The sequence below is a fragment of the Callionymus lyra genome, chromosome 12 (genome assembly GCF_982586985.1).
Source record: "Callionymus lyra chromosome 12, fCalLyr1.hap1.1, whole genome shotgun sequence".
In the NCBI taxonomy this organism is placed as follows: Eukaryota; Metazoa; Chordata; class Actinopteri; order Syngnathiformes; family Callionymidae; genus Callionymus; species Callionymus lyra.
In genome coordinates this window covers 5,861,826-5,933,914 of record NC_141829.1, presented here as the reverse complement: position 1 = coordinate 5,933,914, position 72,089 = coordinate 5,861,826, and the positions used below count along the sequence as shown (strand labels likewise).

Below are 72,089 nucleotides of genomic sequence, written 5' to 3'. Positions count from 1 at the left end.
ACCATTCTCATCTTTAACTTAATAACTGCCACCATAATTTGAAGGGCTCATACTTTTACCTGTGCATTAATTATTTTCTTATTAGAAGAAAATGTGTATAAGAAAAACAATAGGGTCATTACTGTGAAACTGATATGATTTATTTTTTTAAACGTCATATGAAAATGTAGTTGTACCGCCCGAGGTTAGGTAAACATACTGTACATTTTTTTCAGCCACATCCAACTGCAAATACGATTCTCTCCTCTTGCGTGAAGTCATATCAACGTGTAAATATATGCCCGGCCAGGAATCTTCAGGAATGATCACTTCAGGGCAAAACTGATCTCATCGTGTTTCCAAGAATCTCAACAAGACTGAAAAAAAACCTGAATCAAAGTATTATCGTTTATTCTTTCTCATTCATTATTTACGAATCCAAACCAGTAGAAATGATCCAGTAACGCGTCATGTCTCGTGCTGTGTGCTAAACTGGCCCCGACGTGCATGAAAAGGGGAAATTCGGCAAATAAAAGGATCACAGTGTTGCTTGAATTACACAAATATAAAGTGTAATTTGAAGTTAAACTCGCCACACCTTGTGTACTTTTGTCTCTTGTCTAGACTCACTACTTAAATGAATAATAACTCTTTTCGGTGTTTTGTCGACTGAATGACGCAAGTTTTAACGAATAAAGGAATGCTTCAAAATGACGATAAATACTCTTTTGAATCTTGAATTTGACGACTTACTTAAACACGTGAAGATTTGGTTGCAGGTATTAAAGAATTTCATGATCTTTGTGTTCACTTGTGATTCATGAAGTCACATGATTGAATGATCAAATAAAAAAATACTAAATTGTTGTCCTTGCTAAATCCTATTTCTGGTCTTTTGGTGTTTCGACAGCAACTGATGACAGGAAACATACGTTCTTAAAGTACTACTCTGCAGGTCCAAATAACAAGGTTGCACAGTGGAGTCGTGAAACCACAGGGTTCTGTTCACCACGACCGTAAATTGGTTTCATTAGTTGCTTCAAATGTCCAAACAATTACAAAGACGCTAGCTCAGCAGACGAGCGGATTCTTTTTGTCGTGCACCTCCTGGACCTTCAGATAGACTTAAATATCCCCAGAGTTACGGTCTTAAAAAACTTCTCAATGGATGGCACGGTGCCACGCGGCTTGTTACATGAATCGAGTGAATAGAGGGCAGCCTTTGTTGTCTGCTGCCTCATGATTCACGCCACAATTAGCAGCTTTCAACCGACGAGCCGCCGAGGCCGAGTCTTAGCGGAGAAATCCTGCATCCAGCGCGAGCTCACCTGAGATCCATCGACCCAGAGACGTATTCAAAACCCCAGGTACAGGGTCAACGAGGTCACTTCACAGATTCTTCCTCCATTATCTCGTGTATCGATTATTACTGTCTGGAATGTGTCGGAGTTTAAACAAAGACCTGTGGTGTGTCCCAAATCGTGCACGTACACTTAGCATTTTGAGTGCGTTCACACTGAGCAGTGTGCGAAAATGTAGTGCACTACACACACTCAAACGGCCAGAAAATTCAGTGTATATATCGATGGATACTTTCCACCCTCAACGTCCGCCATCTTAGTGACGTAGATGAAGCTAAACTGAAGCTACGTCACTGACGATGCGTCTTCGGAGCAGATACTGACGTAAATATCTTGAGAAAATGCTAATTTTACCACAAAACAACACAACAACAATAATAACACAATGAAACACAACTTAATAACGTGTTTCGATTGGCGAAAATCGCAGTCAAGTGTCGATGATAGTGTTTCAACGACCAGTTGAAATCAACGTTAAAAAGTAGTAGAAGAAAAAGCTGTCGAAGTCCGGTAAGTGTGCAGTGAGTTCACTGTCTTGTAATGTACTTTAAAGCAGTGCACTTAGAGAGAGACTTTGTTAACTTGTGAAACTGAAGTTGCTTGGTTCCGTCAAGTTCAGTACTGGCTGTTAAACTTGGTTTCTTTCGTGGCACCGACCAAAATGCTTCGGTGGTACCAAGTATCGAACCATGCTTCGTCTTTCGGTGCCAAGTTTCTCTACGTGTGACCAAATTTAATAAATGAAAAATGAAGGTAGTGAACAGAAGTATGTTGAAAAAAAATGTACTTGTTGCCTTCTAGCACTTTTTCACTGAAAATGATATGTTGTAGTAGTAGTATTGGTATTTGTTTATTCGGGCATGTCTCATGTCCGAAGGGTAAGCAGGAGAAGCAAGAAGCTTATCTAGTCCCTCCCCCATTACCCTTAGAATAAGATCTTCATTATATTCTTTTCTTTTTGCAGTTTTATTTAACAATTTATTTTACACATAATAAACAGCTTAGAGTGAAAATCTACCCCAAGAGTTAAAATTGATATTATGAAACTGTTCATCCTCCAGGAACCGGTTTCGAATTGAAAGTGTTGGTATCAGTACCGTTATTGAAAATCTTGGATCGTTAACAAGCTCTGGTCAAGTTTCCAAAAAGAAAAAAAGGTTGTAAACTAGTGAAAATAAGTAAAACAAAAACTTCAGGGCCATGTCAAGTGAAACAAGTCCTGCTGAGTCAGCGTTATAGAGAGAAGCATTTTTTCTACATTTAACATTTATTTTTTGCCAATTTATTTTCAGTGTATTTGCTCCCATACCTTAAAGGGCAGTTCTTGTCTCCCTTCAACCAGTCTGTGGTGAAAACAATATTTGGGGCCCATTATCTAGACTCTAGATAATGGGCCCCAAATATTGTTTTAAAAAGGTGTGGGGGGTCCTTGGGCTGGATTCTTGACCAAGGACCCCCCACACTTTTTGGTACTGCAGACCAGTTTAACGTCAGCATTACCTTCACGGACCAACATTCAGATAAAAACGGTAAAAATAAAGCATTTAATATTTCCTGTTTTACTCATTTGAACTCTATTATAGGTTATTTTTTTGAGTAACGACATGTCAAGAGTCCCTTACTTCAGAGAACATACCTTATTTTAAAGAAAAAACTAAGCACATTTAAGAAATATTATTTAATAGTAATGAAATCCTATAAATGATTTATTTCTCTCTGTGGGTCCAGGCAACAGATGACCAGTCGGGTCCTTGGACCAAGGGTCTAGGTCTCCAGAACAAACTGTCTGATTCTGAATGTGTCAGTCTTTGAAAGTTCCAATTAAACCTAAATTGGTAACAGTTTCTGGAATCTTTATTTAGAACTTGATATGTAACTTTTTTTGCACATTTTTAGTAAGTAAGTTCATAGACAAGAACTTTAACTTTGTTTTAAAGTAATAGTTTTTAACATTTCAATTCATTGTCTGTTGTGTAATGTATTTTAAAACTGCAAAAATAAAAACCTGACTAATAAACCCTTTGTAAAAAACATCTTAAATATTGTTCTAAAAAGGTGTGGGGGGTCCTTGGGCTGGATTCTTGACCAAGGACCCCCCACACTTTTTGGAACTGCAGACCAGTTTAACGTCAGCATTACCTTCACGGACCAACATTCAGATAAAAACAGTAAAAATAAAGCATTTAATATTTCCTGTTTTACTCATTTGAACTCTATTATAGGTTATTTTTTTGAGTAACTTGACATGTCAAGAGTCTCTTACTTCAGAGAACATACCTTATTTTAAAGAAAAAACTAAGCACATTTAAGAAATATTATTTAATAGTAATGAAATCCTATAAATGATTTATTTCTCTCTGTGGGTCCAGGCAACAGTCGGGTCCTTGGACCAAGGGTCTAGGTCTCCAGAACAAACTTTCTGATTCTGAATGTGTCAGTCTTTGAAAGTTCCAATTAAACCTAAATTGGTAACAGTTTATGGAATCTTTATTTAGAACTTGATATGTAACTATTTTTGCACATTTTTAGTAAGTAAGTTCAAGTAAGTTCATAGACAAGAACTTTAACTTTGTTTTAAAGTAATAGTTTTTAACATTTCAATTCATTTTGTCTGTTGTGTACTGTATGTATTTTAAAACTGCAAAAAAGAAAACCTGACTAATAAACCCTTTGTAAAAAACATCTTAAATATTGTTCTTCCAAGTCTATGGACAGGTACAGTAAGGGGGGGGAAAAGGCATGTCATGGAATGCTCAACTTCAACCAGGTCCTTCTTCCGGTGCATAAAAAGTGTAGGACTCAGCAAATCCCTCTTTTGTCAGAGAAGCTCTCGGCTTGATGGTAATCTCCCCGTCCCACGGGATTCTCCTCAATTCCTCAATTCACAGCCCCATGGTGTGAGATTTGTGAGGGGTTAACAAGAGAAGGGCCCGCGGACACGGCGGCTCTTGAGCGATGGGTGAATGAGTGGAATTCAAGGATGCTCTGAAAAGCGGGACGTCACCAGAGTCAATCGGAAGATAAGAAGACGGGGCGAGAGAAAGCGAGAAGGGATAAAAACGCTAAAGTGAAGTTTGGAAACAAAACACAATGCCCCTGAAGGGGCCTCATGAAGTTCCGCGAGGTCTTTTCATTCAATTAAAAAAAAAAACAGCGACGGGTCGAGCCGGTACATGAAGGTGAACATGTTGGGTCTGAATAAGTGTTTTTAAAAATAGATTAACAATCATCTCTTTATATGGTCATCAACACTCCCTTCTTGAGTGGGGGGGGGGGCGGGTGGTGGGAGGGGGGGTCATGGTGTGGATTTCTTTGTGCATGAAAATGTAAACGGCGAGAGATTCTATTTCATGGCGATCCCTGTGTTCAGGACAAGAGAACACTCCCTTGTGGACGGAGACAGCAGCGGAGTGCCAGTGAGAAAGATCAAATTTCCTTTTTGCTAAAACTCAAACTCTGTGGTGGAAAAAAAAAATCTGCACCTGGTGGCCATGGAGACCAGAGTTTTCAGCCAAGCTTTTGCCAGCAATTGCAGTGACCACATGGAAGATGTGGGCGTCACCGGGAAAGGCTTTTGTCTGAAACGTTTCTTTAAGCCTTTTTTTTTTTTTTGCGACGCTTCTCTGGGTGGTCGACGTGTCTGAAACCACATTAGCTCTATTAGGATACAGTGCATCACTGGCCCCTGACCCGTGTCCACCTCTTAGCAAGCTAGCTCCAACATGCTGTTCTTTACACACCAGAATGGCTAACGTTGTTACCCTAATCGCACACTTCTCCAAGTGCACTGCTTTACAGTATATTGTAAGAAAGTGCACTTACTTGTGCAGTGCTCAAATTTCAACAGATAGTATGTCTCAAATCAAACTTTGCTGCTACACACTAACAGGAAATGACTCGACAGCTTCTTCTTCTATTACTTTTTAACACTGATTGAAACCAGTCGTTGAAACACTATTACTGACACTTGACACTTTTCACCAATTGAAACAAGTTATTAAGTTGTGTTTCTTTTTTTTATTACTGTTGTTGTGTTGTTTTGTGGTAAAATTGGTGTTTTCTCGAGACATTTACGTCAGTATCTGCTCCGAAGACGTGTTGTCAGCTTCAGTTTAGCTTCATCTACGTCACTAAGATGGAGCCATTAAGGGTGGAAAGTGTCCATCGATCGACACGCAATTTCTGGCTCATTGCACACTACATTTTAACACATTACTTATCGGGAACTAGTTTTCCTTGGTTAAATCATTTTTAAAATAAAACACAATACAACCTTCCTACAATATCGCAATACATAATATTGTTTCCCCTGTATTAGAGGGGTTAAGAAAATATATATGGCAATGAATCTCCATGTTTTTATAATTATTTTAGGTTAATATACATTTATTTGATTATTTGGTTTTCAAATCACATTTTACTTTTTACCATATATACTTTTATGGTTTACAGTTAAAGAAGTGTGATTAAAATAAAACAACATCCTTACTTTATTCACAATTAAAAAATACTGCTAGATGGCAGCAGCCAGTACATTTTCTGCAGCTATAGGAACAATGAAATCCAGAGAGATTCCGGCCCTGACTGAGGATGAGAGGATACAGAGGACTCAAGAATCGTTTACAGCTGCTGTTTGTTTTCAAAACAAATGAAAGCAGTTACGACCTCATCAAGACTCATGTGGTCTGTAAATTCTACAACACCAGAGTCAAGTACTGGACAATACTACACATATATACTTGTTACTACACTATCACAACACCAGAGTCAAGTACTGGACAATACTACACATATATACTTGTTACTACACTATCACAACACCAGAGTCAAGTACTGGACAATACTACACATATATACTTGTTACTACACTATCACAACACCAGAGTCAAGTACTGGACAATACTACACATATATACTTGTTACTACACTATCACAACACCAGAGTCAAGTACTGGACAATACTACACATATATACTTGTTACTACACTATCACAACACCAGAGTCAAGTACTGGACAAAACTACACATACAGTATATACATGTTACTACACTATCACGATATATAGCAATATGTAGTATTGTTTTCTCTGTATAGTGATGCGTTATATCACCAGATTCTTGATAATACACACCTCTTATCAAGATAAAGTTCCAACATTGCCCACGAAGGCGTCCATCTTTACTTTCAGTTACAAATCCCAAAATATGTTTTTTTCAGGTCTATAATTTCCCAAATTACTCTTTGCAGTACACAACCCAACACCTTCACAAATTGTAATCGTAAATTGTAAAGTATTACGACTGGGAAAGACAAGCGAATAAGTGAGGGTTTGGCGGCAAACAGGAAAGAGTCGCTGAAAGCAAAGAGGGTTCTCAGTGTACCATTAGCCAGCGAGACGCTCGGGCGTAGAGCGCCGGAGACCCTTCAGATGCTCTTCCCTTTGGAACACAGGCAGTAATTACGGCACCTCTCTGTATTTTGACACTGTCAACCTGGCATTTTGACATCAGGGACAACATGAGAGGACGCCCGAGCGCACCTGAAACACTTTGGTGGGAGCACATAAAAATACAAATAACAGCTGTCAACAGAAATTTTAAAGAAGCCTGCAAGTATGTTCTTAAAAAAACATCAACCATCAGCAGATTCTGATCCACAGACCTCAGAGCCCGAACTGGGGTGTAAGTCTGGATCAGATCAGTGATGGAAGGTCTGACCATGAATAGATCTGAAAGTAAGAACCAGAATTTTTAAAATGATCCTGAAAGAAACTGGCAGCCAGTGAAGAGTTTGAAGGATCGGAGAAATGTGAGTTCTTCTACTAGAGCAGCTCAGAATTCTGGCTGCAGAGTTTTGTATCAACTGCAGACGAGACGATCCTTCTTTTTTAGACACCAAAATGAACTGTTACAATAGTATAAACGAGAAGAACGCATGGATTATAAGCTCCAGATCCAGAAGTTTAGAGATTTTTTCACAGTTGAAGGTCAAAATATCAACACGAACTTTAACCTACTTTGATTTTGATCAAACCATCCGGCAGGTCACAAAAATTTACTCGGTGTACCGAGTTTTACTCATGCTCTAAATGGCAAGACATGAAAGGAAACTAAAGAGAGAGAAAACCGAAGTCCAGATTCGGTAGCGAACAATTGGTCGAGTCAAAGGCCAATAGTTCAAAGGCACGGCGTGTAACGTTCATGTTATTATTGCTCAGTTCGTATCCCAACAAAAGTGAGGTAACAGTAAAAGCAGAAACATATCTTATGTCGTTTTTTTGTGGTGAAAACGTTCACATCTGGGACTCATTTTGGGTGTGTAACGATAGGAAATGGTGTAATTGGAGATGAGAGGCATTACGTTACACACACAAAAAAAGACAGAAAAACGTAATAAATCGTCAAACTCCAGGAACAAAAGAACAGAGAGAGAGAGTTGAGACAGTGAAGAGGTACTGTAGATGTACCGCACAGATACACAACCTTCCGGTGTCACCGCAAGGATCCACATGGACCACGTTAGGAAACCAAAGCAGGATTTATTCACTGCGGTTTTTCCAAAAGAAACAGATACTCATTAACATAAACAACACAAATTTGATTTCCTCTTCAGACCACACAACTACGACTGTTACGACTACATATGTATAAACAGAACCGGCTCGTGTTTCCGTGTGGTCCTGGTACGCAACTTTGTGTGTTTTATACGACAGGTATACCCTGAGCAAGAAACAGTGTCGTAAACATTAAACAAGGAAAGAAGTCCATTAGTGAAGAATGTGTCATTCAAGAGGTAAACCTATCTGACTGAAGACCACAAAATATACATTTGGATGTGTTTCTAAGGCAGAAAAAACAGTGGTTAAAGGGGTAGTTGAGTACTATGACATCTTTGACACACACACACACACACACACAAGAGACCCGAGTCAGAAGTCAAAGGAACCACACAATACATACGACCTCCTCCTCGTAGGGATTTAAGGTGAAATGAAACGGTTGAGATGAAGCTCCACGACCTTGATATGAGGCACCTCCTGAGATGCCGATCTAGAATAAGTGGGTTTACTGACTAGAAAATCCAGGGATTAGACATCACAAGGTTCACTGAGTGAACAGAATCTGTGCACAGTCGCTCCATTTATTCCATTTAGTAGCAGCAAGGATCCGAACGGTGACACCGAAAATGGACTTTAACGGTGTGTGTGGGGGTGGGGGGGGGGGGGGGGGGGTCAGGAAATAAAAAACCAACAATCAAAATTCCAAAAGGTTTGATTTGGAAATAGTTTTTTTAGCCAAAAATACCAGGCGTCTGTAATGGGATACTTAAGACAACTAAACAAGTGACAAATGAGATATAATTAGATGAAAGTATTTTCCCAGCGAGACCCGAGAGTCTGACTCACGTTCCCTTCGACACAAACATCAGAGGTTTGTGAAGGAAGCAGATGTTTCTCCTCCCAGTGCTGGAAGTATCCGTGATGAGTCAACAGATGTTTGCCAGAGGATGCACCTCTCGTTGTATATTATTGTTATTATGACACGACGATGAGACGGTTGACTTGCAGATCCGTCGAAAGTTGCTGACATGATTCATGTTTTCTCTGAGGCTACATTTCATGATGATCCTCCCAACTTGTAGAAGACATAAACTGTGTCTCAAATTGAATACTTGTGTACTTAAACGTGCATCTAAATTCTGAGTATGTGCTCCATACACACTAAATGGTCACTAAAACGCCCACAAAGCTGAGTATAGATCGATGGACACTTTCTACCATAAACGACTCCATCTTAGTTGACGTTGTAAACCAAAAGTTACGTCACTACAACTCAAATGTAGTGCATTTTTAGGTGTATTTTCAGAAGCAGTAGAAGGACGACACGTCTTCGCTGCTGATACCGGCGTAAATATCTCGCCAATATTTCTCATATTTCTTGATCCAAACCAAACATGCTGCCAGCAGGTGGCGGTAGTGTTCCTACAGCTGGTTGAAATCATCATTAAATAGTAGTAGAAGAAGAAGCTGTCGTGTCATTTCCTGTTAGTACGTAGCAGCAGAGTTTGATTTGAGACATACTATCTGTGGAGAATTAGTTACTAGTTAGTACGTACACTATCCTGATGCATACTAACCAGTGCACTAAGAGTAAGTATGTGATTTGAGACACAGCATATGTCTCTATGCTTTACAGTACACTGTAAGACAGTGCACTTACTTGTGCAGTGCTAAAATTTTGACGGTGTGGTACTGTCTCAAATCAAACACTGCCGCTACACACTTACCGGCAATGACTCGACAGCTTCTTATTAAGTTGTGTTTCATTGTGTCATTATTGTTGTTGTGTTGTTTTGTGGAAAATGAGACAATAACGTATCTGCTCAGAAGACGTAGCTTTCGTTTAGCGTCATCTACGTCACTAAGATGGCGGCTGTTGAGGGTGGAAAGTGTTAATTGATCCACACTGAATTTTCTGGCCATTTGAGTGTGCATAGCATACTACATTTTCACACACTTCTGTGTCCTCAAAATATTTGGTGTTAGTGCGCATCAGTAAGTAATTAAAATGTATTAAAAAAACAAGAAGCTTAAAAAGAATCGATCCACTGATAATTTCAATTAAATTATGTGTCGAATCATGAAGTTTTCTCAAGACAATTTACAGTTTAAATAAAAATGTAAAAGAAAACAATATTTCCATTACGTTATTATCTCATTAATTTATCTGGTTTATATTTCAATGTAGTGTTTATAAAATGTTTTTTTTTTTTTTACAATTTAAAAGCAAATATTAACAGTGTTTTTTTCATTTTTGTGTTGTTAGTAAACGTGTGGCCTATGAAAAGAAGGCATTACGTCCTCCACAGCTAGAGGAACAATAAAATCCAGAGAGATCCTAGCGATGACTGAGAACGAGAGGATACAGTGGACTCCAGCAGCTTTTAAAGCTGATGTTTGGACATATTTTGGTTTGAAAACAAATGAAAGCAGTTACGACTTCATCAAGAGTCATGTGGTCTGTAAATACTACAACACCAGAGTCGAGTACTGGACAATACTACACATATATACTTGTTACTACACTATCACAACACCAGAGTCAAGTACTGGACAATACTACACATAAATACTTGTTACTACACTATCACAACACCAGAGTCAAGTACTGGACAATACTACACATATATCCTTGTTACTACACTATCACTATATATCGTATTGTCGGCCCTGTATCGTGATATGTATCGTAGCCACTAAAGCTTTACACAAATGTACTTTAAAAACAACAGAAAGAGGTGAATTATGTTATATTTTAAATCTTTAATTACACTAATTTGTTGGCGGTTCAGGTAAAAATTGCCACAACAATACAGGTTTTAAAAATAACTACTGATTCTAAAGGATTTTTCAAGTCAACCGCGAGACTTTTCCGTCGCTCTGTCGTCCCCCTGCTGTTACAAGAAGGAAAAGCAAACCCAGCTGTGATTTTTAATGTGGCATCTAATTCAGCCATTAAATGAAGCCGCGGGGTGTCCCCTTACAGCCGCTCCCCCTCCCCCCTCCGTCCCCGTCCCGCTTCCTTCGGGCAAAACCACACCGGGTGCATGTCAAAGATCACATGACAATAGGGATTCCTGACCCCTGCTGAGGCACCGCGAATGAATCAGACCTAATTCAAGCATGTCGCATGCAGCCAAAGGCATCGGGCTCAGAACCAAGTGGCCCTTTCAACGCGGACACACACAGACTAGACCACGTTTGTGGGAATGCGTCTGGGATGTGGGTTTATTGAGGGTCTCCCCCGAAACCATGTTCGTCCGCCAGCCAATAGGAATTTAGATGCTACGTTAAAATCAGAATTTTAGATCAGAAATCTGTTGCTTTTATGTTCAAAACTGTGGTTTAACTAGGACCCGGCGTTACTTGGGGATTTTTATACTATATTTTTTATTATAAATGCAAAGGCCACTTAATTTAATTTTAAATATTTTATTGCCCCTTAAACATGCTATCATAGATGATAACGTCATTTTTAAGCCAACAAACATCGCGACAAAAACATTAGAGGAATTTCGAGACTTTAACTTGCTTTATATTTAAGCTCTAATAAAGTTTACGAAGAAGTAAATTAGCCTCTAATAATAAGGGAGTAGTTAGCACAATTGGGCTTTTGTGGACTGAGGTTTATATTAACTACAAACTTTTTTAAGTTTGAAAAACTTAACATTAAGATATCATCTCAAAGCATAATCCAGAAATTCAAATTCCAACATTTTTAATATACTTATTTGAACGCATTTGTAGCTATTGTATTGCGACCAAAACGTTTTAAACTAGGTAGCATAATGTCTAGCAAGTTGCTAAACTCTATTTGACGCGATATTAAAAAAACAACAACCTTGTGGCTCCAACACAACAATAGATGACCTCAATAGTTTATCTAAAAAAAGGCTTATTTTTAGTTTAATTCAAGATTTTTAGTAGCATCCAAAAGCACCATTTGTGTTACCTACACCAAACAATGTCAGTAAAGCTCACCAGGACTTTAACCTACAACAAAAGAGACAAAAAAATCTCTTATCTTAGCATTTGCCTTCGTCAGCTGTAAAAGGAAGTGACATCGCAGCACAGGAAGCAACTTCATACACAAACGATGGCAAGAGTCAACAGTGCGTGAGTGGATCGACCCCCATCACACTCGTGGTCATTTTTAATTTTTTTTTAATGTTTATATATAACCTGCATTATTATCATTATTAATATTATTATTATCATTTCGATTTCCAGTTCACAGCAGACGATAGTTTCATATAAACTAGAACAAAGGGCAAATTTTAAAAAAAGAACAACGTGCAAAGAGATGTCAAAGAAACTATGTTTTCTGGTGGTTAGCAAAATATCTCAAATAAAGTTTTTTTTAAACCACAAAAACCTTATTTAGGCTTTGACATCTTTATCTTTGTGCTTTGTTCTTTTTGTTTGAACTTTGTTGCTGTGAACTGGAAACCCAATTTCCCGATTGAGATCTCCAGAGGATTAATAAAGTCTAATCTTAAGACGTTTCTATTTGTTCAGGCTTTTCCTTGATTTTCTGGAACTCCTGTGTTGTTCTCAGTATTATCTTGATCTTTAGAGTATGTACTTTTTTGAGTATTGTTTTGATTGTTTAAGCGCCTTGTGACCCTGGTCTGGAAAAGCGCTATATAAATAAATATTACTTACTTACTTACTTACTTAATCTAATCTTTTTTTTTGAGGTAAAAGATAGAGATCAACCATTGTTTAAGTAGTTATAACAGTTCTATCAGGAATTATTTTTGAAGGTTTTAATGGAACTATCATTCACTGCAATGGCTTATAGCAACTGCTCAAATGCAGCAAACTTGAAACTTTGAATCTAAAGTTAAAAATCACATGAGACGAAATCTGTTATTATTGTTTATTCATACGTTTTTAGGATTTGCGTGATGACAATCGCTAGATTTTTACCAACTGAGATGGAAAAAGCTAACATCGCCTCTACTGGTAGAGGCTAAATCTGCGCGACGCTGTTTCAAATCCTGACAAAAATTGATTTATTTAGACGCTTGTGATTTTATAAATGAAATTAGCCCCTTGGCAGATGTATGCTTCCTATATAGAATAAGATAGCAGGTTAGCTATTAAAGGGTTAAGATAGCAGGTTAAGCTATTAAACCAGACCAGACTAAAACAACTATTATCCAACCAGGGGTAAAACAGCTGGAAGAATCCGACGCGACTGTCCTAGCTTGTCATGCCTGTAGGGTGTTCCACAGAAGGGGGTCTGGGGGGGGGGGGTAACAAAAGCTATAGTATCAAACTGTGGTCAGCTCAAACTACAGGCCTCCAGACACAGAAAAAGTCCTCAAAGAAACAGTAAAAACTAAAGCATCGATCTGTTCGCAGTACCAAGATGTTAATGGATCACAGACCTCGTCTCTGGTGGCAGCAGAAGAAAAAAAAAAAGGGGGATTTCAATGGTTTTTAAAGGAGAGAATAGAACAAGAGAATGAGCTGTTCTTGTTAGTCACTGTAAGTTTGGGTTTAAAATTGATAAAAGATGTTGTCGGTGCAATTCTCGCACGTCCAACCGTGCAAAATCACCGAAGCATGACTTGACAATGAAGATGTTTTTCAAAGAGTTGTCGTGACACGAATAAAACATTTGTAAAGTTCTTGGATGTTAACGTGATGAGGTCAGTCAGGTGAGTCTGGGAGTGTGTGGGTTAAACAAATCTCTAATCTCTGGCACTTCCTGAAGAAAAAGAGCTTTTTTTTTCCACACAGGGGTGAACAAGTGCATGTTAACCTGGTGAAATGTAACTTTAACAACTCACACTGAAGAAAGAAGACACTACATCACTCCTTAATACGTACATTGTGTTTGTTTTTATGATTTAAGTATCATTATGTTTGACATTAAATCAAATTAGACAACATGTTAGTGTTGATATGAAACTTTTTTCTTTTTCTTACCTTTCCATTGTGATGCAGCCGGAGTCACGAAAACAAGGAGACAACACATGAAGCGCTCCGCTCGCGAGGAACACCTGCACAGGTAAACATTTTCAATCGTCTTCACCTGTTGCCTCGTAGAAGAAGAAGAAGACTTAAAAAAGAAAAAAGTACCTCATCTTCTCGTCTTCTCTGGGAGCTTTTTGTTCCGAGGTGGAATGTCTACATGGACCGGCAGAGGAAAGAGTCCAGTGAGCAGCTCCACAGCTGATGGAGGGAAGAAGACAAGAAGGACAGAAGAGAACCTGCAGGAGCGGCGGCGGCCCAGGCGAGGGGACTCCCCCGGGTCCTAGAGGGAGTCGCGTGTTTTAGTGCGTGAAGGTGTGCGTAAGTAAGAAATATTGGCGTTTTTTTATGTTTTATTTTATATATTAACTAGATTTTTTTGCAGCAGTAGCATAAGATTTGAAACCAGTTTTAGTATAATTTTCATTTGATTCATATTAGAAAGTTATGGATAAAATAAGTTAAAAAAATGTATGGCGTTTTATTTGTGCCTATTTGTTGAGTGTGCAGTTTGACTTTTGTATTTTGTATTTTTACTTGTATATATTAACGAGATTTTTTTAGCAACAAAAGCATTAGATTTGAAACCAGTTTTATCAGACGAGTCAACACAATTCCAGTGATACAAATATACTTTTCATTTGATACATGTTAGAAGGTTATGGATAAAATAAGAAAATGTATGGCGTTTTATTTGTGCCTATTTGTTGAGTGTGCAGTTAGACATGTTGAGCACCTGAGAATATGTTTTGAACGCTCTTAAGTGACAGTTTGCATGTCATTTTTACTTTTTTATGTTTTCTTTTATATATTAACTCGATTTTTTTTGCAGCAGTAGCATTAGATTTTAAACAAGTTTTATCAGAACACGATTCCAGTGATACAAGTATACTTTTCATTTGATACACATTAGAAAGTTATGGATAAAATAAGTAAAAATGTATGGCTTTTTATTTGTGCCTATTTGTTTAGCACGCAGTTGGAAATTTTGAGCACCTGAGAAAATGTTTTGCACGCATGTAAGTGACAGTTTGAATGTCATTTTTACTTTTTTATGTTTTCTTTTATATATTTAACTAGATTTTTTTGCAGCAGCAGCAGTAGCATTAAATTTAAAACCAGTTTTATCAGACGAGTCAACACGATTCCAGTGATACAAATATACTTTTCATTTGATACATGTTAGAAGGTTATGGATAAAATAAGAAATTGTATGGCGTTTTATTTGTGCCTATTTGTTTAGCACGCAGTTGGAAATTTTGAGCACCTGAGAATATGTTTTGAACGCTCTTAAGTGACAGTTTGCATGTCATTTTTACTTTTTTATGTTTTCTTTTATATATTAACTCGATTTTTTTTTTGCAGCAGTAGCATTAGATTTTAAACAAGTTTTATCAGAACACGATCCAGTGATACAAGTATACTTTACATTTGATACACATTAGAAAGTTATGGATAAAATAAGTAAAAATGTATGGCTTTTTATTTGTGTCTATTTGTTTAGCACGCAGTTGGAAATTTTGAGGACCTGAGAAAATGTTTTGCACGCATGTAAGTGACAGTTTGAATATCATTTTTACTTTTTATTATGTTTTCTTTTATATATTTAACTCGATTTTTTTTTGCAGCAGCAGTAGCATTACATTTAAAACCAGTTTTATCAAATGAGTCTATTCCAGTGATACAAGTATACTCTTCATTTGATACATATTAGAAAGTTATGGATAAAATAAGTTAAAAATGTGTGGCGTTTTTGTGCCTATTTGTTGAGTATGCAGTTGTAAACATTTACAACGAACTGTATGTAGAAAACTGTGGAAAAAGTATCTGCAGTTTCTTAATTTGTTTCAAGATTTGATTTTAATTTTTTTTTACTGGGTCTTGAAAACAACATTTTTTCAAAACTAATTGATGAATTCTAAAAAAAAACTTTATAAACTCTAATACGAACTTGCAGAATATTTAACATATATTTATCAAATGAACAAACTCTGAAAAACATCACAAACTATAAAAGTATTTTACAAAGTCTTAGGAAACTTTACAAACTTTGAATCAAATTTTCTGGAACAAATGTAAGAAATGGTTCATATCTTGAAACAAATTGTCAAATTATTAAACTATTTTACAAAATTGTGAAGAAAAAAAAAAGTACTTTTTCTTTTTTCTAATCAATATTGTAACAAATCAACAAAATATTTGAAAACAATTTGACCAAATATTGATTTTCTGAATCTTTTACAAACTTCAAAAACAAAATTTAAGTAAGTATAAAACAATAGTCTTAGGAAAGATTACTTACTCTGAAAAAACTTTACAAAGTTTGAATCAAATTTCCTAGAAAATACATTTACATTTACAAGTGTCTGCAGTTCATTTTCTGTCAATTTGTTTCAGACTTTGTTCATTTGTTTTAGAGTCTGTTCAATTGAAAACTTTGTTCCCTCGGTGAACCCTCGGCCTCTCAAACGTCGTCGATCCACCGGCTTTGTTTGCGTTTTCTGAAGTGGCCGTGAATGGGTGAAAAAGTACAACCTAAGCTGTGTAAACTTCACTTTTCCAGAGGAAAACCTTCTGTCACTCAGTTCACACCTTGTCCTCCAGGTGTGGAGCCGCACAAGAGAGGACTTGACAAGGTAATGACGGCGTGTGTTGCTTATTTTCCTTCGTGTCTCTGGAAGACGAGGCTGAGCCACGGAAAAAAAGTGAAAAAAAAACTTGTTTCAAATCTGTTTGAATGTGTTAGTTTTGATCTGTACACAGTTGTATTGACGCAGAGTCGCCACTAGAGGATGGAGTCGCTGCTCTGACGAACAAGTGTCGGAGCTTCATTCGAGAAGTTCTGCAGGAATGTGGTAGATTTTTCCAACATCAGATGAAAAGCAGCGACAGAGGCTTTTGTCGTACGAGATGCTAAACCTTCGAGCGTCGACATGTGTGTCTGGACACGTCCGCGGACGTCTGCTTTAACACACATTCCAATGTCAAGGAAAAGAAAAGACAGAACTGTCAGTTAAATGCTACGTTGGGCTGCGACAGAGCAGGCGGGGCTCTGAACATACATGTAAATCCTATTATCTCTGTAATGACGGTTAATGTCAGTCTTTATTCTTCATCAGACGTGTCTCACCATCATCTGACACTAATTGTTTTTATCCCACTTTGACGTTCAGAGGATGAAAGAATGATGTTGCGGTGAAAACACTGAATTCTTTTGGATTTAATGGAAGTTAAAAACAAGAATTCTGCTCAATATAAGGTGTAGATTTTAGGATTGTGTGAGTCAAGGATCCGGATGTGTAGTTGTGTAACTAAATGACTAAATTAATGGAATACAATATATAGTTACACTTGAATAATGAGGTATTACTCGTACAATTGTTCTCTGCTAAACTATCTTAGATATGTGGTCTGATATATGTCCGAAATTTTTTTTTAAACAAAATAAGAAATCCTGAATCAAATTTCCCAACTCTGTTTCAGATTTTTGGAAAAGCGTTCTATGTTATACAAAATTGATTGCATTTTTTCTTATAGTTTGATCTTTGTCTTTGTCTGTAAATGTACTTAATCTAAACATTTTGAATATAATAATATTTCTTCAGTTTGTTTTATTGGGTTTTTTTTTTCAAGATTTGTTGTCTGATCCCTTTCTTTGTTTACAACAGACATAAACACACTTTGAAACAAACTTTAAAACTCTGAAAGATATTGACAAACTCAGAATTTTCCAACTTTGGGACAAATTTACACATTGTTTGATTGTTTTTAATTTATTTTATTTTTGTTTGTAAATTTGTTTAACAGACAAACTAAAATATCAGCCCAAAAATCGTACTAGAATTGATTTTAATTAATTCAATAAAATAAATTAAAAAATGCAGAAACTTTGTAAATTGTTTTCACAATTTGTAAATGTTTTTCGAAGATCCTTTTTTAAAAAAATATTTTCTCTTTTTTTTAAAACTGTGGGCTGATCTTTGTCTTTGTTTGTTAAACAATTGTACAAAGTATTTGAAAAATTAACAAAATATTGGAACAGGATTAAGAACTGACCTCTTCTAAATCTTTACCAAACCTACAAAATCTTGTATAGAATAAATAAATAAAAAAACACAAATGATCCAACTTTGGAAAAAAAAATACAAAATTATGAAAAGATTAACAAAGTTTCTGCAGTTATTTATTTGATATCCGTGGTCTGACTGTTATTTTCCTTTGTGTGCAAAACAAATGTACAAAATATTTAAACAAACTTAAAAACACATTGACAAACTCAGAAATTTCAATCTCTTGCACAAATTTACAAACTTGTGAAACAAATTTAGAAAGTTTCCGGTTTGTATTTTTTCAGATTAGTGGTTTGTAAAAAATTAAAATCTTGTGAAAAAAATGACTAACTCTTTCTTTTTTCCCCACATTTTGCGAAGTTTGTAACCTTTTTCACACCCTAGTGATCCTGATCTTATTAGAAACTGTTCAAAACTGATTCAAACTCATCCTACTCAGACGAGCCTTCAAATGATTTATGGATCCAGATGGTAAATTATGGAATGTTATCACCTGTTCCTATTCATACCACCAGAGTTACCTGAAAATGTAGTATTTAAATCAGTTCACCTGGTTAAAGTTGCAAAGAAGGCAGACAGATGCCAACAGTCATAACCTCCTTGGCAGAGGTAATTACACGTAAGGTAGAACTAAAAACGATATATTAAAAAAATGGAACATAATAATTACTAAGAATAAAAAAAAAAGAAGCCTCAGACTCTCCTGTAACGTCTCTGGGAGAAAAATGAGGAACTTCCTCATCAAATATTAGACAAATTCCTTCTTAAATAGTATCCAAAATCACAAAAAAGAAAAACTAGAAACGGTTTGAGTATCTTAGCATTGTTTGACTTCACAAATAATGTGTGTAAAAATTTGAAAAAAGTGTCTCTTAACTCGATCTTTGATAGAAAGAAAAGAAAAAAACTCTGAGCTTCTTCAACATTAGCAGTATAAATATATATTTAAATGTATTTCCGAGATAAGATAAAAACTAGTGGCAGACACGTGAGCTCATAAATAACCCTCGACATTTCTTCCTCCTGCTCTACGGACGAAATGTTTCATAACCGTCCGCGGGGCTCAGAGTTGTATCGAGTTACTTGCAACAGCTGAAATAAAAGCAGGAGGCAGTGGAGCCACTAGCAGCTGACGGCACACAGGGGCCAAACTCACGCTCACAGCACAACGTGTGCAGGAAAAGCAGGGAAACAGCGCCACCTGTGTGCACGTTAACTTAAAACGAATGAGGATAAAAAAAAAACATATTTCCTGAGTATCGTTTGTTTCCAATAGCTAAATATTTAAAAACGAAATACTTAGTTCAACTCTACATAGAAATAAATGCAAATAAAGAAAAACTTAAAAGTGCTTTTATATCACATTTTTAAAGAGAATGTATATAAAATGAAATATTACAACAATTGATTTCATGCCAAGCATTATTTCTGTATTTTCTTTTCTCAAGAATCTTTCAATAATTCAAAAAGAAAATGTATATAAAGGTCACTTGAGTTAGTTGGTTCTCTCCTGGTGCTACAGAAATCGGGTTAAATTAAACGATGGATAACCTCCATGAACTGATCTGTGTCCGGACTAAAATGTTTTTGCCTTTCTTTGGTCTTTACTCGTCCACAAAAGGCAGAAAACTGTTGTGCATTAATGACTTCCTTATTATATTATTATTTCAATAGCCTGAATGAGCTCATTCAATTTGTCTCATTGGGACAAAAGTTTTAAACTAAAGACAACTATGTATCAAGTTAAAGCTTTTTTAAAAGTTTAAAGTCCTCCAATGTTTTTGACCTTTTTTTTTTAGCTCTTAGCAGCTTCAGTGTCATTTTTTTTTTCTTGATCGGCCGAGAAATGATGCAAGCGCCCTTTTAAGTACATGCAAGTATGTTAAAGACACAACACCATATTGGAAACCTAAATACATGGCCTTTATAGTTTTCATTTGAAATAGTTCCTGTGGTTTTGTATCTAAAAATCCAGACTAAAATATGTCCATCAAAATGTACTTAACCACATAATATTACTATTTTGGTATCACTTCTTGTGTGGGGAAAGAATGACAAAATGAGTAAGTAAGTAAGTAGGCCAAATGTTTTAGAGCGCTTTTCTAGACCAGGGTCACAAAGCGCTTAAACAATCAAAACAATATTCAATAAAATATATACTTTAAAGGTCAAGATAATACTGAGAACAACACAGGAGTTCTCAGAAAATCAAGAAAAAGCCTGCACGAATAAAAATGTCTTAAGATGTTTCTTGAAGGAGTCAGTAGATCCATCAAGCGCAAAATTACAGATGTCTTCGTACCAGGTACAACCTCTGACCTTGAAGATAATAATCGTTCCAAATTTGTGTTTGGTTCGAACCTCTGGAGTAAGATAATGAACTGCAACGAAGGTGTAACAGCAACTTAACGACTCTTCGCTTCAGACCGACATGTAAACTCTGTTTTACTCTCCTGTATACAAGTAAAATGTGTGACTTTAAACCAGATCTGATTTCTTCACTCACACTCTTGTTGACCAAGGGTTGGGATTATTTTCAGAGTAATCTGTTCCTTTTAAGGAAGCGATCACGATATCTACCCAGAGTAGTTTCGGAGTACTTACAGTTCATAGCGCTGTTAGTCTTTCAACTGCTGCCACAAACGAGTGTAAAATTAAGACTTGTTTTATTTTTTTCTGGAACAATTTTTCTCATCGAGGCTTCAGTTCAAGAGGGACGTTACAGACGAGCAGTATGGAGGTATTTGGATGTTTTTAAGTCACTTTTTGGAAGAAGATGAAGACGAAGACAGCTGAGCTCCAGTCGCTACATTAAAATGAAAAAACATTTTTGTCTATAACTCTGAAAAGAACAGATTACTAATACTAATTGCCGACATGAGGTTGAGTAGAAAATGAGTGAAGTTTGATGATTGATTTGATTGGGATGAACTATCACTATAACAAAGAATACAAATCAGATCTGGTTTGAAGTCAAACATTTTACTTGTATAAAAGAGAGTAAAACAGAGTTTACATGTGTGTCTGAATCCTTTCTACAGTGAAGAGCTGTTAAGTTGCTGTTATACCTTCGTTGCGGTTAATTATCTTACTCCAGATTGCAATCTCCTTTAATTTAATTTTCTTCTTTTGGCTTGATAGCCCTGTATATCAGTGTCAGTCTGTAATTTGGCCCCCGAGAGAATTGCATTACCCACCACTGGTTCAGATGATGCTACAGGTGGACATTATCTAAACTAAAAACATCATCCACGAGGAAAGTAAGTCTCTTGCAAATGTAGTTTCTATGCTGATGATTCAATGTTGTTCAAACATCTAGACTTTGTGTTCTTCAGGTTCTAATTGCAAAAACCTCCTGTCCAAGCAGCCGTGTCCCCTCGGCTGGTCACCTCAACTATCTTTAGCCCCTGCTGGCAAGTGAATGGAAGTGCCTGACTTATCTACACTGCTGTCATCGAGGCTGCCAGTATTTTTAGGGCGACGGCAGCAGCTGCAAAAGCATTTAACGGTATTCCACGAACAATGACACTCGGGGTGTCCACCGACTGAAGGCGGCGCAGAGAGACGGACGTTCGGGGAGAGTCGAAGTCATCCGTCAACCTTTTTTTTTTTACTACCGAGGGGAACCGGCGAGGATGTGACCTGAAGTTTTTGGGGAGACGTTTTGGAAACCGAGCATGGGTCAGAGCTCACGGTCGCCGCCGTCCTTCGGTGCCGAGGAGACGTCGATGCCTCGAAGCGTGATCGCGAACGCGGAATGTATGTTGACGGTCGTCGTTGGCAACTGGAGCGAGGTAGGTCATGTGAGGGGGGTACGTGGCGCGGCTTGGCCGGGGGTCAGAGGTCGTTCCAATTAAACCAGACACGTAAACACAGGGGTTAATCTTCTCTCTTTAAAAACCACTGCGGGGAATATTGATGGCTTTCAGCATGTCGTGTAACAAAAGTGTGTTACGAACCAAAGTGTCAAGAACGCACTCTGACTTGGACACGGTCTTCTGTCAAGTTGACAAAATAAACCAACAGGATTATATCTGTGAAACTACCTCTAACTCTCTCTATCAAGCTCAATTTTCTTTGATTACATAAATCCAAAACGGTCGTTCAAACTTAATGTAATTGTTCCCAGTTGTGCGTTTTATTAATTATTTTTGGCATCAAACAATGGAATATGTGCCACAGTTGTGGCTCGGCATATTTTGACTACAAGGGTCTCTCGGGTTCTGCGATTTTCACGCGGGGGTCCGAGAGACCCTTCTTTGTGATACCTGACACACTCGCTCGCGGGTCTTTATTTAGGAGGCACTATATTAAGGACTTTCCCACTGAAATACAGCACCAGCTGTACCGCGGCCGTGTGTTGTTTTTACTCATGTGGACAGATCTCATTCGATTCACTTTAATGCTCATGTCGTTCGCTTCCGTCTTTACAACGAGTGCCATCGGAATATTAAGAAGTGGAATTGAACATTTCAAATGTTTTTATTTTATTTCAATTTTATTTTATTGAAAATTGGATTCAATATTTTTTGGACATTGAGAGGGTGATTTTATTTATTTTTAACAATTAAAAAATGAATTATTAAATTCTACAAATGAAGTTTTAAATTCTAATTACAATAATAACAAAAAATATTATTCTCACATTTTGTATTTTTTAATTCCGAGCCTTTTAAATTCAATATTTGGTAACACTTTAGAATTGTGAACACAAATTAACTATGAATACACTATTTATTCACATGTGTATTGACAGCTAATTATCCATTTTTTAACCATTATAAAGTAATTATTTACAACTTGTTCGTTGCGATTATATTCTACCATTTAATATCACGATAATACACTGTTCAACAACTTCATTACTTATTAATAACAGGAGATAAAGAAGTAATTAAGGATTAACTTCAGTGAAAACTATCTTCACTCTATTTACACAGTATTAGGTTCAAGTACCATGAGGGAAGAAACTCACTATTAATAATACTTTCTCTTGTTATGAAAAGAATATATATATATATATATACTGTATATACCAGGATATATTATAATGTTATCCATAATACTATTATTTAAAAAATAAATAATTGTGAAAATATACGGTAATTATGATTCTGTAATTATTGTATAACATATTGTTTGTGTTATTTTAGACATCATAACTATAACTCTATACTTTATTTATATATATTTAAATCAAATACTTGTGAATTAGGTATGAATATGCTGCCACTTTCGAAAAAGGATAATATTCATAATTACAAATAATTTTTGAGTAATTAGGATGATATTAACATTAGTCTACTTTCTTTTCACTTAAAAAGGTAAAGTATTATTAATATTACATTTCTTCTCTCATGTTAAACCTAATTCCAGGTTAATTAACTTAATTATTTCTTTATCTCATGTTAAGAATTAGTATTTAAAGTGTATTTTAAGTGTCCTTGAGTGTTATTAAGTATAGAATATAGTCACAATGAACAAGGTGTCAATAAGTACTTTATGATGGTTAATAAGTGGATCATTTTCTGTTAATACACCTGTAAATAATTAATGTATTAATAGTTCATTTGTGTTCTCCATTCTAAAGTGTAACTGGAATAATAGTCACATCTTACCAGACAAGACCAATCGAGCACTGAAACTATATAAAACTATCTTTAGCTGCAAATAGTTTCCGTCGCTTTGGATCCTCAGTTAATGAATTGATGCGCCAGTGATTCTTCATAGTCATGTGATCGACTTATCGATTATCATGATTGGCCAATGGTTTGATCAAGACGCTCGGTACTTGTTAGGTATTTTCTGGTGTCACTATTATGCTCACATTTTTTTTATTGAAATTAAATAAGTGTTTGTGAATTATTGGAATTAGAATATTGAACTCTTTTAGTATTCAATTTGAAAATATTGAAAGAAACAGTAAATATTTCTACGTGAAAAAGATAAATTTATTCGTACAAATCATTGACGTTAATGTTCAATAAATCACCTTTTAATTTAGAAATTACTGAATTCAATTGTTTAAAAAATGTTGAAATGTTAAATTCAACCTTTCTTTATTCTGATGACATTGATTTACTTCAATAGTAGGTTAGGTAGAACTTTATTGATCCCTCAGGAGGTCTCCTTCGAGAAATAGTTTGTTTTTTTTCCAATCAGCCACAGCAATACTGCAATTATTCATAAAAATAAATAATAATAAAATAAGAACAAGAACAAAGAGAAATAAAGAGAATGAACTGTTGGTTTAGAACTGTTTGTTTGAATTTCAATAAATATTTCTGTTTGGTCTTTCAGAAATCTGCTGAAGTCGGATCATTGTGGCTCAGGAATAAAGTCCGCTCTTAAAAAAAACGACGTGATAAGGAATTCAAAATGGATGTCTTCGGCGGCGCGCCACGTTTCTTCGCGTATCCGCGGCCCGTCGTGGTCCAGAGCGGCACCGACGCCGTTTTAAAGTGTCAGATCGGCGGCGACCCCAGACCGGCCGTCATCTGGGAGAGGAACAACGAGAAGCTGGACCCGCAGGGACGATACCGTGTCTTCGAGGACGGGAACGTTTACAACCTGATCATCTCCTCGGTGACCATCGAGGACAGCGGTCAGTACATATGCAAGGCCAAGAACTGCATCGGGGAAACTTACGCCGCCGCCACTCTGAAGGTGGAAGGCGAAGCGCAGGAGATGGAGCTACGAGAAGAAAACAAGCCCAGATTCCTCATCAAGCCTTTGTCGACCCGTGCTGGTCGTGGAGAAGACGCCGTCTTCTCCTGCAAACTCTGGGGGAACCCTCGACCCGAGGTGGTCTGGGAGAAGGACGGCAGGAAACTCAATGAGATATTCGAAAGCACACATTATAGCGTGAGCTACCAGGACGGCGGGTGGTTCCACCTGAAGATCTTCAAGACCCGGGCGCCCGACGGCGGCGTGTACACGTGCAAGGCCAGGAACGAGTACGGGGAGGCGTTGGCGGGAGCGGTGCTGCTGGTCGACGCCGGCCCGGGACACGAGGACGACGGGACTCGCAACGGCTACACCAACGGTCACTGGAAGTCTCACCAGGGCAAGCAGAGGACGGCGAGGCAACTCTCCAACAGACTCAAAGACGACGCGGTGACCAAGTCCACGCGAGTGAAGATGTTCGCCGTGACGGAAGGGAAGCACGCTAAGTTCCGTTGCTTCGTAACCGGGAAACCAAAACCGGAGATTATCTGGAGGAAAGACGGTCGACTGATACTGTCTGGAAGACGCTATCTTCTTTACGAGGACCGAGAAGGATACTTCACGCTGAAGGTTTTGTACTGTAAACAGAAGGACAACGGCGTTTATGTATGTGCAGCGTCAAACACTGCTGGACAAACGCTCAGCGCCGTACATCTGTCTGTGAAGGGTGAGTGGAAAAGATCCTAAACTACTATATATTTCTGGATTGACAGTTGAAGGTTATCAAAGAAGTTTTTATCCTGACTTTGAATCTCTTGGTAATGATGGATGGATGGACGGACGGACGGACGGACAGACGGAAGGACGGACGAATAGATAGATGGATGGATGGATGCATGGATGGATGGATGAATGGATGGATGGATGGATGGATGGATGGATAATAGAAGGAAGGATGGATGGATGGATGGATGGATGGATAATAGAAGGAAGGATGGTGGATGGATGGATGGATGGATGGATGGATGGATGGATGGATGGATGGATGGATGGATGGATGGATGGATGGATGGATGGATGGATGGATGGACGGACGGACGGACGGACAGACGGAAGGACGGACGAATAGATAGATGGATGGATGGATGCATGGATGAATGGATGGATGGATGGATGGATGGATGGATGGATAATAGAAGGAAGGATGGATGGATGGATGGATGGATAATAGAAGGAAGGATGGTGGATGGATGGATGGATAATAGAAGGAAGGATGGTGGATGGATGGTTAATAAAGGGATGGATGGATGATGGATGGATGGTTAATAAAGGGATGGATGGATGATGAATGGATGGTTAATAAAGGGATGGATGGATGATGAATGGATAGCTGGATGGATGGTTAATAGAAGGATGGGTGGTGGATAGATGGATGGATGGTTAATAGAAGGATGGGTGGATGATGGATGGATGGATGGATAATAAAGGGATGGATGGATGATGGATGGATGGTTAATAAAGGGATGGATGGATGATGAATGGATAGATGGATGGATGGTTAATAAAGGGATGGATGGATGATGAATGGATAGCTGGATGGATGGTTAATAGAAGGATGGGTGGTGGATAGATGGATGGATGGTTAATAGAAGGATGGGTGGATGATAGATGGATGGATGGATGGATAATAGGAGGAAGGATGGTGGATGGATGGTTAATAGATGGATGGGTGGTGGATAGATGGATGGTTAATAGAAGGATGGGTGGATGATAGATGGATGGATGGATGGATGGATGGATGGATGGATAATAGAAGGAAGGATGGTGGATGGATGGTTAATAAAGGGATGGATGGATGATGGATGGATGGTTACTAAGGGATGGATGGATGATGAATGGATAGCTGGATGGATGGTTAATAGAAGGATGGGTGGATGATAGATGGATGTATGGTTAATAGAAGGATGGGTGGATGATAGATGGATGGATGGTTAATAGAAGGATGGGTGGATGATAGATGGATGGATGGTTAATATAAGGATGGGTGGATGATAGATGGATGTATGGTTAATAGAAGGATGGGTGGATCATAGATGGATGTATGGTTAATAGAAGGATGGGTGGATGATAGATGGATGTATGGTTAATAGAAGGATGGGTGGATGATAGATGGATGTATGGTTAATAGAAGGATGGGTGGATGATAGATGGATGGATGGAAGGTTAATAGAAGGATGGGTGGATGATAGATGGATGGATGGTTAATAGAAGGATAGGTGGATGATAGATGGATGGATGGATGGTTAATAAAGGGATGGATGGATGATGAATGGATAGATGGATGGATGGTTAATAAAGGGATGGATGGATGATGAATGGATAGCTGGATGGATGGTTAATAGAAGGATGGGTGGATGATAGATGGATGTATGGTTAATAGAAGGATGGGTGGATGATAGATGGATGTATGGTTAATAGAAGGATGGGTGGATGATAGATGGATGTATGGTTAATAGAAGGATGGGTGGATGATAGATGGATGGATACCATCAAAATCCCCAGAGAAAAGGGAAAAAAGGGACTTTTAACGATCGTGTTCTTTCAAACACACAGATGAAAATACACTCAATGTTCTTTCAGATTTATTTGAATAGTTTAATTCTTATTGTATTTTAGTTATTTCTTCAACACAACTCAAAGTAAGAAGATGAAAAAAATCAACAGGGATCATAGTGTTGTCATCACTTGTCACACAAAAGGAAAAAAACCCTTTTAAAGAGTTGTGTATTATGAGGATGTATTGTTGTAACATCAGCTCTGGTGGTGGAGTGATAGGTCTATGGTTCATTCCAGGTCCAGATGTGTTTGTGCCGTAGTGTCCTTGAGCAAGATGATGGTTCAGTGACACCACCTCTGATTGTCTACATCAGTCACCAACTTGTTTTTAGAACCGTGAGCTTCTCAAGGGGCATCAGTTTGGTCAATATATATTATTATAGACGATAAATGATATTTTCCTATAGAAACGAATCACATTATTGATTCTTAATGCGGCAAAACGTAAGGAAACACAAAATCAATGATAATACGATGCGTATTTCAAGATACCTTTTTAACAGGCTCATCATGAGCTACTACTTTGTTGACCTCTGGTCTTGAGCAACTCACCGGGCCGTTGGTGCCAGAGATACATTCTTGTTAAGACTTTAGTTTTCATTTGTGTGGTTTCAAAAATATTTGGACCTTGTTTGTCTAATATTTTGTCTTAGTTTATATAGAAATGAGTTCCTTGTGATGTCTCAGGGTCAAGGTGACCCGAAAGCCCAAAAACAAATGTTTGTGGTATCTCTTGACCCAGAGACAACACAAGGGATACCACAAACACATTTGTTATCAGGCTTTCGGGTCACCTTGACCCTGAAATTATTAAATAACTATATTATCAAAGCTATATAAATTGTTAGATTCAATATGATGATTTGTTTTCCTTAAACGTTTGTTGTGTTAATCATTCTCAGCCAAAGAAAAACGCATCTCTGAGGTACTTGGTCATTGAAAGTACACAGTACCTCGATTGTGGATACTTGAACCATCTGACAACAGCATACTTTTTATTGCAGCCAAAAGTTGAAATGTAAAACAAAGACCCATTTAGTCATAATTAGTCATCAATTTATTTGAATATTATATAATTTTATGTTTAAAAAGTAAAAAAAAACTCGGGAAATGCTCATTTTTATTTTCCACATAGTACATGATCAATTCTGATACTTCAATTCTGTGTAACTCTAAGTCATTACCATTGAATTGAATCGAAGTTTGAGTATTTGGGACACTTTTGAATCCGACCAAATTATTTCAAGACCAAATGTGTTCCGAGTAAAACTATTTCCAGTTTTGTTGTGATGTTGGGACAAAAGCTAAGAAATATTTTACAAAAATATAATTCATTCATCAAATTAAGGTACTTTGTTTGCAGTATTTTATTTTCCTACATTCCAAATTCTCCAACAGCAGATCATTGACCCTCCAGAGTAAATGGTTTCCGAGATTAGATTACAAATGTTCTTGAATGTGTCAAAGTTGCCTGAGATTGATATTTAACACCAAGATCTACTTTAACAGTCCAAACATCAAGTTTACATTTACGTTTACTAGACAACGTGACTCACAGATGCATTTTTTCCTTTGAAAAGTGTTTAATTTTCAACAAGAAATACAAGTCAATTGAGTCGATGTTTTTGCAGCCGACCAAAAGTCCAGCTGTTGAGAGAAACAAGAGAGTAGTTATCAAGTGAACGAGTGACTCGCCAACAGACGACTCACTCGCAGATCAAATAAGTTGTCAGAAAAAAAAAACGACACCATCGACAGCATTTAAAGCGACTCGATCCTTGGTCGGCTGGAAGATTCATGAGATGTAACAATGATCTGAAATAAGATTCTAGAGACACAACTTGGATTTCAACAGTGTGCAAAGTCTGATAGCTTGTGTTGGGGGGTGTGTTGGGGGGTGTTTTGGGGGGTGTTTTGGGGGGTGGGCTCGGGCAGGCCGGGTGACCATGTGACTGATGTCCTTTGGAATGAGGCTCATATTTCTCACAAGGCTCTGAGAAGTCCGAGGCAATGAAACACGGACATAGAACAGAGTTAAGTCATCATGTATTCATGAGTTTAAAAGCAATCGTAAGTCAGTTTGACTAGTTTTGATAAGAACTTATGAAGCTCTGGGTTTAGGGTCAGTTATATTTGGGAAAATAAGGTAAGGTAAGGTAAGGTAAAACTTTATTGATCCCTCAGGAGGTCTCCTTTGGGAAATTGTTTTTTTTACAATAGCCAGCAATTTTTCATTAACAATAAAAAATAATACATAAAAAATAAAATAAGAAGAACATAAAGAGGAAGAACAAGATGACACAATCTAAGTCTAAAGACAAAGACAAAGAACATAGGTCAAGGAAAGAAAAACAACAAAGACAAAGATACAAAGACTAACATAGAACAGAACATCCAGATACTCTCACTCCACTCCTGCCCCCGAACTCAGAATTGTACAATTTAATAGCCCGAGGGATGAATGAGTCCCTGAGTCTATTTGTTTTGCACCTGGGTAGGAGCATTCGTGCACTCATTCTGCTTCTCTGCTAAATACATAAATATAAAACGATAGTTAGATTTTAAAGTAGATTTTCTTCAATTGCTATGATAGTTACTTTGACTAATTAACATTTAAAAAAGACAATAATGATTGATACACAAATTGGTTAAAACCAAAGAATATTGATACGTTTTAAACACGACATTAATTCAATTAGTAAAAAATGATGTTTTTGAACCGATTCACGTTCATGTAATTTGTGGCATTAAAATGTCGTTTTACGTGCTCAGTGTTATTGAAACATGTGAAATAAGTGTGTGAACGTAGGTTCAGTGTGTACAAAAAGTGTTAGAAAATATCGATACAGCAATATGTCGCAATGTTTCATTGAAAAATACTGCATTGATTAATTGGCTTTTGAATCAAATTTCTTTTTTTTTTATATAGTTATTTTATTTATTTTTGTGTTGCGATTTAACTTCCGTCCTCTAGATGGCAGGTCATTAGTCCTCAGCAGATGAAGAAAAAATGAAATCCTACGCCATCCTGGCAATGAAATAAATGATAAATCTGATGTTTGAACATATTTAGGTTTCAAACATTTGAAAGCAGTTAACGCAAAACATTGTATCGTTTATGTTCCTGTATCTCGATACATATCATATCACCAGCTTTTTGCCAATACACACACATGTGTACATGTCTCTAGGGTGGATTCACCAAAAGATTCCACCAGTTCTGGCAGCTTGATTAACTGCATCATTAAGCACTTGAGCTGTGTGTGTTGAATTTACATTTTATAAACTATCAACATCATTCAGTTTTAACATATTGATGTTCTAATGACTCAAAGTTTAAACATGATTTGCAGGTGCTATTAACCATGTAGAACAGGGGGGGAGACATTTTATCAAGGCGGCATAATAAGATATTTGGCTTTGTACACAAATTATTGGCCACAAATAAAATCCTGCACAAAAACTTTGCACAAGAGACCCTTTTTTTTTAAAACTCAAATGGGATCATAGCAAATAAACCCCATTGGAGACTCACTGAACACAAGAGCAAAGGATTCATTTTAATCATAGAAGTTGTGAGGTCAGTATTTTCCTCTTTCCACAAACATTCCTGAGCTTTTCTTGAAGGAAACCCAGTTCATCCAAGATCAACCGGGGGACATAGACTCCATTGATGCACCGGACTTTATACTTTAAAGAGAGTTCAGACGCATTGGGTAGCAAACCTATCTTGACTACTTGTATCTTGTCCTTTTGGTCTATACAGTACATACAATCATGGACCAGTTAAATTGAGATCTTCAATTTTGTTGTTTTTTAAGATACCTTTTATTTGTAGGAGTACTTTTAGGTTTCTGTGTGATGTGATGCCAAAAAGATTTGGGTAATATAAAGATTTTCCCCCATTACACTAGTTTATGCAAAACACTAACCAGTCAAAAGTAAGGTTTTCTTTCTCCTGACAGAACCCCCGGTGCGGTTCAAGCAGCCTCTCATTGATCTGGAAGTATGGGAGCGAGACTTGGCAGTGCTGGAGTGTGAAGTTCCTGAGGACTCAGTTCCCATCACATGGTATCTGGAGGACAGACGACTGCAACCCGGAGCCAAATATGGAATGGAGGAGTGGGGAACCAAACGACGGTTAACCATTCGGGACATTGGAGTGGACGACGATGGGATTTACCTCTGTGAGATGCCAGATGGCGGGAGAAGCATCGCAGAGGTCGCCGTTAAAGGTAATGACATCCCCAAAATAAACTTTGTAAAATGTTTGTGTAAATTTATATTTAGATGCCAAGATAGTACTGTATTGTTGATATGTAATGGAAATGGAAAAACAAAATGACAAAACAAAAAAACTTGAATTTCGCTAAGCCAACCGGTCCTTTTATGTACTGTCGGGCTGATGAGGTCTCATGAAACAGTTTGGAGGTGAAGCCACTGTGTCATGAAACTGTTTGGAGGTGAAGCCACTGTGTCATGAAACAGTGTCTTAATGTTTAAAGGCCACTAGATGTCACTCTCTGCGTTTAAATCTTTGGCTCTGATCTACTAAGTCAATGAAACTTGGCATCAAACTTAGACTGCCATCTAGTGGCCTTTTAAAGGTAAGACACTGTTTCGTGACACAGTGGCTTCACTATGAAACTGTTTCATGAGTCCTCGTTGACCCATCTCTACTTTTATGTATCCCTCCAGTTCTAGTCATTTAATTTTTGAGGATATACAGTATTTATTTTTTAAACTGTGTAAATATTTGTCTAAAAAGCATGTTTTGGTCATGTTTATTTCCCTCTAAAAGGTACCATCACGAGAAAGTTGCCCAGAAAAGTCGATGTCCTGGAAGGCGAGAACGCTGCATTTTGCGCCGAGGTGGAGAAAGAAGAGATGGACATACATTGGTACAAAGACGGCGCGGAACTTCGCGAAACTCACCAAACCATCCTGAAGTCATTCGGTCGCACTCACATCCTGGTTTTTGTCAACACGATGCCACAAGACTCGGGTCTTGTGACCTTCCTCGTCGGCAGATCTAAAACGTCTTCTCAGCTCAGAGTTAAAGGTAAAACGTTTCTAGGTTTTGTCTTATTTCATTGAGACATTTTGACTCACATTTGGATTCGTCTCCAGCTGCCAAACACTGTCCACCAAGTTGTCCAGTCGGTGTTCAGATTAACACCGAGCATGCGAATGCGGCACTTCTATCCTGGATACCCGCTCAGGACACAAGAAAGAACCCCCCGTCTGGCTACGTGCTCGAGCGCCAGGAAGTGGGCACTGGATCGCAGGAGTGGCTCCAGTGTCTCACCACAGACACAGCTACCTCTGTGGAAATCCTAGGAGATAGCGTCCCTTGTGAAGCCGATTATAGATTCCGCATTTGCAGTGTCAACAAATATGGAAAGAGCAACAATGTAGAGTTTGTGAGAACGGTTCACCTAGGTACGTACGGTGTTTGTGTTTTGATAATGAAACTAGAAGATAACACTTTTTTTCGACCATCTTTCCATCGCTCCAGTTCCAGTGGCCAGAGTCCAAGCTCCCCTGCAGGATGCTCTGGTTCCCGAAGGACAAGATGCAGTCTTCTCAATTGAACTTTCCGCCTCGGTTATTGGCTCCTGGTTCGTAAATGGCATTCAACTTCAAGAAGATGAGCGCTACTCGATGAGGCGGTCACGGACACACCAATCCCTGCGTATTCAAGGAGTTCGGGACACGGACAATGGAGCCGAGATAACATTCATCGCCTATGGCATACGCGATTCTGCAGCACTTTACATCCAAGGTATGTTACAAAACAATTCATGTTCAGAAAAAATAAGTACTGAAGGTTTTGTGGTTCTACACGCAGCTCCTCTTGTGAAGTTTTCGCCTCTGTCAGAAATGGACCGAAACAAATTTGTAGAAATTGGGAACCCCATTGTGCTCTACTGTGAGCTGTCAGACCCGGCGGCTCCAGTTCACTGGTACAAGAACGGGGTTGAATTAAACACAAAGGAAGGGCTTCATATCCAATCAGAGGGCACCATGAGAAGAATTGTGATCCAATCAGCAGAGCTGTCACACTCTGGAGTTTATTGCTGTGACGCCATTGATGATGTTATCAGGTTCAATGTGGAAGTAGAGGGTAAGTCACAAGTATCCTGTACAGTCTTGGTGTGGCATTTCTTTACTAACCGTCTTTTGTGTGACATGTTCTTTAAGTCTATCATGTGATAATACACACACTCATGCAAGTATCTTAATATCTTTAGCCCCGTCTGTGAGGTTTTCAGAAATTCCTGATGGTGAGAGGAACAAGACCTTCCAAGTAGGCTGCCCCATTGTTTTGCAATGTGTGCTGTCAGATCCCTCCGCCCAGGTACATTGGTTTAAAGATGGAGCGAAGCTTCATCCTCACAGTGGATTAGAAATTAGATCTGACGGTTTGCTCAGAAACCTGGTGGTCCTCTCTGCCGATTATTATCATTCGGGGGTGTACTGTTGCAAGACAAGGGGTGACACCATCACCTTCACTGTGGACATCAAAGGTGATTAATTGCTACGTTTTGCAGTTTCATCGATTAACAGGCTGCGCTTCTGCAAAATGACTAACTTTGACTAGTCCAATTGTCTGTTTCGGTAACAGCTACATTTCCTTCTTCAATAAGGTCAATGACTTTTTTGCTTAAGCCCAGTGCCCATAAAAGCCTACCTTGATATTGAGCTGAGCTTGATTCTAGTTATGACTGTCTTTAGCTCCACCTGTGAAGATCTTTGCACTTTCTGAAAACATGAGGATCAAGTCGGTCGAGGAGGGCTGTCCCGTCGCACTCCAGTGTGAAGTGTCGGACCCAATGGCGCCGGTGTGCTGGTACAAGGATGACACACAGATAACCACACAAACAGGATTTGTAATTTCCTTGGAGGGATGCAAACGGATATTAGACATTGAGTGTGCACAGCTGGTCCATTCCGGAGTGTACAGGTGTAGCACCAAGGATGATACCGTGGACTTCCAAGTGGAAATCAAAGGTGACTTCACATTTTGCTTCTTCTTAATGTTTTAATATCTTCTTTCTAATCGCCACTAACACATCCTGCTTATAGAGGTCTTTAAAAGTGCTTAGTTGTCTTAAAAACCCTCTTCTTCGCTGGGTTAATATCTTTGCAAAGCATTTACACTGTCAGTTTCATTTAGCTGTTCTTAATTTCCTATAATAGCTTTACCCGCGACCTACTCTGCTGTCCCCGCCATTGAGAAAATCAAGTCCCTTGAAGTGGGCAAACCGTTGCTACTGGAATATGAGGCTGTGGACGCCACTGTGCCTGTGTTCTGGTATAAAGATGGTGTACAGATATCTCCATCCAAACAGTGGGAAATACAGTGTGAGGGCACTTTGAGGAGGCTTGTTATTCCATCTGCTGAGTTCTTGCACTCAGGGATATACCACTGTGAAACCCCGGATGACTCTGTCCACTTCACAGTGAATATAAAAGGTGATTTTACTCAATCTTTTGCTTCTAGAGCAACTGAACATGCTTTGCAGAGGTCAGATATGACTAACAAACGCCATATCCGTATTGTTCAGTTGTTTGTTTGTCGTGGGTCTTGACTAATCTCTACTGACAGAGTGTAAATTCTTGAACATGTGAGTGTTTCTTCTTGGAAATGCTCGATGCATAACAGTCCAGAGTTTTGATCTGAGTCATCATCCTTAGCTCCACCATTGCCAATACCGCCGCCACCGAAGGTCACAGAGACCCAGTCACTTGAATCCACGATAACTTCTGAACCAACGCTTCAAATCTCAGACAGTCCTGTCCCAGTGTCATGGAAGAGGGAGTCTCCTGTTAGAGATCTTGACTTGGACCTGAAAGACGAGACCAAGGAGTCATTGTTCGTTGAACCGGCCCATCCTTCCAACTCCAAAGAATACTATTGTGCGACAGCCGACGATGTTGCCCAATTAATAGCAAAAAAACAAGGTGACTTTTTCCTCTCTTTCTCAACAATGATGTTTATGTCTGTGTCCATGTTTTTAAGCTTGCTTTGGAATGTATTCATTTGTGTTCAAAGCCACCACTCTTTAAGCTTCAAAACACATACATAATCCCCAATATATTGTTTATTCTTTATTTGGCCCAGATGTTGAGATCAAAGCAATTGGACCACAATGTGCAGTTGTTCGGCAATTTGAAATATCAAATCCAGTCGCAAAAGCCTGCTGGTATACAGATGGAACGCTCATCTACCCAACACAAGAAACTGCCTTCGAATCAGTCAGCAGTGGCCGAGCCGTTTCCCCTCAGACGCATGACCCGTCTGCCGCTGAAAGTGTTGGCTCTCAAACGGCTCACAATGCTCCGTCAAACGTGGATTTGACAGGTGGTGTTGCACATTACATTTGCACGATTCAATTAAACACTCAAAGCTTTTTTTCGTCAGCTCATTGTTTTCTCTTGGCTTCGTCCGAACAGCAGAGCTCTGTCATACTCATGACGAGACGGGTGAAGTAGCTGAAGCATCTGCCCAATGCACTGTGGATGTTAAAGGTGATTTGATATACGTTATCATCGGTCATCCATTAACTCTGCAACACCATGCCGCTAACAGTAGTGGTGTACCATTTACAAAATTAATCATTCAACTGCTTCAATCCATTTTTTTTTTTGCCAAATCCTTTTTTTCTCAACAATGATCATCTGCATTATTTTTTTGATGAACCGTTGCCAACATGCGCCGCCACCATTAACATAAATGTTGTCTTTGTCACGTCATTTGAAATGTGATTTATCATCTTTGCTCCTAAAATTCCATTGTGGCTCTTTGGGTCCATCTTACATGCTCACCTGATCCTCTCATTCACCGCTCCTTGAAAATCTGCCTTCCCCGTTGCAATGACAAAACACTCTTACCAAATGAATAATTCATTTGATCTGTTTGGATGAGATGGTAAGGGGTAACAGAACATGTTATAAGAAATATCTTATAGCTACAGGTACTTAAGGTGAACTGAAAGTGTTCAATCTCAGACCTATGTTGGTCGCCATTCTTACTTGTCTTTGCAATGGATTATCCCATAACTCCATGCTAACAATCACTGATGTGAAATGTTTTCGTAAGAAGATCAACCACTGAAAACCTTTCTTTGTGTACATCATGATGCCTATAGCTATTCCACTGACGCAACCCATTGACCAAGAACGGAACTTGTTGGCTGACGTGGCTAATCCTATTGAAGCTGAAAGACTTTCCTCGAAGTACGAGTCGGGCATCCTTGACAGCACGGGAGAAGATATCCAGACATATGAAGAACATTCCAGGCATTCAAAACCTCCTCAGTCATCTAATGGGTATACGACTGAGTGGATGCCAACAGAAGAGACAGAGAGGTTCTCTGACTTTGAAAACGAAGTTGAAGCCATTACTCCTACTTTTATGGAGTCTGTGAAGTCCACAGTAATGGAATCAGAAACAAACCTTCACATTAAACATCCCACAGAATCTCCAGGTGAGGAATTCATTTACTATACGCAGCAGGGAGAAGGTCCTAATGAACAAAGTGTCGCTTTGTTGCAAACCCCTGATGAAATCTGTCACTTCCAAGACTCTGAAGCTTCTCAGTCGGTGGAATGTAATCTTCATGTTTTGCTACCAAAAGCTTGTTCCAAATCACAGCAGGTGACAAAGCTGTCGGAGCGAGGTACGCCAAAGAAGATATCCGCGGTGCTTTCTGAATACTCTTCCAACCACTTAAGGGTGTCAACAACGGATACAGAAAAGTTGTGTGATGAAAAAGAACATTTTCTCAATCAGTCCTTACAGACGGTTAACTTACAAGCAGAGGATTCACATAGCACTATACTGCTACCTGACGTCCAGTGTGAGACTCTATCTACTCAAACTCATATCACACATCTATCGGACGACAGCACATCCTTCCAGAAAGAACTTTTAAGGGTTAATACCAGTGAAAAGTCGGAGCTCCTCACAAATCTTCCAAAAACTTCTCATCAAACAATGGATGTACATGTGAGCGCAAAGAAAGATAAACTAAAACCAGTGGAATTACAACCAGTATCTGATGTTGTCCAATCAGAAGATCTTTGTCAGCTTGAGGACTTTGAGCCTCACCAAAATGATCGGTTTCACAAGTCCAAACTGAGACCCACTGGGCAAGGACAATCTTCCGAGGAGAAAGATCACAGTATCTCGACCGCTGAGGAAATATCTTTATCTGAGTTTTCAGATGGTTTTCATGCCAAGCAGACTGTTCAGTCGGAGGATATCTATCTATCAAGGATGTGTGACGGTCACTGGGGCGACTACGTCACGACTAATAAGGTGGATGTTGAAGGTGATTTTAATGGCTAGCTTTATCAGATAATGCAATGAAGACTTTTATTTCAATATCTAGCCTTTTTATTTTTGGGCCAAAATATCTTCTAAAACAATAAAGTATATCAACGTTTGTTTATAGTCTGTTATAAAGTATGTTACATTTATATTGTTGGTAATTTATTTTGATGTTGCCTCAAAGGATTTCCAGTTCCACTCTTGAGAAATGAAACAATCTGTGAAGCTGACAAGAGCGAAGCTTTCCAAGAGGGCGAAGCCCTCGTACGTGCTCACCAAATATCCTCCCCGAATGCTCAAGTTACTTGGTGCAAAGACGGAGTGAAGCTCCATGAAGGAGATGGGCAGGAAATGCTGGCAGAGGGTTCTGTTAGAGCATTGGTTAAACCGTCAGCTACCCCGAGTCATGCAGGGAATTTCAACTGCAAATCGTCAAATGATGCTGTGCAGTTTCACACGGACGTTAAAGGTGACAACAGATCATCTCATCTGTTACGGCGTTACACCTTCCATCTCCACCGCTTAACTAAATTAATTAAACTGTTTTATATCCACATCATACTGTATATCCGGATGTCTTGAAGAAAGTTATTGTTCATTGTAGAAATATGTTTAGAGTCTAGACCAGCGGCCCCAAACCTGTTTTTTTTGCACCTTGAACCAATTTAATGACATTATTTTCATGGACAAACCTACAGAAAAAAACAACAAAATTAAAATAATATCACCAGCAAACAACATTTAGCCATTGAAACAATCTAAATCTCGACATAATGCTGATTCAACAGTCGCCCGTGGCTGCTTTCTTTGCGAGAAATTGGTCCCAAATAGTAAGTAAGTAAGTAAATAATTTATATTTATATAGCGCTTTTCTAGACCAGGGTCACAAAGCGCTTAAACAATCAAAAAAATAAAAAAATACTCAAAAAATATATACTAAAAAGATCAAGATAGTGTCACTCCTTTAAGATAGCCAAGTACACGGAGTTAAAATAGCATTTTACTTTGGTAGAACTAATCAATAGTTATTAAAGAGATGCCTCAGGCTCAGACGCCTGGTCTAGACAACTCATCAGCATGGTAAAGCAAACCTTATTGTCTTGGTAGATCCAACTGTTCCGACAAACATGTTCTTGTGTCAGTTATTGATGATAGAAAGATGATGACACTGCAGATAAATTATCCAATTAACAATCAATATCGATGTGAAACTATTTAGAGAATAGATGGCGAGTTAGCTAATAGACATAATTCAATTTGCATCTCAAGATATATCAATTTAGTCATTCTGTCCATTTCAAATGTAGCTTAAGAAGATCTTAGGACATTGAAGATTGTGTTCTGCTCACTAATATTCATAGTAAATGTGTGATGCTTTCATTAACGAATCACAACCTGACTTTTTTTTTATTTAAGATACCACTAAATGTACATTTAATAATTTGTGTACATTTTATCCTGTAGCGCCGCCTCAAAAACCTTGCACACAATCTGAGGCTCACCAGAATAGGACTCTCACAACAGACCCCCCCGTTGCTCTAAATCGTGAGCCCTCGGCACCGAGCGGACAAGCTGGGTCGCTCGCTGACGAAGTGACGCCACTACCCTCGACTCGAGAGTTTATCCAGTCAGAGGGGAGTCCCGGGGAACTAGCTATCCCAGAGGGGGTTTACTCTGATCGCCAGGCAAAGTCAAGGGATAATGACAACCAGTGTGCTGTGGAAGTCGAAGGTGATGCTCAGCATGATCTGCCTTGTACTGCTGACTAACTATAGCATAATGGAAATAGATACATATGGCCTTAGATATATGGTTGATAGAAGACAAATGGAACTTTTCATTGCCTTAAGTAAGTCCATTGCCTTATAGACAGCAGAGAGAATAATCGTTTCTTTGTCTTTCCTAAGCAAAAATGTGCCTAATGAAGTTGTGTAGTTGTATGATCGTTCTAAGTGCTTTTATATTGGGGTAAAGAAATCCGTCAAAATGGAAAAGCAAGAACAACCACCAGGTCGTCCCCACTCGTCATTCTGTGAAGGAAAGTAAGAAAACATCAGTTTACGATATAGTGCAGAATTAGAGGCCATTTTTTTGGGGGGGGGGGGGGCGACACGACATTCACAGTAAATGCTGTAGTATACACACCTCCACTCTTGTACAACGTAATCCAAATGGTTGGTTAATGTATTACTTTTGTTTTCCTGCTGATAAGTCAAGCGGTAGATTTGAAATTGTTATTGTGATTAAATAATGAACTAAAAAGATCTGATTTGGAGGAGACACTGTGTGAGATACTTGACTGTCCCTGTAAAGCAACTTTATTTAAAGTGTCATCTCATAACAAAGTTATCTCAAGACAAAGATAAAGCGAGAGGAAAGTATAGAGAAGGGCAGCAAAGTCCAAAGAGGGTCATGGATTGAAATGTATAACATTGTATTGGAGAAGATCCTGGTGTCCTGGAGAAGAAAAGTGTGGGTTTAAAGAAGGAAAAATAAGCGTTTTGTCTTCATATACATTAAACTTGTTGGAGAAGTTGAAGGTGAGACATTTTCTTGTTTACTTCTACCGGGTCTAGATAAGACAATAATGTGCCTTTCACCTTACATTCAATGATAATCAAGGACGTGGAGTTGCTATCTTATGACATTAGTCTCATTTTGATACTCAATATACATTAAATGCAGAGTATTATGTAGTTTTTCTTGGCTCCTCAAACCATTTCTTTGTCTTTTTTCATATTTCTGTTTTTTGCTTTACAGGGACTTTCAATTATTGTGCTTTTTTTTGCCATCTAAGGCGTGATATTGTTCTTAAAGCCGTGTTGGTGGTAGAAAATATCTTCTGTATTTGAGCCAGGACTCTCTTCTCTCTGCCAACCCTTCTTGATATCTCGATGACGTATTGCTATGATCTTGTGGGTGGTTAATCATTTAGACCTTTTCCGTTTTCATCTTGACTAATCTGCCACATTTTCGCTCTTCACTTTGCACGTCAAGGCCACTAATGTGGTTGTAGGCACTTTGTCTTCCAGAATAAATCACCATCTTTTTTTACTTAGCAAAGATTGTGATTTAAAAGCTTATTTTGCTATCTTTTTTTATATTCTTTGGGACTAATAAAAAGAGCTCCTTCAGCTTAAATATGTTTTTATTTTCGTAACCGTCTTGTGTTTGTGCTTAATAGTTGTGTTTGTCGACACTCACACCTTGTTCCTGTTGTTTGTGTTGTTACCCATGTTGTGTCCTCTTAGGAAAGCTGCTCACTTTGCTTCTTAATCAAACATGAAGGAATGATTTCCCTTTCAAGGTTACTAAGACCGTCTTCTTTTTTACGATATTTGAAACATGTAGTTCCTCCGATGAGGTTCTCAGAGCTTCCTGAGACGGAGAGGAATAAGGACGTTCAAGAAGGATGCGCCATTGTCCTCAGCTGTGAACTTGCTCGGGATCCCTTGGCTCAAGTCTGCTGGTGCAAAGACGGGGAAAAGCTCCTGCAACAGTTTGACGTGGAAATACAGTCGGACGGTCTTAGAAGGACTCTCCTCATCCCTGCCGCTCAAAGCATCCACAGCGGTTTGTACCAATGTTCAACATCTGATGACGCCATCACGTTTATGGTGGATGTAAAAGGTGATTTTTCCCTCTTTTTATCACTCGATTTAATGTCTGTCTCCGTTGTGCGTCACATCTATGAAATGTTTCCTTCTCTCTAGCACGTTTGCCGCCGATCAAACCTATCCCTCTGTCAGAAAAATACAAGATGATTACAGTGGGTTCTCCCATCATGCTCCAGTGCGAGGTCACGGATCCTGTCGCTCAGGTTTCCTGGTTTAAAGACGACGTGGAGCTTTTTTGCAGAACCGGCCTGGACATGAAAAGAGACGGTCGTCTCAGAAAGTTAATGGTTCATTCGGCAAAGGTGTCCGACTCCGGCCTGTACAGCTGTAACCTCGAGGGCGACTCTGTGACGTTCCATGTAGACATTCAAGGTGAATTTGTTAAATCAACTTTAAGTTTAACTGAAAAGTTTGAAAGTACTCATGGGTTTCATTTTTAAGAGATTAACTGGTTCAAATGGATATGACTAAACTATATGAATCTAAAAAACTAACCCAAATTCCTGTTCTCACCATACACTGAATGTCATACGAATTTGATAAATATTTCAGGTTCTAAATAATTTTTTTGGCATCTGGAACCTATAATTTGACTTGTAGCCCGAACCACCTTAACCATGGCAAAGATACAAACAAGACAGAAGAGTATTGCAACTAATACCAGGCTGAGTCAAGACTTGGACAAGACCTGGTCAAAACTGAGACAAGATCAATCTGAGACCAATACTTTTCCAGTTGGAGACCAAGACAGAGACCAAAAAACAATAAATAAATAGTTCAGGCTAACATCGTTTTTGGCAGACCGTTTAGATTTTAATTTGAATTCCTTGACTCAAGTTGTCTTTATTTACTTTTTATTGCTTTCCGCCATGTCCAGGCTCTCTCTAGTCTCAGTTTCAATTTTCTAGATTTCTGAACGTTTAAGTCTTACTTTGGTCTTGTTATTGACGACACTGCATTTTTAAACTACACAGTTCCTACTTCAACTGACTCAACTCTACTTACTCACTACTTACTCACGTGTTGCGTTTCCACTGGCCCTGAAACCTACTCATGGTTGACGGAGAAGTCAAAACATAGGCCACAAGACTTGGAGGCTTACTTATATATATAAAAAAAAGTTCTGACCCTCGTTCACAGACCACAGAAAAACTTTCTGGATCGACATTAGGTTTGTTTCTTGTGTTGGGAGTGGCACCGATGACTCCTCAGTGATTTTACTCCGCGACCGATCAGTGGCCGGCAGCTGGTCGATGTCAAGTTTTTAGTGCCAGCTCACTTGGAACCAGAGCAGAGCAGGTACTAAAAATAGTATCGGCTTTGACGTAGTGTGGTGGAAACGCAACACTAACCAAGGTGGGTTGAGAAGGGTCAAGACAAGCCGTTTGAATAGGGCCCTTAGTCCGGGCAAAATGGAAAGACCTCTAAGACAAACGACTAGTCAAGACTGAGACAAGACCAAGACTACAAAATAACAGGTCTCAAGACTAGGATGGAGATAAAAGTTGCTTAGGCTTCGGGGCCACTATTAGGGCCTAAGAAAGGGCAGAACCTGAGACTAGCACCACAAATATTTGGTCTAGAGAGCAAGACGTTTATGGAGAACTACTCACTACTCAGAATAAACCCATAAGTGCTCTCAGTTAGAATGTTTTCTCGAATGGCTGCTTTACATGACTACCTTGCAAATGTCGCCTTATCTCCACCGCAGCCACTTCTGTGAAGTTCGCAGCTCTCCCCGAGATAGCGAGGAACAAATGTGTCGAGGCTGGCTGTCCGGTCGAGCTGCAGTGCGAAGTCTCAGAAGCAACAGCTCAAGTCTATTGGCACAAAGACGGAGGAGAACTCCTGCCAAAGGCCGAGTACGAGATCCAAACGAACGAAAATGTCAGAACGCTGCTGATAAAGTCAGCAGAAGTGAGGCACTCCGGCGTCTACAGCTGCGAGGCTGCAGATGACCACGTAGAATTCAAGGTGGACGTCGCAGGTGACTCGAAAACTTTGAATGACCCTTTAACCACTAACCACGTGGCTTCTTTTGGGAGAATTCAATCAATTAATTTGAGCTACGCTTTTAATAACGAGCACTAATGGTGAGCCTTAGAAATCTAACTGTCGCTGCAACATACATTGACATCTGTGAGAATCTGTGTCAATTACAAATGTAGATATTTTTATCGTTGCTTTGATAATTTGTCACTTCTCAGCTTCTCTGTTCTTACTCTAACAGGCAAAAAATGTTTTTGTTTTTTCTTCTTCTCAGTTGCAGAATATAATACTGCTACAATAATACTGTATGAATGACTGCTGAAAGTATTCTCTGTATATAGTGCTTCAGGCAGATCATATTAACATTGTCTACACTTCTGGTTACTCGGCACACACACACACACACACACACACACACGATAAGTGATTGATCCAGTTAGCATTGTTTTTTTGTTTTTTTTGGACAAACCTCTGAAGTTAACAATTTGAAAAAGAAATCTGATGTGGAAGGAACGGAATTAGATACTCAGATACAGTTTGTTTAGTACAATTTGTGTTAAATTGTTAAAAGATTTGTGCGATTGATTTTAACAACCCGGCCTAAACTCATGTTTTCCTTTTTTAAATAATTCTTTCAATATTTTGAAACTTTTAAATGTGGCCCCTAACAATTTCTCCCTTTTTGTTTTGGTTAATGGCATGTTTTAATGTATCTGTGTTACTTACTTTGGTAATCTTCGTGTTTATTTTTGGTAATGAACTGCACATAAGTTACTGAAATGATACGTTTAACAAACAGAACCAGAAGCTTTTAATCTCTTTCACTTTAGATGCATTTGCTATAACAGCACCATCTAATTGACATGAATATTTTTTATTGCTAATGAAAAACAATTGCGACTGCACTGGTTTTATTCTCAGCAGATCCAGAGGTTGAAAGGAGGGCTTCTGTAAATGTGCAACGCGAGAGCTCAGACTGCACAAACAAAAAGTGCTGGCAAAAAGATGCACTAACGCCCTTGAAACCTCGAGGAGTAAACGCGACCTTAAACACGGACTCAGAGGCGTGTACGAGGAAGAAGGACGTGAATAACTCTGAGTTGCACAAATGTGAAACTGTCAAAGATTCAGTTGGCAACAATATCTTTACAAAAGGTGACAAGCAAAGCTCCATCTTTGCCACATCTCCATCATCAACCTGACCTCAACCCATCAACTATAACAACGCTCATCATCCGAGTTCAATAAAACCCATTAACGCCGTGTTGTCTTTGTTGCAGCAATCCGTTTAAAATAACATCCGCCGATAATCTGGTTTCATTTTCCTGCCGCATTAACTCAAAGCTATCGCATTGATAAAATCGAATGAAGAACCGCAACTGAAATATTCTCTTTTGTCCCATTTTTTTCGCTGTAGTACCACTGCTCACATTTGCAGATGTCCCTAAGGAGGAGTTGTTCAAGAGTGTCCTGGAGAAAACCGAGCTGGCACTGTCGTGTGAAGTGTCCAGAGCCGACGGTGTCGTCCAGTGGTACAAAGACGGAGCCGAGATACGCCAAAGTAACAACATTTCCGTCGCAGCTGAGGGTATCAAAAGGAGCCTGACCATCCATTCGCCTCAGCTGTCGGATACCGGCATGTACACTTGCCGCGCGGGCGACAATGCCCTGGTGTTCAAAGTCTACATTCGAGGTGAGACTAAATCAAGTCATAATAATCCCAGGAGTGTTGACGCTCAGCGTTTCTTTCAAAGAGCCTCCGGTCATGATCGTTTACCCCAAAGAGGACGTTCATCTCGACCGCCACGTGCCCGAGGAGATCATTCTGAGTTGCGAGCTGTCGCGGCCCAACGGCGTCGTCAGCTGGTTCAAAGATGGACAGAAGCTTCAGGAGAGTGAGAACATCAAGCTCAAAATAGAGGGTCCATATCGACGGCTGAAGATCGTTTCAAGTGGTGTCGAAGATTCGGGAGAATACGTGTGCGATACAGCTGACGATTCCATATTCTTCCACCTCAACATTACAGGTAGCTTTGGATTATTAGAGCCGTTTGCTCGGTCAAGGAACACACACTGGATCAACCTTCATGTTTCGGTAGCGGCCATCTTGGAAATGCAGTCTTCTAGAGATGTAGTTTTGCGTGAATGCTTTGGCACTTCCTCCATAGCTTCTCTTGTGTATAACCCTTGCAACTACCCCAACTTAAACTTAAATTCAGGCATGTCTAGGTCCAGGCTCAGAGCTATTTGTGGTTCCTTGATCATATTAGATTTGCCCCCATGCCTCTTTTTCAAATGTTTAATTTGTGGTTGAGAAATGTTGTTACACTGTAGATGATGTAGCCCAAGGTCTAATGACCCTATGAGTCAAACACAGATTTCCTGAGGTTATTTAACTAATTTGGGGGATCATTACACACCTTCCTGTTAGACCCTCTTTTGTGAAAGTAACTGTATATATATAAATATTTATTGACAGCTGTTAGTGCTGTAGTTTTCAACTTGTTTGGGTTTACTAGTCAAGACTGTGACAAGACCGAGACTACAAATCTCATGTCTCATGTCTCATGACTGGGATGGAGATAAAAGTCGCTTAGGCTTCGGGGCCACTATTAGGGCCCAAGAGATAGCAGAACCTCAGACTACCACCACAAATAATTGGTCTAGAGAGCAAGACCTTAAGTCCTTAATCGTCCTTAAAGACGATAAAACTGTTAACCCATCTTGTAGAATGGTGGAATAGGCAGTTTCAGTGACTAATGATTTGAGAGCCTAAATTTGCCACAGATGGTATAAAATGTTTCCCCATTTTCCAGAACCGCCAGTAAAGATCGTCTCTCCAAGTCAGTCACAGATGGAGCTGTGCCAACAAACGTCCGAAAGGATGGTTCTCAGCTGCGAGATATCCCGTCCCAACGCTGTGGTGCGCTGGTATCGAGATGGTCTGGAAGTGGAGGAGAACGACAACCTCATTCTGGAAGTCGATGGCGTTTACAGGCGACTCATCATACCAGAAACAACCGTCAAAGATTCGGCCGAGTACGTGTGCGATACAGCCGATGATTCCGTGACGTTCTTCGTCAACATAGCAGGTAAGTACCCTGATGTGACAGAATGTCATGTGAATTTTAAACCTGTAACGTATCTGTAGAGCCGCCCGTTCGCTTTGTGCGCCCGAGGAAAATGGCTAGTCGGGTGGAGAAAACGGTTGGGGACAGTCTGGCTCTGGACTGCGAGGTTTCCAGGTCAAATGCTGTGGTGGTCTGGAAGAAAAACGGGGAGGAGGTAGAGGACTCCAGAAAAGCCACCATTCTCGAAGACGGTGTCATGCGGCAGTTGACCATTCAGTCGGTGACGGTGGAGGACGCCGGCCAGTACGTGTGCGATGCCAAGGACGATGTGATGGATTTTCAAGTCAATGTCCAAGGTAGGGCTTTCTATCAGAGTTAAGGAATATGAAATGTAATGCCGCCGGTTCAAAACTGGTTCTGTTGTTCACTTTCAGAGTTGCCTGTGAACATTTTGGGAAAAACTGACGCAAAAGCAGAGAAGCAATTCTTAGTGACAGACGACATCATTCTTGTCTGCGAGTTATCACGATCAAACGCTTCGGTTCGCTGGTACAAAGACGACCGGCTCGTAGACGACGCTAACAGATACTGTGTTGAGGAGCAAGGAGTTTTCCGCTCATTGGTTGTCTTGAACGCCGGTCTTGAGGATTCCGGAGAGTACGCCTGTGATGCTGGGGATGATAAGATGGTCTTCTATATAACAGTTAAAGGTAGATGCATATCAATACACGTCCTATCAATCATATAAGGAACTGCAAAACAATGGTGCTGTGTTTTATGTTCAGAGCCTCCGGTGAAGATCATTGGAAATTCCGGCCACCCAGAGCATCACATCCTGCTAGCAGGAGATGACCTTATTTTAGAGTGTGAGGTGTCTCGGCCGAACGCCATCGTTGAGTGGTTACGGAACGGCGAGATACTGAAACAGGACACTCGGGTAAAAATTGACAGCTATGAGGTTGCAAGGAAGCTAGTTCTCTCTGGACTCCAGCCAGCAGACTCTGGAGAATACATTTGCGATGCCGCCGATGACAAGCTGATAACAATTGTTGAGGTCCAAGGTGAGATTAAAATGAGTGAAATTGTTTCTCTCAGCAGTTGCTGTTCGGAGCTTCATGTTCCAAGCATGGAACTCACGAGCACGCCAACTCTTGTTTTTCACAGAGGTGCCGCTGAAGTTTCTGAATAAAAAACAAAGCGATACAATTTTAGCCTATGAGAACGAGAGCGTTACACTGTGTGCCACAGTGAGCCGAGACGGCGCTAACGTACGCTGGCTGAGAGATGGCCAACTTTTGAACCAGGAAAACATTCACATCTCCAGTGCGGGTCACACCCAAAAGCTCACCATTAATCCCCTGCAGCTGTCAGATTCAGGACGATATCTCTGTGACATAAACACAGACACTATGTTTTTCACTCTTTTAGTCAGAGGTAAGACTTTGGCACCGCTGATTAGGAAAACATGGGTACTTTTAAACTTAACCATCAAGTCACACCGTCTTTGTGATTAACGCCTTATTTCTTCCTGATCAGAAATGAAGGTGAAAATAACCAGACCACTGGAGAACATTGTGTCTGTTAAAGGCAGTAACCTCACGTTACGCTGTGAGATCAACAAGCCGAAGGGGGACGTCCAGTGGCTTAAAGACGGTCGAGAGATTACCCCGATCAGACGCCACACTATCCGCGCACAAGGTCGAGAGCGCAGCCTGACTATCCACGAGCTGGTAGAGGAGGATGGTGGTGAATATGCATGCGAAACCACAGACGATAGAACGACAGCGACCGTCAGTGTTGAAAGTAAGTAACCGCTGACACGTGGAGACGATTCAACTTCACTTCTAACTGAGCCGAATGCTTTCGCCCTCAGCGCCCCATGTTGTCGAGTTCATAGCAGAGCTGCGTAACATCACGGTCTGCGAGGGGGAGGACGCGGTCTTTAAGTGTGTGGTGTCTCCAGAAGACACCCGGCTGGCGTGGCGCCTAAACGGGAAAGCGGTCGGCCTTTCTGAGCGCGCTGTAATTTCAAACAACGGACTGTGCCACATGCTTTGCATCCACAACTGCATGGTTTCGGATAGCGGCAGGGTGACAGCTGATGCAGAAGGCTTGGTGTCAGAGGCAGAGCTCCAGGTTCAAGGTGAGTTGGAGGACTTTTAAAATAAGCATAATCGTCACAAACAACAGATCAGATTCATACCATATTTGAACCTCGTTAGAAAGACTTGCAGGCGATGGGTAGAGTCACACTTTTGAAAGCTAGCATTTAGATTCTGTTCCTTAGATTTGCTGAGAGAGATAGCTAGCTAACCCCTTCAGACTACAGCATAAACCTCTATCTTGATTGGATCATACCAAGTTAAAAAACCTAATAACTTTCTTAATTTTTCTTCACATTTTGCATTGAAACTATTTCAATAAATGCTCTTCCAGGCCACTCAGCTCAGGTGACCATCCCGGTGTAAGTACCATTTCGGTCTGCCCTGTCATTTCGGTCCGGGCACTTCCTACGTGATGATATCACACGCCCCAAACGCCAATGTCTTTTTAAAAATGTTGTTATGATTGAGGGAAATGAAACTGAGCGATTTAAGGACACTTTGTACCACACATTCAACATTTATGTTAACAAATAAACTATCTTTGTCAATCGGATCATTTTCCAAGCATCCGTCTGTCACTTCCTGGTCTTACGAGACCCAGTGGAATGTGTCCGGACTACATGCGAAACATTCTGTTGGGGGGGAACGACACAAGTCGAGTCTTTTTGCCAATATAAACATTTACTGTCTGTACAAAGTTTCATTTAATAGCTCAGTTGAAGTTTTGTTCACCAATAAAAAAGCGTAGGAAGTAACCAGACCGAAATGACAAGGTGTACCGAAATAGCCTTTACACTGGCGATCATCAAACTACTTTTAAAGAATTGGCCGAAATCTACCGTAGTGCTGCTATAAGTTTTTAGATATGGTTTACCATCAGGCACATTAATCTTGTTCACTTGTACCGGAATGGTCAACAGTTTGCAGATAAGAATTGTCTGAGGAATTCAAGAACAAGATATGTTACTATATAAAGTTCTGATTCTAAAGAAACGTTGATAACTGAAGACAGACTTTAAGAATAGTTTTATAGCTTCTCTCTCTTTAGCAACTAACTTAGCTCAGTTTTAGAATGTCAGGGAATTGTTGTGTGTGTTTGACGTGTTTTAACGTGGAATGAAAGACGCTCCTTACAAGTCACTCGTTATATTCGTTTTTAGAACAACAGGTGTTGTTCACCAAGAAAATGACGCCAATAATAGCCGAAGAGTACAGTGACGCCACGCTAGAGGTGGAGGTGAGCGTGGATTCAGGGGAGGTGCAGTGGATGAGGCAAGGGGTGCTGATCCACCCCGGAGCCAAGTACACCCCGAAACACAAGGGCCGAAAACACAACCTCACCGTCCATAAGCTCGCCGTGTCCGACCGAGGCACCTACAGCTGCGAGACCCTTCATGACCGCACGCAGGCCCAGCTCACGGTGGAACGTGAGTGCACACGTGTTCTCACTATGCCCTGTTGTTGTTTGTTTACCGCCGTTGCCGACGACCCCGACTTTCTCGCGCTGCTTCTTGTGCTGAATTAACCCGCTAGGAGTCATTAGCGAGCGCCGCGGCACATGCACGGCGACATGACGGCAGCAAACAGGTGACATTCAGAGAAGTGGGTTCATTTCTTATTGGCCAAGGCTGCCATCACTATACAGGTCTTTTATGGGAAATTCATTTGAAAATCTTTACTTATAGATCAGTGGGTGAATTAAAGATTTCAGACTTTCAACACTTGTGGGGAGATAAATATCCAAACTTCACAGTGTTGGCACCTCCTATGAATTTGGATCTCCTCTCATTGCTTCTAAATTTATACGCAGTCCTTTAAAACTTGTTGTCATCATGTCTCCAAAATAAATGTTTCCAAAATATACTCGCCCGTTTTTCTCCACAGGGAACCCTTGTCTATGCAAGTATAAGTGGGAAATGTTGTCGGTGTCATTGCTGGCTTTTGCTTGAAGCCCTATTTCCTGTTGCTGGAGGCCAAGACACAATTGTGCTTCATTTTTTTTAAGGCTGACACAAAGATGCTTCTTCACAGAACGTTTTTTTTTGCCAATTTAACCTTTCTCTGATTGCATACTTAAAGTACTAACTTAGTAATACTGACACTGCTTATTACAGGTTGTCAATGAATTCAACATTTTTCTACACGTGTAAACAAGGCTTCAAACCGACGTGTACACGTCATATATTTATGATCTTTTTCAATCTCAGTTGCGCCGTATAACCACAAGAGGGTTCTGTGTTTTGACAGGGGGTTATGCTGTTAGCCAATAGCATGCCAAGTTATATATATATACACAAGTGCTATGTCTGAAATCGCATACTTCTCTTAGTGCACTGGTGGTTAGTATGCATCAGGATAGTGAACGTACTAACTGGTACGCAAATAGACAAATAGTATGTCACAAATCAAACTCTGCTGCTACGTACTAACAGGAAATGACGCGACAGCTTCTTCTTCTACTACTATTTAACGATGATTTCAACCAGCTGTAGGAACACTAGCGACACCTGCTGGCAGCACGTTTGGTTTGGATCAAGAAATATGAGAAACGAAATATTCGCGAGAACATCGGTTTCAGCACTTATGCACTAAAAATACTAAGTTTAAGTACGCAAGGATGCGATTTGAGACACAGCTAAGGTGCCTTATAATGTGCACATAATAGTCAGGAAAATACATTATATTGGCGAGAAAATACCACTAGAACCATCTACATGGTTATAGTTTTTTATCCAAACGCTGATGGTTTGTCATCCATGTACTAGTTTACATGTGTAGGTGTTGACACCCACTAATGCCTTTTTGATGAGTTTTATTACGAAACTGTTTTTTCACTTCTTTTCCCGTTTTCTTCCCAGCGAGGAGGATTAAGATAACGAAGGAGCTGGCCGACATGAGGACGACGGAGAGAGAAACCGCTACATTCGAGGTGGAGCTGTCGCACCCGAACGTCGCCGGCACCTGGACGAGGAACGGAATCAAACTGAAGCCGACGAATCACTTCCGCATGAGCGCCAAAGGACAAGTCCACAGTCTGACCATCTGTAACTTATCAGTCGAAGATACCGGAACCTTGACGTTCAACGTGGAGAATCTGAAGACGTCTGCACGTCTTGTGGTCAAAGGTAGAGGAATTCTTGAGGAATGTCACTTTTGTCTGTATCTATAAGAACGTTTAGTTTCCTTTTAAGGGTTGAAGACAATATTCAAACTTAACTACATGACCTTTGAATTTTTCATTTAAAATACATGTACTTCATCTATAAGTTGAAGCAGGAATAATGTTGTATAGACTTCAGGAAGCAGTTCAAAACCCATGAATGGTCAATGTACACTTTAAGTCCAAATGTTCAAATTAATTGAATACTGATTAATCAACTTCGAAAAGTTTTGATGACTTAAAAATGTTGAGTTAGCGTAACTTTTCTTGCTTTTTGAGTGTATTTAACTTGGATTTTTTGTTTAAGTTGGACTATACAACTTATTAAGTGACAGTAACTTAAATTACTAGTTTCAGATCAACTTAAAATATATATTTTAGATGCTGAAATAAATTATGAAACTGCATAATTCTTCCGATTTTTTTTTAATATAATATAATTAAATTCCAGAAGGCACAAACATGATGACATCAGTGAAAAGTGATTTAAAACGCTTAATATAAAGTAGAAAATGATTATAATTTTAAAATTTTGTAATACTAATTAATGCAATTGATTGCCTCGAAAATTTTGAGATCTGTGAACTTGTTTGGGTTTACAGTGTAGAAAAGTGGGAATTTCTGTTTTTTGCACCAGAAACCAGTTCAATGTAAGCATTATTTCCATAGGATTTGCCTTCAATTTTTGGCAGAAACATTTTCAAGGGAAAAAACATTTAACCATAAAGAGTTTGTGGCATTTTTCACTAGTTTTTTTTTTTAACAAGCATCTTCACTAGTCAAGAGTTACACACTTAAGTTCCTTAGGAGATAATCAGAGGCGTCATGTACAAAGAAATTTGTGGATTTTCTACTAAAAACGGTCGTACATTCAAATCCAGAAAATGGTGAACGTACAAAATGATTCAGATGTATGAATCTTTGCGTGTACATAAATACAAACACTTTTCCTTTGTGCATCCCAATCAACGTTCAGTTTGATAAAACGGACGTGATGTTGTTTCACAAGAATGTCTGCATCTCTCGTAGACTTGAAGCGATCGGAATAATCGAATATCCACTCGTACAAATAACTACAAACACTTTTATGTGTGTTCATTTTTGATCAATATTCATCGTTAACTCTGATGTGAACGTCTCAATGTGACTAGTGAGTGACATGCATCTGAGCAGAGAATAAGAACGTACGCCACCGACAAACGTGTCCGACCTTTTGAACACCCTTTTTCTTATTGATACATATGGACTTTGACGTGGAAAAGCATGTCCGAACGTTTTTTGTGCGTACGAAACCGTAGTACATTAGGGCCCCTGTTCATAAAAAACTAAATAATAAAACACATTCCAGACAATACAATATTCAATACATCATTGTGCTGCCTGGTAATGGCTCATGGACAATTACCCGGCCCTGACCCACTGTCTTAGGGATAAAAAAAAGGGGGACAATCAAAGATGAGGTGCAGAAAAGGAAAAGGAAAAAGGAGGGGGAGACGAAAATGTGGGCCAAAAAGAAGGATGAGACACAGGAGTATTTGGATTCTTAACATATGGCAAAATATTTTTTAGATTTCTGATATTATTCCTTTTGTTGCATTAATTAAGATCCAATTAATATCTATTTGGTTGTTGTTCTTCTGTTACCTGGAACCCTAATTTATGTACTATTAATCCTATATATAGTCTATCGTTTTTTAATAATTTTGATCCGTTCACTTAAATAATCACAATCTAATGTTGTTGTGAGCGAAGGTATTTAAAGTGGTCCACTCAGACAGAACCACATGCCAGTCGAGCGTTGTGCATCATAATAGAACGCCCGGTCGCTCCTGCTACCGTCGCCTTCATCCGGGCTCACGTTACCCGACGACAAAATAGACGAGCGCGACCCGATGCGAAGCGGCACCCGGGCCTCGTGCTGTCAGGTGCTTGTTTAACCTGACGCTGCTGAAAGAATCCTCTCAATGCGGAGTCACTCAGTGACCATCATCCCCTTGAGCCGGGGGATCCGACGGCTGTAAATGACGCCGGGATGAAAGTGTCATCGCAGAAAATAAGTCCACACAACTGCACCGACTGCGACCGCGATGTGTGAAATGTAAAAGAGGTTAACAGTTGATGATGCAGCAACTGCAAATTAGGTTTTTGTTTTTTTTTCTTCCTCCCACAGAACCTCCGGTGACGATACTGAGGAAACTGGAAGACCAACAGTTTCCAGAGGGAGCCATAATCTCTATCGAGTGTGAACTTACCAGACACAACGTGGACGTTAAATGGATGAAGGTTAGTTGTCATAGGGTTTATCGAAGAAAAAACAAAGTAAGCAAAACTAATATTTTGGTATAAAGATGTCCTTCCTTGTCTGAGCATCTTCAACTCTGACTTTTCCAACTCTGCTCATTGTCTTTGTACTACCGTCTCTAAATCCTCGCAGTTGTCGCTACCGTCGTATTAAGCTTTTCTTTCAACCTCCCCGTCTGTCGTCTCCACCCGTTCCACCCTGCCTGCACTCTCCCCTTCAACTCCGTCCATCGTCTGTCAGTACCACGCCTCCTCTCTGGAAACACTTTTGTGCGCTTTTTCAAGAGCTTAAAAACTGAACAAAACTATTCTTTTATATACCCGTTATTAGATTGGATTACATTAGATAAATTCGGGAAATTGGGTTTTAAGTTCACAGCCGACGTTTCATAAAAACAGAAACAAGAACAAAGTGCAAATAAAAGAACAAAGTGCAAAGGGTTCACAAAGTGGAAATATATAGATCAAAGGAAAATAAGAGAAAGATAAAGTCTAACAAACCAAAATATTACACATTATACAAATTTTGACTTATATTTTCAGCTTTGATATATTTGTACTAGAAGCTATTTTCCTACAGAAATAAATACAATACAGGTCAAATGTTTGGACGCACATTCTGGCCTCAAATATTACTTTTTAGCAATATTTGGGAACGACTGGTCTTCATTTCTAATAGTGGCCTCACTTATCCAATCGGTTCTTTCCATAAAATTAATTCCAAAGTTTTTTAACAGGGCTGGATCAATTTGATTTCTGTCATCACAATAACTAAAAATATCATGACATATAAGTTAGAGGAAAAGATTTGAAGAAACTAGAATATGAGGCAACTTTTCCGTTTTTTCACACTTTTGTTAAGAACATAATCCTGCATGTGTTTATTCATCGTTTCGATGGATTCAGTGAGAATTTATGATGCAAGTTATCATGAAAACAAATAAAAATTGTGGAACCAAAAGACGAAAGAAGCATGTTTTGATACGTTTTGGTCGGTGCCACAAAAACCAAACGTTGCCCAGGGATTTTTATAAGAAAAGAATTAAAATGGAAAATGCAAAGACCATGAAAATTTGATGTTAATATCGGAATAAACCTTTAACAGAGTAAGAGAGCTAAAGAAGGACTACAAGTTGGAGGACTTGAGACTTTTAAAAAGACTTATTATTTGTTGAGTATTTGAGCTTCAGAACTCCAGAACCTTGTCAAGAGACGAAGAAAATACACACTAATACTAATAAAGGAGTAGTTTAAACACAACCATTTTTTGGCCTTTTCGGACAAATAAAACCAAGAAGGAAAAATCCTCTTAGTCCAGATCAGTTCATGGAGGTCATTTTGAGAGAAGATCTTTGTAGAACCTTTAGAGAATCAACTGACTCAAGCACCTTCATACTGTATATACACAGAATCTATTACCTTATATTTTACACTTATTTTTTGTGTATTTTGTTTCTACTCTAGGATGGCATTGAAGTCAAACCGGGCAGAGACTTGCGTATTTATGCAATGGGACGAAAGCGGTTTCTTCAGAAAATGAAGGGTCAAGTCGGCGATTCCGGAACGTACACCTGTGACGCCGGAGAAGTTTCCACTTCCTGTGCGGTGGAGGTCTACGGTAAGAAGCGACTGACAAAACGGAAAATCAATGTAACACCAACGTCTCACAATGAAACATGACTGGAATGATTACGATGACGTTTTTATTGATTTTAATTGAGTCATTTTAACGACTTGTTTTGCAGAGAAATATAACGTTAACCTATGTATAAAATCCTGTTTGTAGAAGACTGAGCATTAAGGGTTAAGCTCACTACCTCCATCTGTTGGTCGTGATGTGGTAGTGCAAAGTGATGATATCATTTATATTTTATAACAACGTTCTTCCTTCCGTCTTCAGAGCGCGAACTCGTGATCCTGCACGACCTCGAGGACTTGTCCCTCCAGGAGGACCAGAATGCCGTGTTCGTGTGCGAGATCTCGGTGGAGGACGTGCCGGGCCAGTGGTTCAAGAACGGGGACACGATCCACCAGACCAGCACCGTCAAGATCCGACAGGAAGGTTGGTCTTGAAAACCAAAAACACAATGAGGCGAAATGATAAATATATATTGTTGGTTACAATGTTACGTATTTATTTAGAACTGGTGACCTTGAATGTCCAGAAAGGCTACTTTAAATAAAATGTATTATTATTATCATTATTATTATTATTATTATTATACTTTGAGTCAGAGGTTAAAGTTAAAGGTTCTGAGGTTTTTATGGGAGTAGCTTTGAAGGACTAACATTATAAATTACCTGGAATGTGAGGGAGGATAATTGCAAAGGGGATTTTTAACTTGATCCTTATCTTACAATTCAACAAAACATTTCAGGATATATTTCATACTTATTTACTTAAACAACAAAATCTTCTAATCATTTCTTCACTAAGAAATTTTAAAAAATAATAGCCTTTTAAAAGTGTTAAGTCCTCCAGCGTTTGGTCCTTCTTTAGCTCTATTACTCTGTTAAAGGTATATTACAATTTAACATCAAAATTCAAGAACTTTGTTCTTGTTTTTAATGAATCTATTCTCTCTCTGTGTTGCTGTGTCCTGGAAAAGCAATTTCCTGAAGGAGACCTCCAGAGGAATCAATAAAGTTTTATCTATCTATATCTATTTTTTGGTAAAATGTATTCCAATTCATCTGCACTGATCTGCTGGTATGTTTGTTTATTTATTTATTTATTCTTAGTTTCCGCTACTACACTGCGATCACTAGAGGGCGACACAAGCTTTCAAAAAATGATCTTGCTGTTGGTTGGATACAATCATGATTTGTTTTATAGTTGTAGCCATTTGCTCTGCTTTTTTTTGTTATTTTTTTAAACATTGGTTGAACCTTTTGTCGGCAGGAACCAAACACTTCCTCCTGATGTGCAACGTGCGACCGGAAGACTCCGGAGAGATCAAGTTTGTGGCTCGAGATCTGGAGTCGGCGGCTCACCTGGACGTGGAAGGTAACGGCAAAACTTTTTTTTTTTAATTATTAGTATTATTTGATATTTAGTTTTTACAAGTGTTTATAAATGTATTTGAAAATTAAGAATTCCATTGTTTCCGTGTTTTTAGAGTCATAATTAGAGTGTTATCACTTCATAGAAAATAAACTGTAAAACTTTTTTTTTTTAATAAATAAAGCGTAAAAAACATCAATATAATGTCCAAAGCACACTTTAATACATATCATTTTAATAGTATTTTATTCAACTAATTTATTATTAAAAATAATTACTTGATATAAATTTTAAAAGCCTTGGTTCATACTGTAACTTAATTGATATTTTAATTAACTTTTCTTTTTTTACTCAACCTGGTTCCATCATATTAAAAATGATTCCAAAAAAAATGGGACAAATTCCGATAAAGCGATTATATTTTCCAGATTAAGTATCCGTGACAACGCCGGAAACTTTGAAAATGTAATTTCCAATAGATTTCTTTTCCAGATAAACAAGTGAATCATTTTATTTCGTTTTTTTTTTTAAATTTAAATGACATTTGTGTTCTTTGTCGACCACAATCGACATCCTTGACCATGAAGGACTTGAACGATCCGGAGTCAATGAGTCAAAACACGTTGATACTCACAAGATTATAATCTCTAGCATCACCATCTGTCGCTTCTCCATCGCTTTGTCACCAGAGTTAGCAACTTAGACTGTCCATCTGTGTGAAACCGTTTTTTTCTTCTTTTAGCTTCAACTTAACCGTCCCGTAAACACCACTAACAGCTCGGTCTCATGTCACGTCTAAAACGACAAATCCATCCGATCGCCACTAAGAAGAGGATCCTCATCCCTTAAGTGGACCGACTCAGTTAGAGCCTGAAGGGGACTCTAGACGAAAAAAACCACCGTAGTCCGAGATCCGAGCGTTGAATTCTTGTCTAGCCGTGCACGCCCAACAAGGTTCCCCCTCTTCTTGCTACATTATAATTTTCACAAAACGTATCGGTTTCAGAACTTCCCGTGAACATCGTGAAGCCTCTCCAGGATCAAACGGCCCCGGAGAAGAGCCGGGTGATGCTGGACTGCACGGTGTCCAACCCCAGAAGCAGCATCCGCTGGTACAAAGGCTGCACCGTGGTCCTGCCCTCTGAGCGCTTTGAGATCTGTAGCGAGGGCTGTTTTAGAAAACTGGTCATCCAGCAGGTGGCGCTAGCTGATGAGGGCACCTATAGTGTGCAGGTCGGGGACTATTCTTGCTCCGCTAGACTCACGGTGGAGGGTAAGTGGATGGAAACGAATGACTAACAATCATGACTAAAGGATTCATTTTAAAAAACACTAAACAACACCATGTGTCGAAGTCACATCGAGTGGATTCTTTGTCGGGAAACTGGACTTTTGCAGATGATTTGAACAAAAGGAAAAAATGTAAAGAGACTAATGTGGTCAAAATTTAGTTTGGTTAGAACAATATATTTTGACACATATGGTTAATTTCATGCATAGATATGTAAAAAATGTGCTAAAGTTTCGTGAAGCTTCGTGAAGCTTCATTTTCAAAAGGCCAGGCGTTGACCTTGACCATTGGTTTCAATTACATTTTTTGGGGCAAATAATATAGAGCAAAGAGCGCCACCTATCGAAAAATCAAAGACACAATCGACTACGCAAAGCTTAAATAACACATTCACTTCCTGTTTTTTTATTTATTTTTTTAAAGTTTTCTTGTTTTTACTTTGCATTTATGAAATAAAGGAAAATAAATAAAATGAAAATAAACGTTAAAGTTCAACTTATGTGTTGGATGTGTGTGTTGAAGTCATGTGTGACTATTGTATCATCAGTATGTGTGTGTTTGTACAAAACAATATTTTAATGGAAATATTGTCATTAGAAAATGATGTTAAGCCCCGCCCACTTGTTTACCGTAACCACACCCACTCTGCTGGGATTGGTCAACCGTCGAGTTTTGCCATCAATCCCGGAAGTCTCCCCCTCCAAGGGACTCGTTGTATAAACAAAGCGGGGCGTGATTACAGCTGGACGAGGAGTGAAGCCATTATTACGTCATAATGGACTCTCGTAACCTCTCTTTCGCCCAGATTTCAGAGCAACTTTATAAAGTAATGAGTTCAAAACATGGTCATGATGAGGAACTTACTGTGTCTTGGAGAGAAGAACATTTACAACGTTTTTAATGTCAGGAGAGTTGGGTTTTCACATTAGTTTCTCTTCAGCTTCATTCTCTTTTGACCATCTTAGTCACTTTCTCAAGAGATACATCCGTCAATATCTCATCTGAAGTCCAGTTTGCTTTTAACAAATCATCTGAATATTAACCCACATTAACATGTTATAATAAGGCAGTCCTCGTCGACTCTTAAACATGTTAGTGCCTCCCTCTACTGGCGGATCATGGTACCACAAGAATTATCTCCAGTTCATTTTTTTGCAATTAAAATCCATTATATGGCATTAATTTGGTTTTTTTAACGCACTTATACATATTAGAAGATGGTGACTAAAGTCAATAAAGTCAAATGAAAATTAACTTTAAAATAGTTTACTGATCGTTGGAAATGGTTCTTTAATTGTCGAGCGTCTCTCATGCCTGAACATTTATTTTACCAAATGCTTTTTCCTCCTCAGAGCTTCCCTCACTTCCTTCTTTCTAATCTGACACAACCTCTTATCGCCATCAATCCCTAAATAAAAGATCATCTTCCACTAAGTGCGACACAAAAGACCATTTGATTGTTGATCAAACTTTCAACACGTTTTTTTTTTAACTGTAGAAGAAAATATATATACATTATTATTTTTTTACATTTGTATCAAATCATCAAATGTTTGGAATCTTAACTTTCCTTCTAGTGTTTGCAGTAAAAAGTGAAAATGTACTTGATGTGATCGAAGGAATATTAAATTGAAGTCTGTAACGATGGTTTGTTCCATAGTGATGATCTGATGACGCTTGATGAAGCCGTGACCACTAGATGGCGCTCCTTGCTCTAGAAATACTTCTGACAACATATATTTAAATATATACGGCAATATCAAAATGTGGCTCTTTCTATATAACCAACCACCAGAGGGCGCTCTATGCTTGTGTGCCAGTTATTGTTACTCCTAATACTCCTGTACCACCGTTTGGGTTCCGGGAACTTCTTACGTGATGACGTCACACGCTACAACTGCGAACGTGTACTTTAAATATTTTTTAGAAGTCAAAGAAATATCGGCAAAGCTATTGCATGGGACGTTATTACCACACATAAAACATTTATATTAACAAAACGTCCGCATTACATGTGACGAAGTCGCTGATTGGCTGAAACTGTTTTACTAATAATAACGCATTCTTAACTGTACAATGCAATATAAACATTCCAGTGACAAACAGAGATTATCAAATAATTCGCTTTTCAAATAAAAGTTGGAATATTCCTGTTTCAATAACTCATTCCACCTGTTGCAGTTCAGATCATGAAACACCTCAGTTATCAAATGTTTTAGTTTCATTTAGAGTTTTTTTCTGATTTAAATTAAGGATTTAATGTATAGCTGATGTAAAGCTGCTGGAGTCCACTGTATCCTCTCGACCTCAGTCATCGCCCGGTGCCTGGCGGGATGTCATTGTTCCTTTAGTTGTAGAGGACGTTATGACTGCTGCCATCTAGCGGTCGGAAGTCTAATTGCAACACAAAATTAATAAACACTGATTAGTAAATACATTTTATTTACTATTTAAATTATTTCATTTGAAACCCCCCTAAAAAATGGATAAAGAAATGTTTTTTAATTTTTTTTTAATCATCAACACAGTGTAGTTGAATATTGATACAGCATCATGAGAAAGTGTGCGATGTTTAAGTGTAGTGATCGTCAGATAAAAGTCGTATTCTTGTTCATTAAATCCAACTTTATTGATCATTATGGAACATTACATAAACGACCCCTGCAGCCCTCTGATCTTTACCGTTGAACAACTATTTCAAATCAACTCTTTAAACTGAGAGCGCCACCTACTGAGCACTGAAAGATGAAGCGTCACGAAGCATCACGAAGCCTCATAGATACTCATGTTAAAACATGTCAACTCTGTCCCTCAGCCCAGTCCGAGTCCATGGTCCGAGATCTGCAGGACGTGGAGGTCGTCGCTCCGCACGAGGCGCGCTTCGAGTGCGAGGCGTCGGCGCCGCCGCTCGCGCCCCCCGTCTGGACCCTGAACGGGGAACCCCTGGAGCCCGGGTCCGGGGTCCTGCTGGAGACGACGGGGACGGTTCACAGACTGACGCTGAGAGAAACCTCGGCGGACATGAGCGGCGCGATGGAGTTCACGTCCGGGTCGGCGAAGAGTCGAGCACAGCTGAGGGTTCTGAGCCAGTGAAGGATCATCTGTTGTGAACCAGGATCGGCTTTAACTGTATATTTATTATTAAGCACTTGATAGACTTTTAACCAATTTTATATACGTGTATTTACCAAAGAACAATTAATTAACCAGTGTGTTAGTGACGCATCGTTAACGGTTCAATAACTTATCAAACAATAATTAAATAATTGAAAATATAATCATCATCTGACGAACTAACAATGTGTTAAACTGTCATATATTCAGAATATTCAATGGTTTAATTTAACAAAACCTTTTATTTCAAATGTTTTATTTTTAATATAATTTTAAAAAATGTATTCTATTCCTTTTTGTCCTTTTCTAAAAGTAACATTTTTTCATTGAATATTTAAAATTTTTTTTTAAAGGAATTCATTTTAATTACACAGCATTTTATATTAGAAATCCCATTATTTAAAAATATTTTACTATACAAACATTTCTATTATACATTTAAAAGGGTACGAATTAAACAGTGTTTAGTTCCAAAAATTATTCATTTAATTATTGGAATATCTAAAAAAAAATAAAAATAAAATTCATTGGTTTTAATTAACTTCAATTAAAAAAAAACCTCATCAAATCGTAAAATAACTATCATATTATTAAAATAAATGCAATGCTTAAAAAAATATATTTAAATCAGATTTAAATTGTAACATTTGAGATTTAACGGCACTAATGGCACTGATATACTTCCATACAAAAAAAAACTTGATACAAACTGGTTCGTTTGTCGCCTAAAAAATTTTGGGGCAAATAATATAGAGCAAAGAGCGCCACCTATCGAAAAATCAAAGACAAAATCGACTACGCAAAGCTTCAATAACACATTCACTTCCTAAAAATAAATGTTAAAGTTCAACTTATGTGTTGGATGTGTGTGTTGAAGTCATGTGTGACTATTGTATCATCAGTATGTGTGTGTTTGTACAAAACAATATATTAATGGAAATATTGTCATTAGAAAATTATGTTAAGCCCCGCCCACTTGTTTACCATAACCGTCGAGTTTTGCCATCAATCCCGGAAGTCTCCCCCTCCATGGGACTCGTTGTATAAACAAAGCGGGGTGTGATTACAGCTGGAGGAGGAGTGAAGCCATTGTTACGTCATAACAATTTGTTAAACTGTCATATATTCAGAATATTCAATGGTTTAATTTAACAAAACCTTTTATTTCAAATGGGTTTTTTTTAATATAATTTTAAAAAATGTATTCTATTCCTTTTTGTCCTTTTCTAAAAGTAACATTTTTTCATTGAATATTTAAACTTTTTTTTTAAAGTAATTCATTTTAATTACACAGCATTTTATATTAGAAATCCCATTATTTAAAAATATTTTACTATACAAACATTTCTATTATACATTTAAAAGGGTACGAATTAAACAGTGTTTAGTTCCAAAAATTATTAATTTAATTATTGGAATATCTAAAAAAAAACAAAATAAAATTCATTGATTTTAATTAACTTCAATTAAAAAAACCTCATCAAATCGTAAAATAACTATCATATTATTAAAATAAATGCAATGCTTAAAAAAAGATATTTAAATCAGATTTAAATTGTAACATTTGAGATTTAACGGCACTGATGGCACTTGATAAAAAAAACTTGATACAAACTGGTTCGTTTGTCGCCAAAAAAATAACAAAACATTAAAAATACATCTTTAAGATCCTTATTAATGATCACATTTTAGCCGACAGACTCAAATCAAACATTTTCATTGTAGATTTAACTAAAAATGACAATTAAAAAAACTAAACATCTTCAACATCAACATTTCCATCAAATTTTGGCACAAACAACTACTTTAGTTTTTTGTTACTTTGCAATAAACTCAACTTTACGTGAAAAGACGATCAAAAGAACATTTAGTTTCACTTCACAGTTTTACTTTTGTGCTTTTAAAAAAAAAGTGTCTTACTTTCGTCGACGCGAATCTTCCCTCGGAGAGAAGAACTCGCTGCTCGACCCGTCGAGGTGTGAACACGTCGTCTTGGCAACGCCTCGGAAATATGTGGCAGTCGTGCGACCTGGAAATAATTGGGGAGCGAAAGAGCGCGTCGTAAGAATGTCTGTCGCGGGACTCGCTCGTGTTCGCGGCTGTTTTCATTAAGAACCAAAGGTGGAAACAGAAACAACCTCCAGGAATACATTGATCTCGTCGCCAGTTCCTTAAATAACGTCTCTTGTGATGACGAATGCAAAAATATAAATAATGCACTATTATCTTAGGAATCATAATGTGGGTTAAACAGTGTTACTAGTAGTAGAAACATCACGTGTAAGTTAGTCGTGTAACTAGAAAGAAATGTCTTTACTAAATAAAAAAAAAGGAGCCTGGAGAGTCTGATGCCTCAACACAATAAGATCTTTTTATTGACCACTGTTCGGAAAGTTCACTTTCTATGTGAACTAGTTCAAAGTTTGGTTCACCAATTTTAAAAATGAACCAGTTTCGCTCATTGTTCATAATTCAAAATGTTTAAAAAGTTCTTTGTAATAACCACTGTTTGGAAAGTTCACTTTCTATGTTTAGTTCACCAATTTTAAAAATGAACTAGTTCCGCACATCGTTCATAATTCAAAATGTTTAAAAGTTCTTTGTAATAACCACTGTTCGGAAAGTTCACTTTCTATGTGAACTAGTTCAAAGTTTAGTTCACCGATTTTAAAAATGAACCAGTTTCGCTCATGATTCAAAATGTTTAAAAGTTCTTTGTAATAACCACTGTTTGGAAAGTTCACTTTCTATGTGAACTAGTTCAAAGTTTAGTTCACTAATTTTAAAAATGAACCAGTTTCGCTCATGATTCAAAATGTTTAAGAGTTCTTTGTAATAACCACTGTTCGGAAAGTTCACTTTCTATGTGAACTAGTTCAAAGTTTGGTTCACCAATTTTAAAAATGAACTAGTTCCGCACATCGTTCATAATTCAAAATGTTTAAAAGTTCTTTGTAATAACCACTGTTCGGAAAGTTCACTTTCTATGTGAACTAGTTCAAAGTTTAGTTCACCAATTTTAAAAATGAACCAGTTTCGCTCATGATTCAAAATGTTTAAGAGTTCTTTGTAATAACCACTGTTTGGAAAGTTCACTTTCTATGTAAACTAGTTCAAAGTTTGGTTCACCAATTTTAAAAATGAACCAGTTCCGCTCATCGTTCATAATTCAAAATGTTTAAAAGTTCTTTGTAATAACCACTGTTCGGAAAGTTCACTTTCTATGTGAACTAGTTCCAAGTTCAGTTCACCAATTTCAAAATGAACTAGTTCTGTCATTGTTCATAATTCAAAATGTTTAAAAGTTCACTTTCTATGTGAACTAGTTCAGAGTTCAGTTCTCCAATTTTTTAAATGAACTAGTTCTGTCATTGTTCATAATTCAAAATGTTTAAAAGGTCACTTTCTATGTGAACTAGTTCCAAGTTCAGTTCACCAATTTCAAAATGAACTAGTTCTGTCATTGTTCATAATTCAAAATGTTTAAAAGTTCACTTTCTATGTGAACTAGTTCAGAGTTCAGTTCTCCAATTTTTTAAATGAACTAGTTCTGTCATTGTTCATAATTCAAAATGGTTAAAAGGTCACTTTCTATGTAAATTATTTCAAAATTCAGTTCACCAATTTTAAAATGAACTAGTTCCGCTGATCTTTCATATTTCAAAATGTTTAAAAGTTCACTTTCTATGTGAACTAGTTCAAAGTTCAGTTTAAAAATTTTAAAAGGGAACTATTTCCACTCATCGTTCAAAATGTTTAAAAGTTCACTTTCTATGTGAACTAGTTCCAAGTTCAGTTAGCCAATTTTAAAAATGAACTAGTTCCGCTCATCTTTCATAATTCAAAATGTTTAAAAGTTCTTTGTAATAACCACTGTTCGGAAAGTTCACTATTATGTAAACTAGTTCAAAGTTCAGTTCAACAATTTTTTAAATGAACTAGTTCTGTCATTGTTCATAATTCAAAATGTTTAAAAGGTCACTTTCTATGTAAATTATTTCAAAATTCAGTTCACCAATTTTAAAAATGAACTAGTTCCGCTCATCTTTCATAATTCAAAATGTTTAAAAGTTCACCACTCCAGGAATGAAGTAGTTACAAGTTGTTTTTTTTTCCCCGTTTTTTTCCAAAAATTCATTCTATATTGTATGATAAATAAAAAATAGGTCTTTTCTTTCTTTTTTTCTTAACCATATCATAAAATGTGTGTCGATTAGTAATGATGAAGCTTCATGAAACAGCTCGTAGGTGGCGCCATCTAGTGGGCTTTGAACTTGAAGTTTGATTTAGGGAGATTTATTTAAGAGCCCACTAGAGGGCGCTCAGAGGTTAAAAAATATATATCGTCAATTGTGGTCGTTTTAATGTCGCCGTGTTACTCTTTGCCGACTTTAATACAAAGTTGTTTCTGTGGAGCTCGTGTTACAATCCGACAGAACAAAGTCACACTCGTTGGAGTCGGATCGGAACGCGACTCCAGTTTCTCGCACGATGCCGGGTCGTCCTGACCCGCTGACCTCCTCACTTTTATCCGTGTCCTGTAGCACGTAGCGGTTGAACAGGGTTGATGGTTGTATTTCAGAGAGTTTGTGTGAACGTCGTGTATTAGTTCGTTTGAAAACATGTGACTGAGGAAGATGTTTGAAATATTTGACTTTTATTTAAAATCAAACTGGAATAAACGGACTTTAACTCTGACTCTGTGTCATTTGTTCTGAAAACAGCAAAAAGTTAATTTAAGTAATTAAATTAAAAGAAAGTTTACAAAATTCAGTGTATCTTGTTAATTAGAATTAAAAATAAATATTTCAATTAAATATTTTTTTAAATAAATAAATATTCAGTGCAGATACCGACGTAAATGTCTTGAGAAAACACTCATTTTTACCACAAAACAACAACACAATGAAACACAATTTAAAAAAAAGCTGTCGAGTCATTTCCTCTAAGTGTGTAGCAGCAGAGTTTGATTTGAGACAGTACTACACTGTAAGTGTGTAGCAGCAGAGTTTGATTTGAGACAGTACTACACTGTAAGTGTGTAGCAGCAGAGTTTGATTTGAGACAGTACTACACTGTAAGTGTGTAGCAGCAGAGTTTGATTTAAGACAGTACTACACTGTAAGTGTGTAGCAGCAGAGTTTGATTTGAGACAGTACTACACTGTAAGTGTGTAGCAGCAGAGTTTGATTTGAGACAGTACTACACTGTAAGTGTGTAGCAGCAGAGTTTGATTTAAGACAGTACTACACTGTAAGTGTGTAGCAGCAGAGTTTGATTTAAGACAGTACTACACTGTAAGTGTGTAGCAGCAGAGTTTGATTTGAGACAGTACTATACTGTAAGTGTGTAGCAGCAGAGTTTGATTTGAGACAGTACTATACTGTAAGTGTGTAGCAGCAGAGTTTGATTTGAGACAGTACTATACTGTAAGTGTGTAGCAGCAGAGTTTGATTTGAGACAGTACTATACTGTAAGTGTGTAGCAGCAGAGTTTGATTTGAGACAGTACTATACTGTAAGTGTGTAGCAGCAGAGTTTGATTTGAGACAGTACTACACTGTAAGTGTGTAGCAGCAGAGTTTGATTTAAGACAGTACTACACTGTAAGTGTGTAGCAGCAGAGTTTGATTTGAGACAGTACTACACTCTAAGTGTGTAGCAGCAGCGTTTGATTTGAGACAGTACTACACTGTAAGTGTGTAGCAGCAGAGTTTGATTTGAGACAGTACTACACTGTAAGTGTGTAGCAGCAGAGTTTGATTTGAGACAGTACTATACTGTAAGTGTGTAGCAGCAGAGTTTGATTTGAGACAGTACTACACTGTAAGTGTGTAGCAGCAGAGTTTGATTTGAGACAGTACTACACTGTAAGTGTGTAGCAGCAGAGTTTGATTTGAGACAGTACTACACTGTAAGTGTGTAGCAGCAGAGTTTGATTTGAGACAGTACTACACTGTAAGTGTGTAGCAGCAGAGTTTGATTTGAGACAGTACTACACTGTAAGTGTGTAGCAGCAGAGTTTGATTTGAGACAGTACTACACTGTAAGTGTGTAGCAGCAGAGTTTGATTTAAGACAGTACTACACTGTAAGTGTGTAGCAGCAGAGTTTGATTTGAGACAGTACTACACTGTAAGTGTGTAGCAGCAGAGTTTGATTTGAGACAGTACTACACTGTAAGTGTGTAGCAGCAGAGTTTGATTTGAGACAGTACTACACTGTAAGTGTGTAGCAGCAGAGTTTGATTTGAGACAGTACTACACTGTAAGTGTGTAGCAGCAGAGTTTGATTTGAGACAGTACTACACTGTAAGTGTGTAGCAGCAGAGTTTGATTTGAGACAGTACTACACTGTAAGTGTGTAGCAGCAGAGTTTGATTTAAGACAGTACTACACTGTAAGTGTGTAGCAGCAGAGTTTGATTTGAGACAGTACTACACTGTAAGTGTGTAGCAGCAGAGTTTGATTTGAGACAGTACTACACTGTAAGTGTGTAGCAGCAGAGTTTGATTTAAGACAGTACTACACTGTAAGTGTGTAGCAGCAGAGTTTGATTTAAGACAGTACTACACTGTAAGTGTGTAGCAGCAGAGTTTGATTTGAGACAGTACTACACTGTAAGTGTGTAGCAGCAGAGTTTGATTTGAGACAGTACTACACTGTAAGTGTGTAGCAGCAGAGTTTGATTTGAGACAGTACTACACTGTAAGTGTGTAGCAGCAGCGTTTGATTTGAGACAGTACTACACTGTAAGTGTGTAGCAGCAGAGTTTGATTTGAGACAGTACTACACTGTAAGTGTGTAGCAGCAGAGTTTGATTTGAGACAGTACTATACTGTAAGTGTGTAGCAGCAGAGTTTGATTTGAGACAGTACTACACTGTAAGTGTGTAGCAGCAGAGTTTGATTTAAGACAGTACTACACTGTAAGTGTGTAGCAGCAGAGTTTGATTTAAGACAGTACTACACTGTAAGTGTGTAGCAGCAGAGTTTAATTTGAGACAGTACTACACTCTAAGTGTGTAGCAGCAGCGTTTGATTTGAGACAGTACTACACTGTAAGTGTGTAGCAGCAGAGTTTGATTTGAGACAGTACTATACTGTAAGTGTGTAGCAGCAGAGTTTGATTTGAGACAGTACTACACTGTAAGTGTGTAGCAGCAGAGTTTGATTTGAGACAGTACTACACTGTAAGTGTGTAGCAGCAGAGTTTGATTTGAGACAGTACTACACTGTAAGTGTGTAGCAGCAGAGTTTGATTTGAGACAGTACTACACTGTAAGTGTGTAGCAGCAGAGTTTGATTTGAGACAGTACTACACTGTAAGTGTGTAGCAGCAGAGTTTGATTTGAGACAGTACTACACTGTAAGTGTGTAGCAGCAGAGTTTGATTTGAGACAGTACTACACTGTAAGTGTGTAGCAGCAGAGTTTGATTTGAGACAGTACTACACTGTAAGTGTGTAGCAGCAGAGTTTGATTTAAGACAGTACTACACTGTAAGTGTGTAGCAGCAGAGTTTGATTTGAGACAGTACTACACTGTAAGTGTGTAGCAGCAGAGTTTGATTTGAGACAGTACTACACTGTAAGTGTGTAGCAGCAGAGTTTGATTTGAGACAGTACTACACTGTAAGTGTGTAGCAGCAGAGTTTGATTTGAGACAGCACTACACTGTAAGTGTGTAGCAGCAGAGTTTGATTTAAGACAGTACTACACTGTAAGTGTGTAGCAGCAGAGTTTGATTTGAGACAGTACTACACTGTAAGTGTGTAGCAGCAGAGTTTGATTTAAGACAGTACTACACTGTAAGTGTGTAGCAGCAGAGTTTGATTTGAGACAGTACTACACTGTAAGTGTGTAGCAGCAGAGTTTGATTTGAGACAGTACTACACTGTAAGTGTGTAGCAGCAGAGTTTGATTTAAGACAGTACTACACTGTAAGTGTGTAGCAGCAGAGTTTGATTTGAGACAGTACTACACTGTAAGTGTGTAGCAGCAGAGTTTGATTTGAGACAGTACTACACTGTAAGTGTGTAGCAGCAGAGTTTGATTTAAGACAGTACTACACTGTAAGTGTGTAGCAGCAGAGTTTGATTTAAGACAGTACTACACTGTAAGTGTGTAGCAGCAGAGTTTGATTTGAGACAGTACTACACTGTAAGTGTGTAGCAGCAGAGTTTGATTTGAGACAGTACTACACTGTAAGTGTGTAGCAGCAGAGTTTGATTTGAGACAGTACTACACTGTAAGTGTGTAGCAGCAGAGTTTGATTTGAGACAGTACTACACTGTAAGTGTGTAGCAGCAGCGTTTGATTTGAGACAGTACTACACTGTAAGTGTGTAGCAGCAGAGTTTGATTTGAGACAGTACTACACTGTAAGTGTGTAGCAGCAGAGTTTGATTTGAGACAGTACTATACTGTAAGTGTGTAGCAGCAGAGTTTGATTTGAGACAGTACTACACTGTAAGTGTGTAGCAGCAGAGTTTGATTTAAGACAGTACTACACTGTAAGTGTGTAGCAGCAGAGTTTGATTTAAGACAGTACTACACTGTAAGTGTGTAGCAGCAGAGTTTGATTTGAGACAGTACTACACTCTAAGTGTGTAGCAGCAGCGTTTGATTTGAGACAGTACTACACTGTAAGTGTGTAGCAGCAGAGTTTGATTTGAGACAGTACTACACTGTAAGTGTGTAGCAGCAGAGTTTGATTTGAGACAGTACTATACTGTAAGTGTGTAGCAGCAGAGTTTGATTTGAGACAGTACTACACTGTAAGTGTGTAGCAGCAGAGTTTGATTTGAGACAGTACTACACTGTAAGTGTGTAGCAGCAGAGTTTGATTTGAGACAGTACTACACTGTAAGTGTGTAGCAGCAGAGTTTGATTTGAGACAGTACTACACTGTAAGTGTGTAGCAGCAGAGTTTGATTTGAGACAGTACTACACTGTAAGTGTGTAGCAGCAGAGTTTGATTTGAGACAGTACTACACTGTAAGTGTGTAGCAGCAGAGTTTGATTTGAGACAGTACTACACTGTAAGTGTGTAGCAGCAGAGTTTGATTTGAGACAGTACTACACTGTAAGTGTGTAGCAGCAGAGTTTGATTTAAGACAGTACTACACTGTAAGTGTGTAGCAGCAGAGTTTGATTTGAGACAGTACTACACTGTAAGTGTGTAGCAGCAGAGTTTGATTTGAGACAGTACTACACTGTAAGTGTGTAGCAGCAGAGTTTGATTTGAGACAGTACTACACTGTAAGTGTGTAGCAGCAGAGTTTGATTTGAGACAGCACTACACTGTAAGTGTGTAGCAGCAGAGTTTGATTTAAGACAGTACTACACTGTAAGTGTGTAGCAGCAGAGTTTGATTTAAGACAGTACTACACTGTCTTACAGTGTACTGTAAAGTTTCAACACGATACAATTAACAGAAGCCAAAGAAGGTAAAGTACAAATACCACCAGAAATAGTAGGAGCACAAAAAAACAGTCATTGGCACAAACATTGTAATAAATGGTTGACAACTAAAAGTTGGTTTAAACCTTTGGGGACAAGGAACCAAAAGTAGGCAAAACTTATTGAAGTACATTGAAGTCACTCACTGCTCATCGAGACGCACTTGTGCACTCAAAATATTAAGTGCAGAAGTGCGCGATTTAGTACACACCCAATGTGTTGATGTAACCCAGCTGTTTATTTTGTGTTTTATGTTTTGTTACTTTTTGCTGCTTGTATCGCATTATGACACTGTTGCTTTAAGACGGCCATTGTTTTACCAGGTGTTCAGATGCTTCAGGTGTTCCACTGATGACGCAGATGTTCAGATGCTTCAGCGGCTCAGAGACTGATGCTGTGTCTCAAATCGCATACTACTCTTAGTATGCTAGAAGTTAGTATGCATCAGTTTAGTGTACGTACTAACTAGTACGCAAATTCTCCACGGATAGTATGTCTCAAATCAAACTCTGCTGCTACACACTCACAGGAAATCACATGACAGCTTCTTCTTCTACTACTATTTAAGGATGTTTCAACCAGCTGTTTGAACGCTATCGCCACCTGCTGGCAGCACGTTTTGCAAGTTTGGAAAAAGAAATAAAGAAAAAATATGAGAATCTAAATAATCTATTAGATATTTAAGCTGGTATCAGCACTGAAGACGTGTTTATCCTCCTACTGCTGCTGAAAATATACCTGCAAGTATATGAATATATATATATATATATATATATATATGCATTTATATATGACGTAACTTCCGTTTAAAACGTCATTAAGATGGCGGCTGTTTAGTGTGGTTAGTGTCCATCGATCCATACTCAGTTTTGTGGGCGTGTTAGTACGACAATTTAGTGTGCATGGCGCACCAATATCGCATACTAAGAATTGAGACGCACTAACGCACTAAAAATACTAACTTTTAGTACGCTAGTATGCGATTTGAGACACAGCATGAGACACGTTTGTGATTTCAATTAAAACACTCGCTTGTCACTCCTAGAACTTCACCTGTTCTTTGCTGGTTCCTGACGGTCCTGAAGGAGGACGAGTAAACATCTGTTCCACAACGACTTCCAGGACAAACTAGAGTATTTGAAGATTGATACTCACTCTTCACTTTTATTTTGCTGGCCAGCACCACAAATAGACATTTTTTTTTCGTTTGAAGACAATACATTTTCGAGCCAAGGAGGCTATTTTTGTTTGTTTATTGAACATTTTGTGGAAGTACATTTGTGTGAATGCTTCCCAGCATTCACACAATTGAGATCCTGTTTTCTTCTGACCTAAACTTTGTTCCGCATCTCCTCCCACAAATTTTATCCGATTTTAACCGTTCAAACTTTTATAAATTCAGC

The 72,089-nt window shown here is 38.6% G+C and overlaps 2 protein-coding genes across 2 annotated transcripts in view; one reads left to right on the top strand and one right to left on the bottom strand.

Moving 5' to 3' along the window:
• col18a1a (collagen type XVIII alpha 1 chain a) overlaps positions 1-14,083 on the bottom strand; it is a 91,048-nt gene extending 76,965 nt beyond the window's left edge. Inside the window, exons 1-2 of the mRNA XM_087803927.1 lie at positions 13,994-14,083; positions 13,841-13,914 (exon numbers count right to left, since the gene is read on the bottom strand). Of these exons, the coding sequence (XP_087660053.1) occupies positions 13,841-13,914; positions 13,994-13,998 (79 nt within the window). The 5' untranslated portion in view covers positions 13,999-14,083. The remainder of the gene's footprint in view (positions 1-13,840; positions 13,915-13,993) is intronic.
• Positions 14,084-21,643: 7,560 nt separating this feature from the next.
• On the top strand, positions 21,644-61,380 carry obsl1b (obscurin like cytoskeletal adaptor 1b). Its single transcript, XM_087804498.1, has 29 exons — positions 21,644-21,749; positions 24,256-25,348; positions 31,203-31,472; positions 32,039-32,299; positions 32,368-32,679; positions 32,756-33,022; positions 33,089-33,364; positions 33,976-34,251; positions 34,441-34,716; positions 34,939-35,205; positions 40,928-41,206; positions 41,290-41,565; positions 44,600-44,875; positions 44,937-45,209; positions 45,999-46,274; positions 46,334-46,609; positions 46,688-46,963; positions 47,039-47,314; positions 47,418-47,687; positions 47,790-48,056; positions 48,127-48,396; positions 49,519-49,785; positions 51,217-51,483; positions 53,689-53,801; positions 55,284-55,437; positions 55,720-55,881; positions 56,722-56,826; positions 57,830-58,096; positions 60,930-61,380. The coding sequence occupies exons 2-29, from the start codon at positions 24,334-24,336 to the stop codon at positions 61,205-61,207; spliced, it is 7,848 nt and encodes a 2,615-aa protein (XP_087660624.1). The 5' UTR covers positions 21,644-21,749; positions 24,256-24,333; the 3' UTR covers positions 61,208-61,380.
• The last annotated feature ends 10,709 nt before the right edge of the window (positions 61,381-72,089 follow it).

What these genes read in the sequence shown, in the direction of transcription:
- obsl1b (XM_087804498.1), top strand. Translation starts at nt 24,334, where the DNA reads ATGGATGTCTTCGGCGGCGCGCCACGTTTCTTCGCGTATCCGCGGCCC. An exon ending in CTTCACAGTGAATATAAAAG is followed by an intron (nt 34,717 to 34,938) that starts GTGATTTTACTC and finishes CATCATCCTTAG; the next exon opens with CTCCACCATTGCCAATACCG. An exon ending in GGCCCAGCTCACGGTGGAAC is followed by an intron (nt 49,786 to 51,216) that starts GTGAGTGCACAC and finishes TTTTCTTCCCAG; the next exon opens with CGAGGAGGATTAAGATAACG.